Source organism: Macaca mulatta, chromosome 13, assembly GCF_049350105.2.
Source record: "Macaca mulatta isolate MMU2019108-1 chromosome 13, T2T-MMU8v2.0, whole genome shotgun sequence".
NCBI lineage: Eukaryota > Metazoa > Chordata > Mammalia > Primates > Cercopithecidae > Macaca > Macaca mulatta.
In genome coordinates this window covers 63,023,244-63,095,332 of record NC_133418.1, presented here as the reverse complement: position 1 = coordinate 63,095,332, position 72,089 = coordinate 63,023,244, and the positions used below count along the sequence as shown (strand labels likewise).

The 72,089-nt window shown below is 42.2% G+C and overlaps 1 long non-coding RNA gene across 1 annotated transcript; it reads right to left on the bottom strand.

Moving 5' to 3' along the window:
• Positions 1–47,373: 47,373 nt before the first annotated feature.
• LOC114671826 (uncharacterized) lies at positions 47,374–51,511 on the bottom strand. Its single transcript, XR_003721960.2, has 2 exons — positions 50,975–51,511; positions 47,374–50,613 (listed from the first exon to the last, which is right to left on the bottom strand). It is a non-coding gene; the product is annotated as an uncharacterized LOC114671826 (long non-coding RNA).
• Positions 51,512–72,089: the final 20,578 nt, after the last annotated feature.

Below are 72,089 nucleotides of genomic sequence, written 5' to 3'. Positions count from 1 at the left end.
GGTGAAACCCTGTCTCCACTAAAAATAAAAAAATTAGTCAGGCGTGGTGGTGTGTGCTTGTAATCCCAGCTACTTGGGAGACTGAGGCAGGAGAATTGCTGGAACCCAGGAGGCTGAGGTTGCAGTAAGCAGAGATCATGCCACTGCTCTCCAGCCTGGGTGACAGAGGGAGACTCTTCTCAAAATAAATAAATTGATTAATTAATTTAAAAAAGTAAAATAAAAAGTTGGTTCTTTGAGGGGATCAATAAAATTGATAAACCTCTAGTCAAATTCATCAGGGGAGAGACAGGGAGGGAGATGGAGAGTAAGAAAACATATCAGGAAGTAGAGAAGACATCATCACACATTCTGTAGACGTTAAAATGATCATAAGGTAGTATTATAAACAAATTTTTGCCAATCAACTTAAGCTAAAAATAGGAGAGAGCCTTCTCAACCTGATAAAAGTTTATCACAGATGATAAACCTACAGCTAACATCATACTTAATGGTGTGAGAGTGAATGCTTTTCCCCTAAGATGAAGAACAATGCAAGAATGCCCACTCTAACCATTTCTATTGAATATTGTGCTAGAGGTACTACACAGTCTAGTAAGGCAAAAAATTAAAAATTAAGGAGAATCAAGCCAGGCATGGTGGCTCATGCCTGTAATCTCAGCACTTTGGGAGGCCGATTTGGGAGGATTTCTTGAGCCCAGAAGTAGCTGAATACTAGAATAAATGGGTTTAGTAAGTTCACAGGTTATAAGACCAGTAAGCTTTTTTTTTTTTTAGATGGAGTCTCGCTCTGTCACCCAGCTGTAGTGTAGTGGTGCAATCTTGGCTCACTGCAACCTCCGCCTCCTGTGTTCAAGCAATTCTCCTGCTTCAGCCTCCTGAGTAGCTGGGATTACAGGTGTGTGCCACCACACTGGCTAATCCAATAAGCTATTGTATTTCTACATACTAGCAATAAACAGTAAGAAGTTAAAACGGAAAAAATACATACAATAGCATAAAAACATGAACTATTTAGTTACAAATTTAATATATGTTCAAGACTTGTACATTGAAAACTACAATACATTGCTTAGAGAAAGTAAAGTAGACACAAATAGAAAGACATCTCGTATTCTTGGATTGGAAGACTTAATATTAACATGGCAATACTACCCAAAGAAATCTACAGAATCTATGTAATGCCTATTAAATCTCAATGGCTTTTTTTTTTTTTTTTTTTGAGACGGAGTCTCACTCTGTCGCCTAGGCTAGAGTGCAGTGGCGCGATCTCTGCTTACTGCAAGCTCTGTCGCCTCCCGGGTCCACGCCATTCTCCTGCCTCAGTCTCCCGAGAAGCTGGGACTACAGGCGCCCACCACCACGACCGGCTAATTTTTTTGTATTTTCAGTAGAGACGGGGTTTCACTATGTTCGCCAGGGTGGTCTCCATCTCCTGACCTTGTGATACGCCTGCCTCAGCCTCCCAAAGTGCTGGGATTACAGGCGTGAGCCACCACGCCCAGCCCCAATGACCTTTTTTACAAAATAGAAAGCTAATTCTAAAAATCATCTGGAATTGCAAGGGACTCCAAAGAACCAACTCTCGAGTAGCTGGGACTATAGGTGTACACCACCATGCCCAGCTAATTTTTGTATTTTTAGTAGAGACAGGGCTTCACCATATTGGCCAGGCTGGTCTCAAACTCCTGACCTCATGATCTGCCCGCCTTGGCCTCCCAAAGTGCTGGGATTATAGACGTGAGCCCCCGCAGCTGGCCAAACAACTCAATTTTAAAATGGGGCCAGGCATGGTGGCTCACTCCTGTAGTCCTAGCATTTTGGGAGGCTGAGGTGGGTGGAACACTTGAGGCCAGGAGTTTGAGACCAGCCTGGCCAACATGGTGAAACCTCTCTACAAAAAATACAAAAATTAGCTGGGTGTGGTGGCACACACCTGTAATCCCAACTACTTGGGAGGTTGAGGCATGAGAATTGCTTGAATCCAAGAGGCAGAGGTTGCAGTGAGCTGAGATGACATCATTGCACTCCAGCCTGGGCACCACAGTGAGACCCTGTCTCAAAATAAAAAAAAAATAATAAAATAAGATAAAATAAATAAAAATTGGCAAAGTTATTTGATATCTTTTGTGGGTGAAAAAAATGGGCAAAGGATTTGAATAGACATTTTTCCAAAAAAGGTATACAAATGGCCAAGAAGCAATGAAAAGATGTTCAACATTATTAGTAGTTAGGCAAATGCAAACCAAAACCACAACAACAAGGTACCACTTTATGCCAAATAGGATGACCATAATTTAAAACAAAGCAAAATGAAATGAAAATTAGCAAATGTTGGTGAGGATGTGGAAAAGGTGGAACTTTTGTACATTGCTTATATGAAAGTACAAGAAATAAATGGCACAACCAGTTCCTCAAAAAGTTAAAAATAGAATTACCATATGACCTAGCAATTCCACTCCTGGTATATACCCCAAAGAATTGAAAACAGCTGTCCAAACAAAAACTTACAGATGAATATTTATAGCAGCACCATTCACAATAGCCAAAAGGTGGAAACAACCCAAATGTAAAGTATCTAATGCACGGGTAAACAAAATGTGGTGTGTGACACACACACACACACACACACAATGGGATGTTATTCAGCCATAAAAGGAATGAAGTACTAATGTATACTACAACATGGATAAACCTTGAAAACATTATGCTAAGTGAAAGCGACCAGACACAGAAGGCCACATATTATATGATTCCATTTATATAAAATACTCAGGCTGTGTGTGGTGACTCATGCCTGTAATCCCAGCACTGTGGGAGGTCAAGGCAGGAGGATCACTTGAGCCCAGGAGTTCAAGACCAGCCTGGGAAACATGGCAAAACCCTGTCTCTACAAAAAAATAGAAAAGAGTAGCTGTGGTAGCATGTACCTGTAGTCCCAGCTTCTTGGGAGGCTGCGGTGGGAGAATCACCTGAGCCCAGGAAGTCGAGGCTGCAGTGAGCCATGATTGTACCACTGCAGTCCAGCTTGGGTGACAAAGTGAGACCTTGTCTCAATAAATAAATACATAAATAAATAAAAAATAAAAATATCCAGAATAGGCAAATCTACAGCAACAAAAAGCAGATTATTGGTTGCCAGAAGGAGGAGGGAATGGGTATGAGGAGTGACTTTGTTTGGAAGGCAGTTGGTCACAACCCTCAGGCTTTTGATCTGAGGGTCCAGGGTTCATGTCCCTGTTTGGGCGCCACATTGCCATGGACCCTTGTGGACTGAACAAAGGAGGACGAATGCAGGAATAAAGACAAAGACAAAAAGATCTGTCTTAAAAGAAGTGGTCAGGGGGCTCCTTGCTTCTAGTGAACAAGGGCCCTGAGCTTCTATAGCCCTTCGTATTTATTGAGTAAAAGAAATAGGGAGGAGGAGGTGGATGTAGGTCAGCTGCTTGATTTAGTGCAGGCCTGCATGATTACTTTCTTTGAACAGTAGGCTCCAGATGTTCCAGTAGATAACCTCAAGGAACACAGCGCCAGGGAGTGATTGCCCTCAGCATACCTTCTGGCAGCAGGCGCAGGTGTGAGTTTTCCCACATCCTGCATTCATGATAAACAGTATGCTGTTTGATCATATAGCCTGCAGTGCAATGTTGAGTTGGTCACCACCCTCAGGCTTTCAGCTCCCAACATCCAGCAGCTTTGGGGATAATGAAAATGTTCTGTTTGGCAGGAAGTACAGCAAAAATAAATAAATAAATACAAATTAAAAATGAAAAAAATGTTCTGGGACTAGATAGTGATCATGGTTGACAGGGATATACTTAACATAAAATGTGCAAGGCTTGTATACTGAAACCTACAAAATACTGCTGAGAGAAATTAAAGAACTAAACAGAGATTTTCACCATACATATGTATCAAAAGGCTTCATATATTTAAGACATCATTTCTCTTCCAAATGATCTGTATATTCAATGTAAGATTTCTCAGCAGCAGCACAAGTGACATTTTGGGATAGATGGTTCTTTTCTTTGTTGAGAAAGGCTGTCCCGTGCATTGTAGGATGTTGAGCAGCATCTGTGGCCTCTACCCACTAGATGCCAGTAGCAACCCCCAGTTGTGAAAACTAAAAATTTCTCCATATATCGCCTAATATCTCCTTAGGCATAACATTATGCTTAGTTAAAAACTACTGGTTTAGGCAGGGCTGGTGGTGCACACTTGTAATCCCAGTACTTTGGGAAGCTAAGCCAGGTGGATCACTTGAGTTCACGAGTTCAAGACTAGCCTGGTCAACATGGTGAAGCCCTGTCTCTACAATAAATACAAAAATTATACGGGAGTGGTGGCATGTGCTTGTAGTCCCAGCTACTTGGGAGGCTGAGGCAGAAGGATTGCTTGAACCCAGGAGTTTGAGCCTGCAGTGAGCCATGATTGCTCCACCGCACTCCAGCCTGGGCAACAGAGAGAGACAGTATCTAAAAAAAAAAAAAAAAAAAAAAAATTCGGCAAAACTTCAAGAGAAAATAAATAATCCTAGTGACTTTGTATAAGGCAAAAGTTTCTTAAATAAAATGCAAAAAGCAAGAATTATAAAAGAAAAAAGATAAATTGAACTGTAGTAGTTTCCTAGGGCTACTGCAACAAATTATTCTAAAACACAGGGTGTCTTAAAGCAACAGATATGTGCTCTCTCAGAGTTACAGAGGCCAGAAGTCCAAAATCAAGGTATGGGCAAGGCCACATCCCCTTTGAAGGCTCCAGGGGAGAATCTTTCCTTGCTTCTTCCAGCTTCTGGTTGCTCCTGGTGTTCCTTGGCTTGTGACAGCACAATTGCAATCTCTGCCTCTGTCTTCATGTTACAGGCATTAGAACCAGAGTGATTCCATCTTGAATAGGTGAGCCAGGAATCGTCAGGATTGGTTTTGCAAGGTACAGGACACAAAGACCTCACTGATAAAATGGAATGCAGTAAAGAAGCCAGCCAAACCCACCAAAACCAAGATAGCCATGAAAGCGATCTCTGGTCATTTTCACTGCTCATTATATGCTAATTATAATACATTAACGTGCTAAAAGACACTCCCACCAGCACCATGACAGTTTACAACTGCCATGGCAACTTCAGGAAGTTACCCTATATGGTCTAATAAAAGGGAGAAACTCTCAGTCCTGGAAACTCCCCACTCCTTTCCCAGAAAATGCATGAATAATCTACCCCTTGTTTAGCATATAGTCAAGAAATAACTGTAAGTATACTCAGTCAAGCAGCCCATCCTGCTGCTCTGCCTATGGAGTAGGCATTCTTTTGTTCCTTTACTTCTGTAATAAACTTGCTTTCACTTTACTCTGTGGACTTGCCCTGAATTCTTTCTCAGATGAGATCCAAGAACCCTCTCTTGGGGTCTGGATCAGGACCCCTTTCTGGAAACATTCACATGATCCTTTGCCCTGTGTTTCTGTGTGTTCTTTTCTGACTCTCATAGGTGTCACTGAAATGTCAGGGGTTTGGTCTATGTCTCATTTCTTAAAGCACAGATAGCCCATCATTGAGATGAGTTATTGCCAGGGAAGAAGGCTTTTATTTGGGTGCTACAGTTGAGAATAGGGGATCAGTCTCAACTCCATCTCCCAACTGACTAAAATTGGGAGGTTTACAGAGAAGGGTATGGATATAGCTAATTGTGGAAAGGAACTGTTGCTGGGGAGAGGTAAGGAAGCAATCATGATGAATGAGGGGTTTGGTGTCTCACAGTCTGGATGTGGTGATCTGGTGAGTTTCACTCCCTTGCCTGAGGGTCAGTTTCCTGAGAAAGACCTTGTCTCTCTCTCTCTCTCTCTCTCTCTCTCTCTGTTTTAAAGTGAAAGAAAATTTATTAAGAAAGTAAAGGAATAAAAGAATGGCTACTCCATGGGCAGAGCAGCCCCTCTCTTTTTATTTAAATTTTTTGTAGAGACAGAGTCTGGCTATGTTGCCCAGGCTGGTCTTGAACTCCTGGTCTTAAGCAATCCTCCTGCCCTGGCTTCCTAAAGTGCTGGGATTACAGGCATGAGCCACTGTGCCCAGATCAATGATCTCATTTCAATCCTTACCTTAATTATACCTGCAAATGCCCTATTTCCAAATAAGGTCACTTTCTGAGGTTCAGGATGGACATGAACCTTGTGGGGACACTATTCAAATCACTACACAGACTTCATCAAACACTAAAAACTTTTGGCTGGGCATGGTGGTTTAGGCCTGTAATCCCAGCACTTTGGGAGGCTGAGGCAGGAGAATCCCTTGAGGTCAGGAGTTCAACATCAGCCTAGGCAACATAGTGGGACCCTGTCTCTACAAAAAATACAAAAATTGGCCAGGCATGGTGATGCATGCCTGTGGTCCCAGCTACTCAGGAAGCTGAGGTGGGAGGATTGCTTGAGCCTAGGAGGTTGAGGCTGCAGTGAGTCATGATCAAGCCACTGTACTCCAGCCTGGGTGACAGAGTGAGACGCTGTCTCAAAAAAAAAAAAAAAAAAAAGCCAAGTGTGGTGGCTCACACCTCGCAGCATTTTGGGAGGCTGAGGTGCAAGGATTGCTGGAGCCCAGGAGTTTGAGACCAACCTGGGCAAAATAGCAAGACCCCATCTCTAGCACTAAAAAAAAAAAAAAAAAAAAAAAAAAAGCCAGGCATGGTAGCATGTCTGTGGTCTCAGCTGCTTGGGAGGCTGAAATGGGGGGATCACCTGAGCCTGGGAGGTCAAGGCTGCAGTGAACTGGGATCACACCACTACACTCCAGTCTGGGTGACAGAGCAAAACCTTGTCCCCCTACAACCTCCAAAAAGAAGACATTAATATTAATTTAATTAAAAACAGTAATACAGGATAGGGATTTTAGCACTTTGCCTAAAACAGTTCCATTTTTTATCTTTAGTATTGCTTTATGTAGATTTGTGGCTGTTCATTGCGATTAGGTTGTTGGTTATTAATTTTTAGCAGCGTCAGTATGTTTGTCCATGGTGGAAGTATCCTCCTTCCCACATCTAGTTTTCTCCTTCTCTTCTGCTACGAATGTGGAAACTAGATGGTCAAGCTTATTTTATTGTTTAAAATTGTGTAGGGGTGGAAAAATTCCACCTCCACCCTCTTGGGTCCCAGCTGGGCCCAGCAAATATTTTTGTGTTTATTTTATTTTATTTTTGAGACAGGTTCTTGCTCTGTCACTCGGGCTGGAGTGCAGTGGCACGATCACAGCTCACTGCAGTCTCAACCTCCTGAGCTGAAGCGATCCTCTCACCTCAGCCTCCAGAGTAGCTGGCACCACAGGGATATACCACCACACCTAGATAATGTTTTTATTTTTTTGTAGAGACAATGTCTTGTTATGTTGCCCAGGCTGGTCTTGAACTCCTGAGCTCAAGTGATCCTCCTGCCTTACCCTCCCAAAGTGCTGGGATTCCAGGTGTGAGCCATCATGCCTGGCCTGGGCCCAAGAATTAAACTGATACAATGTAGATTAATAGGAGAAAAGCATAACATTGTATAAGTTTTACATGGCATGGGGGCCCTCACAAAGAAATAAAGACCCGAAGAAACAAGTCAGTTACTTATATGCTGAGGTGGACAAAGTGTAGTAAACTATGAAAATGTGATAAGGCAAAGGAGCTTGGGCTAGGGGAGTTAACTGGGTGGAGAAATAGCCAGGAAGATAAGGGTTAGTTTAACAAGTCTTGTTTGTATGGAATTCCTTCAGACTCAACTTTCTCATCCTTGATGATAACGCTGTTGCATCTTTCTAGTATAGGGAGGGTGTCTTTCCCATGGGAATTTTATCTTCTGCTTTTAAGAAAGAGCACAAAGGGCCGGGCGCAGCGGCTCATGCCTGTAATCCCAGCACTTTGGGAGGCCGAGGCGGGTGGATCACGAGGTCAGGAGATGGAGACCATCCTGGCTAACAATGTGAAACCCCGCCTCTACTAAAAATACAAAAAATTAGCCAGGTGTGGTGTCAGGCACCTGTAGTCCCAGCTACTCGGGAGGCTGAGGCAGGAGAATGGCGTGAACCCGGGAGGCGGAGCTTGCAGTGAGCCGAGATAGCACCACTGCACTCCAGCCTGGGCGGCAGAGCCAGACTGCATCTCAAAAAAAAAAAAAAAAGAAAAAAAAAAGAAAAAGCACAAAGGTCAAGGTTATCTTCCTACACCTGTTGTTTTTCTTTTTTGTTTTCAATAAAGAAAACAGTTCTTGGCTCACAGTTCTGCAGGTTTTACAGGAAGCATGGTGCTGACATCTGCTCAGCTTCTGGGGAGGCCTCAGGCAGCTTATAGCCATGATGGAAGGCCAAGGGGAGCAGTGTCATCACATGGCGAAGCAGGAGCGAGAGCCACCTGTTGTTTTTCAGGAGCCTTTAACTTACATAATCAATATTCCTGGACAGCATATCTCAATCCCCTCAACTCCCCAATATGGAATTTCCCTAGAAGTGGTCCCATGGCCCCAGCTACTTGAGAGGCTGAGGTGGGAGAATCACTTAAGCTGGGGAGCTCAAGTGTGCAGTAAGCTGTGATGCCACCACTGCACTCCAGCCTAGGTGACAGAGCAAGACCCTGTCTCAAAAAAAAAAAAAAAAAAAAGTGACATTCCAGTCAAAGCTTTGGTAATATAACTAATGTTTTAAATCGTGTCCTTTTATAAAGAGAATAGATTCTTGTTGAACTTATGCAAATAACCATTTTGCCATGAAAATAAGAATACTCACTGATAGTTTCTAAATTCTGGAGAGATCAAGCAGGGAAAAAAAAATACATGTTTCAGTTCTGCTTACAATATTATATTTTGCCAAATTGCTGCAAGCTATATATAGTTTAAGAGAAATGAAAAAAGATTTCTTAAATCTGGAAAACAAAATGTTAAAATAATCAGCAATGTTTCAGACAAGTAATTTTCTTTAAAAAATCATATTTTATTTATTTATTTATTTATTTATTTATTTATTTATTTTTTGAGACGGAGTCTCACTCTGCCACCCGGGCTGGAGTGCAGTGGCACGATCTCGGTTCACTGCAACCTCCGCCTCCCAGGTTCACACCATTCTCCCACCTCAGCCTTTCGAGTACTGGGACTACAGGTGCCCGCGACTACGCCTGGCTAATTTTTTGTATTTTTAGTAAAGACAGGGTTTCACCATGTTAGCCAGGATGGTCTTGATCTCCTGACCTCGTGATCCGCCCGCCTCAGCCTCCCAAAGTGCTGGGATTACAGGTGTGAGCCACTGCGCCCAGCCTAAAAAATCATATTTTTGGAATCAATTCATTCAATCCCATGTAATTAATTCTTGTTTTGCTTGATCTTGAATGAGTAGTTTTATGAATCCAAGTTTTCCATTAAAATTCTGAAAGTTCTTATCCAGTCCAATGGTATGATCTTAAAATTATCAGAAACCTATATTCCAGTGAACTTATCTGAGTCTTTTCCAGGAATATTTTTGAAGATAAACAGCTTTAGGCTGGGCATGATGGCTTGTGCCTGCAATCCCAGTATTTTGGGAGGTTAAGGTAGGAGAATCACTTGAAGCCAGGAGTTTGAGAATGAGACCCTGTCTTTACAACTGAAAAAAAAAAAAAGACAAGAAAAAAATGAAGATAAATAATTTTGGACTAGTCATTGTAAGTGCTTTCAGGAATAATCAAAGTAAACAATTGCTGTCTGCAAATGACAAAAGACTTAAAGTAGCCATAGTTAAAGATCTGATGAGAGTTTTCTATAATAATATCAACTGGCAGGGAAATTTGCCTATATTCTGTGTCATACAACATTTTAAGATTATAACTAGAATTATGACTGATAGTGTTACATTAGGACATATAATTTTTTAGGAATTTCATACAACTTCTGGAACAATTTTATTATTTATTTATTTATTTTTGAGACGGAATCTCGCTCTGTCCCCCAAGCTGCAGTGCAGTGGCACGATCTTGGTTCACTGCAGCCTCCACCTCCTGGATTCAAGCAATTCTCCTGCCTCAGTCTCCCGAGTAGCTGGGACTACAGGAACATGTCACCACGCCCAGCTAATTTTTGTATTTTTAGTAGAGAAAGGGTTTCTCTATGTTGGCCAGGCTGATCTTGAACTCCTTACCTCAGGTGATCCACCTGCTTCGGCCTCGCAAAGTGCTGGGATTACAGGCGTGAGCCACTGTGCCTGGCTTGGAACACTTATTTTATTTTATTTTATCTTATTTTGAGACAGAGTCTCACTCTTGTCATCTAGGCTGGAGTGCAGTGGCGCGATCTCAGCTCACTGCAACTTCTGCCTCCTGGATTCAAGTGATTCTCCTGCCTCGGTCTTCTGAGTAGCTGGGATTACAGGAGCCCGCCACCATGCCCTGATAATTTTTGTATTTTCAGTAGAAATAGGGTTTCACCATGTTGGACAGGCTGGTCTTGAACTCCTGACCTCAGGTGATCCACTTGCCTCAGCCTCCCAAAGAAAGAAAAGACCTTCGTTATTTTTTTATAAATTTTTATTTTGAGAGAGTCTCGTTCTGTCACCCAGATTGGAGTGCAGCAGCACAAATACAGCTCACTGCAGCCTTAATCTCCTGGGATCAAGTGATCCTCCCACTTCAGCCTCCTCAGTAGCTGGGACCACAGGTACGCAGCATTACTCTGGCTAATTTTTATATTTTTTTGTAGAGACTGGGTCTTGCTATGTGGCCCAGGCTGATCTCAAACTCCTGACTTCCAGGGATTCTCTTGCCCTGGTCTCCCAAAGTGCTGGAATTACAGATACGACCACTGCGACTGGCCAGACCCTCGCTGTTAACAAGGTGATGAAAGTTGAGACAATTAATACAAACTCCCCTGAGAGACATGATGGGACAGAGAGACACTTCGTGTTACGGGCTCCTGGCCAGCTTGCTAGCTGCCAGGTGCAAGCCGAACAATTTGTGTCTCCTGGCTGGCAGAGGCTAGAGAGAATATCCTCACTGGTCACAAAGCCAAGCTCTCAAGGCATAAAACAATTCAAAAGGAGAACCACACAAAAGATACAGACACGGAAAACAAGGACTGTTCCAGGGAGGCTGTGGATCAATAACCTATGGGTAGCCAGAACTAAATTCACAAGAGTCACACTTCAAAGAGCCAATTCTTACAAATGGTTTTCTCCTGCCAATCCAGATTTAGGAAAAGGGATAAGGAAAACTTTTACCTTTTCTCTCAACTGCACACTACAGAGATCTAGGAGCGCTGACTTTGATAAGAATTCCTACCTCTGCCAGCTTTTGTCAGGTCTCTTGGGATCTCATCTGCAGGCTCCGGAGTGAGTAGGGTGGCCCCCAGCATTTGAGGATTACATCCTCATTGTCCGAAAGTGGAGGAGTGGAAAAATTCCACCTCCATCTTCTTAGGGTTCCAGCTGGGTCTAAGAATTAAATGGACATAACATAGATTAACAAAAGAAAAACATAATATTGTACTCTTACATGGCATGGGAACCCTCATAAAGAAATAAAGACCTAAAGAAACAGTTACAGGCCAGGTGTGGTGGCTCACACCTGTAATCCCAGCACTTTAGGAGGCCAAGGCAGGTGGATCACTTGAGCCCAGGAGTTTGAGACCAGCCTGGGCAACGTGCTGAAACCCCTGTCTCTACCAAAAAAAAAAAAAAAAAGCAAAAATTAGCCAGGTGTGGTGGTGCACGCCTGTAGTCCCAGCTACTAGGGAGGCTGAGGTGGAAGGATTGCTTGAACCCAGGAGGTCGAGGCTGCAGTGAGCTGTATTTGTGCCACTGTACTCCAGCCTGGGTAACAGCGTGAGACCCTGTCACAAAAATAAATAAATAAATAAATACATAATAGAAAAAGAAACAGCCAGTTACTTATATACTGAATTCAACAAAGAGTAGTAAACTGTGAAAATGTCATAAGACACTGGGGTTTCAGCTAGGGTAGTTAATTGGGTAGAGAAGTAGTTAGGAAGTTAAGAGTTAGTTTAACAAGTTTGGTTTGTATGGAATTCCTTCAGCCTCAACTTTCTTGTTTTTAATGATGAGGCTGTTGTATCTTTCCAGTATAGAGAGGATGTCTTCCCCACGGGAACTTCATTTTCTGCTTTTAAGATAACAAAGGTCAAGGTGACCTTCTTACACCTGTTAATTTTTAAGTGTCTTTAACTTACATAATCACTATGCCAGAATAGCATGGTTTTTGTTTGTTTGTTTTGAGACAGAGTCTCGCTCTGTTACCCAGGCTGGAGTACAGTGGCACAACCTCGGCTCACTGCAACCTCCACCTCCTGGGTTCAAGCGATTCTCCTGCCTCAGCCTCCCGAGTAGCTGGGATTACAGGCGCCCACCACCACACCCAGCTAATTTTTTGTGTTTATATAGTAGAGACAGGATTTCAATATGTTGGTCAGTCTGGTCTCGAACTCCTGACCTCAGGTGATCCACCCACCTTGGCCTCCCAAAGTGCTGGGATTACTAGTATGCATTACTACACGCGGCCTGAATAGCATGTTTTAACCACTTCAGTTAGAATATATAAAGTGTAACTTAAGATTTGCTTATACACTTTATATATGTCATGGTTCTTGTGACATCTGTATTGGCCTGTGCAAAGGGCATTTTTTTTTTCTTTTGTAAATATAGATAAATTACCTAACTCTCTGTGTGGGAAATAATAGTACCTATTTTAAGGGTTGTTGTAAGGATTAAAAGTGGGAAAGATTAAGTTGAGGTAGATTTAGCATAATTCAGTTATGTATTTTTTCCATTTATTAGTTTTTAAAGTTATAAAAACAAATCAACAAATCAATATACTGTTCTTTATTATCTAATTTACAGTAATGGGATGTCATGAGTAGCCAAATTATAAACTATTTATAGAGCAAGGAATATAGAACAAATAATGATATTCCTTTGGTAAAATGTATCAATATGCAAGTATCAAACTCTGAGGAAATCAGACATAGAACTATTAATTCAATTTAATTTAATTTTATCTTGAGACAAGACCTTGCTCTGTCACCCAGGTTGGAGTGCAGTGGTGCGATCATAGCTCACTGCAGCCTCAATCTCCTGGCCTCCAGTGATCCTCCTGCCTCAGCTTCCCAAGTAGCTGGGACTGCAGGTGAGTGCCACCATGCTCAACTAATTTCTAAATGTTTTTTTGTAGAGACATGCATGATACCACTATGTCGTCCTCAGTTCAAGTGATCCTCCTGCCTTGTCTCCCCAAAGTGCTGGGATTATAGGCATGAGCAACCTCGCCCAGCCAGTTTCATTAGATATCATGAGAAAACTTTTCGTATGGATTTAATGAAAACATATAAGCTGCAAAAATGAAATGATCTGGCAAGTAACATAGAATTGTGTTTTCATTAGTGGGAAATAGACAATATTAAATAAAATGAGATAATAAAGATAAGAATTGACTAATAATGGAATATTCTAAATTTTTATTTTGTTACGTAAACGAAGTATGAATAATTTATCATATAATTTGATACAAATATTTTATAACCACCTTGTTGAAAAACACACACCACATTTGAAAGAAATCATGTAAAAGTTTTATTGGTTTCTTTTAGCTAGTGTGTCATGAAAAGTTTGGTGATCCTAAAAATAGATTTTAATTACATTTAAGATAATCAGCTGGGTGTGGTGGCTCACGCCTGTAATCACAGCACTTTGGGAGACCAAGGTGGGAGGATGGCTTGAGCCCAGAAGTTCGAGATCAGCCTGGACAATTGGTGAAACCCCAACTCCCAACTCTACAAAAAATAGAAAAATTAGCCTGGCTTGGTGGGGCATGCCTGTAGTCTCACCAATAGGGAGGCTAAGGTGGGAGGATTGCTTGAGCTGGGAGGTCAATGCTGCAGTGAGCTTTGATCGTGCCACTCCACTCCAGTCTGGGCGACAGTGAGATCCTGTTTCAAAAATAAATAAGTAGGCCAGGTATGGTGGCTCACACTGGTAATCCCAGCACTTTGGGAGGCCAAGGTGTGTGGATCACCTGAGACCAGGAGTTCCAGAGCAGCCTGGCCAACATGGTGAAACCTCATCTTTAAAAATAAATAAATAAAAGTAAATAAATTAAATTAAATAATCAACTGCTTTCGCCGTTCCAACATATTTCTTTCCTGCTAATGATGTGAGTTTGAGATGAGTATTGAGGATAGCTGAAAATTACTATATATATATATGTAGTTTTGTGGGGTTTGTTTGTTTGTTTGTTTGAGATGGAGTCTTGCTCTGTTGCCAGGCTGGAGTGCAGTGGCACAATCTCAGCTCACCGCAACCTCCGCCTCCCGGGTTCAAGCGATTCTCCTGCCTCAGCCTCCCAAGTAGCTGGGATTCCAGGCACCCACCACTCCCAGCTAATTTTTGTATTTTTAGTAGAGGCAGGATTTCACCATGTTAGCCAGGATGGTCTCGATCTCCTGACCTCATGATCTGCCTGCCTCAGTCTCCCAAAATGCTGGGATTACAGGTGTGAGCCACTGCACCCGGCTGAAAATTACTATATTTATATATGTGAAAAAGCTATTTTTTAAACAGATGCTCTCTTTGCTTTGCTTTCTTAAGATCAAGGCATTTGCTGATAATTCTTAGGGGATGGAAAAAGTTTTATTCCCACCACCCCACTTACCATATATTTTATTCATGAAGACCATAACAACAAGAGCCAAAATACCCCATTCCTAAAGCCAGGTTTCACTCTTAACAGAAGTATGTGAAAGACAGAAAAAGAGTGGTTCCTTTTTGATTGTTGAAGATTTCTCCTTCGTCTGATGCCTTGGTGGGTATTTATCTGATGGTGCCATAAAATAAGATTTCAGGTTAATAATGGGTATGCTTTCCTTTCTGAAAAATTGGGAAAGAGCTATTGTGAATATGGGCGCTTTCCCAAGCAGGTTGATTTTAGGAAAGAGAACACATTGAAGTTGAGGATCAGATTTCCACAAAGCTATCCATAATTGAGCACCTCTTGGAAAGCATTTTGTACTCCCAACAGTATGGGAATCCCCAGTTTGAAGACCACTGGGGTAGACTCAAAAATGGCTAACCATGCCTTAAGAAAATATTGCCATCTAGTGGCAACTACTCCAGACATAGGCACAAAGACCTAAAGGTTCCCTTGACCCTTTGAAGGACACTTCTAGATGATTCAGCCACAAGGAGCAAAATATCTCATATTTATATTGTACGTTTACTTAACATTACTCTTTCTATATATACTGTGTTATCTACTATTCCAAGCAAGTCCTTAAGATGCACATGCTCTTTCCTTCTATAGATAAGGCATTTGAGGAACGGAGAGAGTCATTTATCCAAGATCATATTTTCATTTATTTATTTAAGATCCATTTATCAGGCACTGTTACACGACTGGCATTATTCTAGGCTTGGAGAAGGGGCATGGGTTATGGGTGAACTGAAAGATGACTAAGACACATGTCCTTACGTCATTCGCAATCTAACGGGGACACGAAACTATGAATGGGGAAATCAGGACTTGTATCTAGGACTACTAATGTGTATCAGTGTCCTTCTCACTGTACCATGGCACAGTAAACATAAATGTCAGAAGGGTGTTCGAGTGATCCTGGGAGTCCTTGCAGTCACATGAACCCAGTCACGGAGGAGGGTGGTGTCCAAGCAAAATGACTCACTGAATTAAAATGTCATTTGAACAGAGTGCCTGCCCTTCCCTCCCCTTCTAATCTGTTGTTTGTAATTTGCTGTGGGCTTGGAAACCCAATAAGGAAATTTATTAAAAGAGTATGTAACATGAAAGTAAATGATCTGAATGAAAATCCCAGAAGCTCCCCGAGGAGTGTTGTGTATGAACTTTGGAGCATAAACTTGACTTCTACTTTGACCATTCTTGAGACTTTCTTAAGATGGCCTCTCTGAGCTGAGGCCAGACAGGTGAGTTAGGCAGTGAGCTGTGAGTGGGCCGTGTTACAGTCGAATCGATAATCCTGCTGTAGTGGGCACAACACGTTAGGAAAGACCCACATTCTCAAGACATGCCGGCCTCCCCAGCCTCACCTTCAGGATCTTCCCCAACTCTGTGCACTGCAGAAATTGATGTTCTTTCTGTTTTTTGAACATTCCAAGTTCTTGCCTAACTCAGGCCTTTGTAATATTTCTCCCTCTCCTTCACTGTTCACATGTATCTTTCAGGATTCAGCTTAAATGTCACCTTTTTAGAAAGCCCTTCATCGACTGCTCTACCACATTAATACAGGGTCCTGCACCTTATCTATACGCTCTGCTAATACTTTGTTGTATCCTAAAAATGTCCTACTGATATTTTTCTATGCTAACTGAAACTGAAGCACTCACCACCTTCTAACTAACACTATTTTGTCTACATCTTTATTGGTCTATCTCCCTCCACCATAAAGTAAGCTTTGTGAGGACAGGGGTTGTGTATTTGGCTCATTTCTGTATCCCTACCACCTAGAACAGACTTGGCACATGGTAGGCCCTCAGTAAATATCAGTGAATGAATTGAATGAACACTCTTTTCCTCTTTGTCTCAGTGGCCATTCTCAGTAAATGCAGCCAGACGGCCAGACCGACCTGGTTTTCTTAAATAGATTCTGACAGTTTTACTTGGCAGCTCATGAAGCAGCACTGCTGTGTGCCTTTGTTCCAGGAAATGGACTTCAAGTCACCTTCCCAGGGCCCAGGCTTCTTTGGGACAGGAAATCAGGCATGGATTAGGTACATAAAGTTGGGGCTTCCTAAGTCTACACCGCCATATTGTTGGTTAACTCTGGGTAAGAGGTCACAGTTCTGTCCTGATATCAGGTTAGCTCTCTTCCATTCCTAACTACAACTGCACCTCTGTAAGGAGCCGGCTCTCCGGCCTTTGTACCACAGATCACTGCAGCAGGGTGGCCCTGGGGCGAGTGGAACTTCCCTCATTCATCCTTCCCTGCTTCTGTATAAACAATGCCAAGTTCATCCCCTGCTGGTATTAAGTCAAGAGTGGATGTCTTGTGCATATGTCTCCTGCGAAGGGCTGAAAATGGACTGTTGAGAACCAATTTCCAGTGAGAGCCATGGGACCTAGGAAGAACCAAGGTCCCTGAGCTCAGGGACTTCGGGAGACATCGATGAAGGTCCAGTTCGTATCCAGTAGTACTCTAAACATAGCAATGAATAATCCCTGCCCTCTTAGAGGGAGGGGTGGGGCTGAATACCTCCCTTGCTAAGGAGCTATCAGCCAGCATCCTATCCCTGCCTCCAGAGCAGCCAGTCTTGCTGGGAGTATGGCCTGCAGCCTCCAGTCTCCACTGCCTCACTTTCTGTTCACTTCTTCTAAACTCACTACCTTTCCAAATTCAATGCATACTCTTCTCTTCCTCACCTACTGCAGTCCCCTTTTGAGTTCCTTGGATGGGATAAGTATTTCCCACCCCAGGTCTTTGCACACTTTGGATGGGATAAGTATTTCCCATGTCTTTGCACACACTGTTCTGTCTCTATCTCCATAAAAAGCCACTTCCCCTCAACTAACATTGTTCTACCACCTTGTGGCTTCTGTTTTCACCTGTTAAGCAACCCAACCTGCATTTGCCAATGTAATCAAAGGTGTATCTGTTTCTAAATGTGTGGATGCATGTAGGGAGAACTGATGTTTTGTGAATGTTATCTTATCCAAGAGCATGGGAGACCTTCCCATTTGTTCCAAGTCTTTGTTGTGTTCCTGAGGAACATTTTAAAGTTTTCATCATATAGATCTTGTACAATTCTTGGCAAGTCTACTCCTAGGAATTTTTAAATTTTTATTTTTGAGACAAGGTCTCACTGTGTTGCCCAGGCTGGAGCAGTGGCACGATCGTGGCTCACTGCAGCCTCAACCTCCTGGGCTCAAGCGATCCTTCCACCTCAGCCTCCTGAGTAGCTGGGACTGTAGGGATGCACCACCACGGCCAGCTAATTTTTGTATTTTTTTTTGTAGAGACGGGGTTTCACTGTGTTGCCCACGCTGGTCTTGAACTCTGGACTCAAGCGATTTTCCCACTTCAACCTTGCAAAATGCTGGGATTATAGTCATGAGCCACCATGCCTGGTCTGGGAATTTACGTTTTTTTGTTGCTATTCAAAATAGTGTCTTTTCCCCACTATACCTAATTGATTGCTATTTGCATACCTAAAAGATAATTGGTTTATAGACATTAATTGAATATTTGTTTTGTTTATAGTGCATTTTCTATTTGATTCTGTTGGCTTTTCTGAATATATAGTAATACAATCTATGTAAATAGTGATACTTTATAACTTTTTTCCAGTTTTGATACCATGAGTTCCCTTCTCTTGTCTAATTGCATTGACTAATACATCTAGAAAGATGTTAAATAACATGGTGATAGTGGGCATCCTTGTCTTGTTTCTAAGTTTAGTGAGAATGCTTCCCTTGCTTCCCCCTTAGGCATAAAGCTGAGTTTTTGGTTGTGCATAAATATGTTGAATCTGTACATATCTATCTTCACTGCTGTCATCTTAGTTCAAGACACCATGATCTTTCACCTGGACTAATGTAATAGCTCTCTAATTTTCATTTTCTTTTTTTTTTTGGAGACGGAGTCTAGCTCTGTTGCCCAGGCTGGAGTGTAGTGGCGTGATCTCAGCTCACTGCAACCTCCGCCTCCAGGGTTCAAGCGATTCTCCTGCCTCAGCCTCCTGAGTGGCTGGGATTACAGGTGTACACCACCATGCCCAGCTAATTTTTGTATTTTTAGTAGAGACAGGGTTTCACCATGTTGGCCAGGATGGGCTCAATCTCTTGGCTTCGTGATCCGCCTGCCTCTGCCTCCCGAACTTCTGGGATTACAGGTGTGAGCCACTGTGCCTGGCCTCATTTTCATTCTTGTTCTTTCCAGTTTATTCTCCACATAACAGCTGGAGTGTTTTCTTAAAAATGAAAATCTGATCATGTTGTTTCTCTCTTAAAACTTTTCAGTGGCTTCTCATTTCTTTTTGGAGAAAGTCTAAAATCCTTAATGTGATCCACAGGCCCTGTGTGATTTGACCTCCATGTGCATTTCCAGCTTCATTGTGTACCCTCTCTTTCTTCCTTCCCACAGTCCAGCTCACAAAGGACTTTCAGTTCCTTGAGCATGATAAGTTTCTCCCACCTCCAGATTTGGCACGTGCAAAGGTTCTTTCTCTATCTCTTTGCTTAGCTAACCTCATCCTACTTACCCTTTGCATTTCAACTTCTTACTCACTTCCTCAGGAAAACCTTTCCTAATACCTCAGACAAGGTGTTACATATTCTCATTGCACCTTCTCCTTTTCTTTTATAGTCCTTTTCACCATAGCATGCTTAAATATAACCATTTATACCATTTTTTACAATTGTCTGTCTTTCCTGCTGGATTGTGAATTGTTCTAGTACCTGATACATAGTCAATTCTCAATAACTATTCATTAAATACATAAATTAATATAAAGTATTCATAATATATTGATGACAGAAGAACTGCATTCCTGAGGTGGTGTTTGTTTTATTTATTTAAATGGAGTCTCGCTCTGTGGCCCAGGCTGGAGTGCAGTGGCATGAGTTTGGCTTACTGCAGCCTCCGCCTCCTGGGTTCAAGAGATTCTGTTGCTTTAGCCTCCTGAGTAGCTGGGATTACAGGCACTCGCCACCATGCCCAGCTAATTTTTGAATTTTTATTAGAGATGGGGTTTCTCCATGTTGGCCAGGCTGGTCTTGAACTCCTTACCTTTAGTGATCTACCCACTTTGGCCTCCCAAAGTGCTGGGATTACAGGTGTTAGCCACTGCACCCAGTCACATTCTTGAGTTTTTATATAAAAAATTCTCAAGTTCTGTGACTGCACAATCATGAGTGAGTGGTGTCTTTGCAGGGGAAATATGAAATGATACCAAAGCAAACAGATTAGACAATGGGCACGTATTATTACATCAGATAATAAGGTATTTGACATTACCTACTGAGGTCATGTCAAAAGGACTCTAGAGCTAGCCTGAAGATGTTCCCATTGGCCAAAGATGGAACAATCTGTACAATAACTGCAATAGATAGAGACATATCAAGTGTGTTTATCTCATAATGATATCAAGCAAATAAAAACTCAGAGTTAACCTTCTGGAGGATGGTGGTGAACTAGCTTATTCTTTTGAAAACTTGCAATAAAGAGAAAAAAATCAAGCACTTATTTTGCCTTTCCTACATTAACTTTACCTCTGTGTAACTGAATAGTTAATGAGGGAAATTGACTTTTTAAAGGATGCATTCCAGGTAATAAATGAAGAAAAATGATAGAATTAAATCATCCCAGTTTTGCAACCTAGATTGCATTAACAGATCTAGGCAATGATTATCAGTGATGACGACATCATTATCTGGTACTTTAACTGAATAGAAGTATACAACACAATGTATAAAATGTCTTGTAAGAAGAGAAAAAGTCAAACCTGAATCTGATCAAGACTCTAGGTCTAACTTCCATTTACAGAAAATAAAGGAGACAGAGGAACATGTTGTTTTATACCACAGGGATGCAATGAACAAAGTCTAGACTCTGGGAAATTACAAGACAGAAGACTTGGTTTCTTTTACAAAAAACTGTGAGGAATAAAACGAGATAGAGGAGTTCTTGTCCTTTGTAGGGACATGGATGCAGCTGGAAACCATCATTCTCAGCAAACTATGGCAAGAACAGAAAACCAAATACCACATGTTCTCACTTATAGGTGGGACTTGAACAATGAGATCACTTGGACACAGGAAGGGGAACATCACACACCGGGTCCTATTGTGGGGAGGGGGAGGGGGGAGAGATAGCATTAGGAGATATACCTAATGTAAATGACGAGTTAATGGGTGCAGCACACCAACATGGCACATGTATACATATGTAACAAACCTGCACATTGTACACATGTACCCTAGAACTTAAAGTATATAAAAAAAAAGAGATAGAGAAGAGGATGTAAAGATTTAAAGACTTAAAAAGATGTATCAACCATTTGTGTTGTATGGACCTAGTTTTTTAATTTATACATTTTAAAAATTTGTATTTTTTAGGGATGGGGTCTCTCACTGTCACCCAGACTGTAGTACAGTGGCACTATCATAGCTCAATGTAGCCTCAAACTCCAGGGCTCAAGTGATCCTCTCAACTAGCTGGGACTACACATCTGGGCCACCATTCCCTAATTTTTTTTGTTTGTTTGTTTGTTTTTTAGACGGGATTTCACTACATTCCCCAGTGTGGTCTTGAACTCCTGGGCTCCATTGATCCTTTTGCCTCAGACTCCCCAGCAGCTGGGGAAAATAGAAAAATTCTATTATTTTTCTTCATTTATTACCACTGTGCCCAGCATGTATGGACCTTATTTGGATGCCTGGATTTTTGAAGATACTAAGGAATTATTGGAGTTTTAATTTGTTATTATGGTATTATGCTTAATATTATTTTAAAAGAGCATCCTATCATTTAGAGATACATAGGGAAATATTTACAAATGAAATGATGTGATATCTGGAATTTGGGTCTAGTTAATCCTGGGTGGAGAGTGTGGGTAGGGGAGACAAAGACACCAAGATAGCCTATGGATTGAAAATTGTTAAGACTGCTTGATGAGTTCTTGGGGATTCGCTCTATGAATCTGCTTCTTTTACATAGGTTTAACAAGTCAAAATTTATAAAAATTAATAGATGGTGGCCATGGACGTCAGAATCCACTAAGGACTGTGTAACAACTCACCTGCTGAAAACAAAATTAATAGAAAAGAACAAGACGGCATTGCTGCTGGACTTCAATACATCAGACTCAGAGCTAATGCTGAAATTCCAGGAAGCATTTTTAAAAGCAACACAAATCTGGTGTTGAATGTGTAAATCTTGACGGTTTGGGGCTTGAAGGAGCAGTTGTTCCTCACGGTGGAACACCTCAGCAGTTGTTCCTGAGGTGGACGGTGGGGAGCCACAGGCAGAGCTGACTTTAGAAGCTCGGGGCGGTTTGTCCTGGTTGCATCCAGATGATCCAGACAGCAGGGACAGGATGAAATGACAACAAAGACTTATTCCATTTGAGTATTGTCCTGTACTACTTGGATTTCCAAGAAGAAACTTGGATTCAGGGCAATCCTTTTTGCCCAAGCCTTTTTAATTTTTGGCTCTCGTTCCAGTGCTCTCACGATAATAAGCAGCACAATTCATGAGAGTAAACTGGATTTTTATTGAATGAAAGTAAAGAACACAACTATTCAGTGTAGACCAGAGCTCTCCAATAGAACTTTCTGTGATGATGGAAAAGTTTTATCTGCACTGTAATACGGTAGCTACATATGGCTATGTGTAGGACTTGAAATGTGACTAGTGTGATTAAGAAACTGAACTTTAAATTTTATTTAATTTTAACTATTTTAAGTCAAAGTCTCCTGTGGCTAGTGGCTACTGTACTGGAGAGCACAGCTTGACTGTGTGTAATATATATAGTAATTGCTTCCTTAATACTTTCACTGTTAACTCCACCACAAAGAATGCCTTATTCTTGCTAGCTGAACAGGTCAGTCAACGTTCATTTTAGTAGACATTCTTCTCCTATTTCTAGTCCAATTCCTATATTTAAAAAACTACCCAACCCCCCAAAAACAAAAAAACAAAAAAACTAAAGATTTTAATTTTCCCTTTTCCATAAATCCTCCAGGAGACAAATAGGTATATGCAATAGTGCTGAAATGGACTATTTATTTATTTAACAATTTGCAAATCTGGCAGCCCCCAGAATGAGAAGAGGTTCTGAGCAACTCCTGAAAGGGTCTAATCCACACTTTCCATCTTACATAACGTATTAAATTTAACAAATATTTAACGAGCACCTACCCTCCCAGCCACTGTGTCTATTGACTATAGTGGATGCTATAGTATGCTGCCCAGATACCCTCCTTCAGGAGGAAGACACTCATCCTCCCAGCAGCTGGGTGTATTGACCCTAACACCTCCAACTATGGGGATCATATTTCAACACGAGGTTTGAAGGGGACAAACATCCAAACCATGGCAGGGATATAAAAGCCAGACCCACTTGCTGAAATTTTTGACAACCCTGAAAGGCCATCCCAGGCCCAGAGCTCCCCATGGGATGGCCGAGGACTTTGTTGCAACTGTATTTTCAACTTGTCCCTTTTCCCATCCAAGCCCCTAGAGTTGTTCCCAAATGCAAATCTCCATACACACAGACCTGATTCCAACCCTCAAGGAAATTATACTGTTCTGGCAGGGGTGAAGAAACTGAAATCCAGAGAAGTTTAAGGACTAGCCCAATGTCATGCCACTTATTCGTGGCAGTCAGGACCAGAATCCATTTTCTTGGCATTCGGTGTAGCGCTCTTCCTACTGTACCAAGTGGCCTTATTAATAAAGCACATTGCACCAGGAAATCTCAATCTGCCCTTGGAACCTGTATTAAGGGAATAAGATATCTTTCTGAAATGTTAAGTTGGGCAATAGACAAATTGATTCAACTGGGAGCAGCACTTCTCTCCTCCTCTAAACATAGGATCCTCGTGGAAGTTTCTCTCTTCTCTTCTTATTTTTTTTAAAATAAAAAAATATATCCAAATAGCTTTTTTTTTTCTTTTGAAATAGGGTCTCTGTCACTCAGGCTGGAGTGCAGTGGCACGATCACGGCTCACTGCAGCCACATTCTCTCTCCTAAGCTCAGGAAGATCCTCCCACTTCAGCCACCTGAGTAGCTGGGACTACAGGCATGCACCACTATGCTTGGCTAATTTTTGTAAATTAGCCAAGACAGGGTTTTGCCATGTTGCCCAGGCTGATCTTGAACTCGTGAGCTCAATGTATCTTCCTGCCTCAGCCTCCCAAAGTGGGATTACAGGCGTGAGCCTCTGTAGCCAGCCAACTTTCTTCTTAAATAGCCCAGATCCCTTGACTACAGTGTTGGTTGCGAGGTGTGTGCCAAGCCCAGTAACCTGGCCATTGATGGTCCAGAGATGGGCACATGACCCAAACCAGATCAATCAGTACCTTTCCCAGAGTTATTCTTAAACTAGAGCCACAACTTAAGTAGGCACTGTCATCCTGGTGGGAAGATAGGAGAATGTGAGTTTAGTGGATAAATTGTCATCTTGGGAAGAGGTTGGGTTGAGGGAAAGATACTTCCCTGGAGAGGGAAGTGAAGAGAGAGGGGGATGGGAAGTCCTGATGGCAATGTGTCCCTCTTTCGGGACATCCCCAAGGCCGTGCCTCTCTCGCCCAACCGAAGCACTTGGTTATCTGAGCAAATAAATTTTCTCCTTTTTGCTTAAACCAGTTCAATCTTTCAGTCTGGGTTTCTGTCCTGTTGTCCTACCACCCTAGCAAATTGATTCCAATTTTCCTTTTTGCCTTGTCATCTGTGTTCTGCATACTCCTGTTTATGTAGCTTGTATTGGTTAACATTGAATTTTGTATTCTGCTTTTTCATGTGCACTTACTTCATTCATATTTTCCCACAGGTGACATGATGGCCATAAGTTAGTAATCCTGACAAGTTAATATCCCACAATCTACTTAACCGTTTCCCAACTATAGAGTATTTAGGCTTTTTGCTTTTTTTCCTTATTATACTTAACACTACAATGACCAAATCGGTGTACATAGTTTCATTCTTCTGTTGACTTAATTCTTAAATATCCAAGAGTAGGATTGCTGAGTTCAAGTGTATAAACACTTTCATGGTTTTTGACAGGAAAGTTAATATTTTTATATTTGAACATTTGGAAAAAGTTTGTTTAGATGTCAAGTTTAGAGGAAACCCTCAGTGTTTGTTTGTTTGTTTTAACAGGTCTTCCTCTGTCACCTAGGCTGGAGTGCAGTGATGTGATGATAGCTTACTGTAGCCTTGAACTGCTGGGCTCAAGGGATCCTCCTGGTGCAGCCTCTCAAGTAGCTGGGACCACAGATGTATGCCATCACACCTGGCTAGTTTTTTTTTTTTGTAAGACAGAGTCTTGCCATGTTGGCCAGGTTGGCCTTGAACTCTTGGCCTTAAGTAATCCTCCCACCTCAGTCTCCCAAAGTGCTGGGATTATAGACATGAGCCATCATGCCTGGCCAGAACTCCGTGTTTAAAGTTGAGAGCCTGAGTCATGCCCTTGTGCTCTGCTTTCAGCCCTGGAGTAATTGCTGCTGTTGCTCATCCAGAACATGCATCCAGGTGAGAAGCAGCACCTGAGGGCCATGGTAACTGCTGTGCTAAGTTTTTGCTTTGCTCAGGAGTGGAGATCCAGGGTGTGGTGTAGGCTTTCACAAAGGAAAGGGAGGCAGGGAGGGGGCCAGATGCACCAGAAGGGGGTTTCAAAATACCAAGTTCTCCCTATCCACAGCCAGACTCAGAATCTCATTAAGGTGAGTAACCCTTCTACAAGGGATTCTGGTAACAAGTCTCTAATAACTCTTATTATATCCTCCCATAACACCTTGGATTTTTCCTTCATAGCACTTATTATTGCAAATTATTAATTACGCATTTTTTGTCCCATTTTTTGGTATTTAACTTAAGAATTAATTCTTTTTTTTTTTTTTTTTTTTGAGATGGAGTCTCGCTCTATTGCCCAGGCTGGAGTGCAGTGGCGCAATCTTGGCTCACTGCAGGCTCCGCCTCCCCAGTTCACACCATTCGCCTGCTTCAGCCTCCTGAGTAGCTGGGACTACAGGCGCCCATCATCACGCCCGGCTGATTTTTTTTTGGTATTTTTAGTACAGATGGGGTTTCATCATGTTAGCCAGGATGGTCTCGATCTCCTGACCTCGTGATCTGCCTGCCTTCGCCTCTCAAAGTGCTGGGATTACAGGCATGAGCCACCGCGCCCAGCCAAGAATTAATTCTTAAGAGGGTGTTAATTTAAGGATTATTTTAACAGAAGGCAAAAGCTATCCACATTATAATGTCCGTAAGCTCCCTGAGAGCAGGGATTTGTGTCCTTTTTGTTCACCCCTGCATCCTAAGTACCTAAAAAGGGCTTGACACACAGTAGGCACTGAACAAATATTTGTTGGAATGAAGAAATATGTGAATTAACATAATAAAAGGAATGAGATTAACTATTAGTAGCTGGGACCACAGGCACGCACCACCACGCCTGGCTAGTTTTTATATTTTTAGTAGAGATGGGGTTTTACCATGTTGCCCAGGCTGGTCTCAAACTCCCGAGCTCAAGTGATCTGCCCACCTCAGCCTCTCAAAGTGCTGGGATTACAGGTGTGAGCCACCACGCCTGGCCTTAAAATGCTCCGTAAGGAAGTTTATTTGTGAGCATTTCCCCAATGCTGACATATATTGATGTTAAATCAGCCTTTTGCATATATTATAATAAAAGACTAACATATCCAAATAAAAAGATTAATTAACAGAGACTTTTTCTGACTGTGTAAGTGAGAAATTATTCTGGCATTTAGTCAGCCAGATTAGAAAGAGTTCTAGATTAGGAGTCTAGATTAGCTGAGATACCTGGTTCTTATTCCAGTTCTGCTCTCAAACAACCTGCTAGATCATTAGGAGCCTTCTGAGCCTCTGGGACTTCTTTTTCATTTGAGACAGAGTTTTGCTTTTGTCGCCCAGGCTGGAGTGCAATGGCGCCATCTTGGCTCACTGCAACCTCCACCTCCCAGGTTCAAACAATTCTCCTGCCTCAGCCTCCTGAGTAGACAAGCACTCGCCACCATGCCCGGCTAATGTTTTTGTATTTTTGGTAGAGACGGGGTTTCACCATGTTGGCCAGGCTGGTCTCGAACTCCTGACCTCAGGTGATCCACCTGCCTCGGCCTCTCAAACTATTGGGATTACAGGTGTGAGCCACCGCACCCGGCCAACCTCTGGGACTCCTTATATTGGGCAAGAAGATTGAATTTAAAAGACTACTAATAATTCCTACCAGTGGGATAGCAAATGGTGCTTTTGTGGAAGCACATTTAGTATCTAAGAATGTCATAAGTAGCTGTGAACATGAATAACTGGTTAGTACATTCATTGCTGTGGCTAGTACAGTCTTGAGATCATTACAGGGAAGTGGATGCTAAAATACAAAGTTCACATTTCATGAACTTGAATCATGATTGCTCTTCGACTGAGCAATTCAAAAGGCTCTCTCAGAACAGGTTCAGTAAAACCCACTTATATTTAATGCTGCTGGAGAAGAAAAGTGAAATGTGATTAAAGATACACTGAAATTAACCCAAGGCAGACCCTTTGCTATTTGCAGGTCTATAGTAGGACCATTTTACTTACTAGCTTTGTTCTGTGACCTTATAAGTGTCTCTTGAGCTTCCAGCACTCGATTTTTCCCTCAGACACATTTCCCATGTACTGCTTATCTTGTAAAATTAACTACTGTGTAACAGATGTATGAGCCAAAGCTAATTTTATGAGAAACTTGAGTGAAAGGAAATCAATCTTTCAAGGTCCCTGAAGTCCTGAGATCATAAAGAAAAGGCTAAAGAAGTAGTTTCTGGCTTTTTGCTTTTGATTTCCTTCTTAGTTTTAGTTTTCTTTTTCTGACTCTCTCTCCCCAGAACTTCTATGGCATATATAGATGCTCTTAAACAAAACAATGACAAACACTGGGCTGTTAGAAAGGTCACAGCCCTGGCTGCCAAAAGACACAGCCAGGCTGGCTTGTTAGTGGAAATTTACAAATGATAATGAGCTGCCACTTTTGCTTTAAGAGCTACTCCCACTTGGGGACCTGAAACTGTAGTCTCCAACACAGCAAAAATTGACTAATTATTTGATTTACTGGGAGGAGCCCTATTGATCAAGTTCGTTTACAGTTATTAGTTCATTCCACACACTGTCATAGTTTACTTTTGGCAACCACAGAAACTTAGTACTTACAAGTGGTACAAATTAAATTATTGTCTAGTTACAAAATCATGGGCTATCCCCATTACCGTAAACCCAGTCTTAACTCATGTTCAAGTTTAAAATTCTAAATTGTTTTCAGTTTTCCTCCTGGTTATGAGATTTTGTGTGAGAGTGTGTGTGTGTGTGTGTTATGTAAAACACAAATCTAATGACTGTTTTGAAAAGATCTAGGCAAAGGGTCATGACAACAATTCAGCTATTTAGCACAACTCTTTGTAAACAAATCACCAGAGAAAGGCTTAAAGTGAAGTAATAATTCCGGCTCATTGTCAGTGAATAAACACCAGGCAGCTATAGACATGTTTAATGCATTCCTGCACTCTCTTCAAATACAAATTAATACAAAATAGGATTTTGTGACTTGAGGTAATTGCCCACATGGCTGAGCTGTGTATCTCCAGGAGCTGAATAATTTAAGCGTGGATTTATGTATGGAACATGCAATGCTCTGAATAAATATTTTGAAATGAACATTTATTTCCCAGAAAAGGCAAGGAAAGCGGAGAATAAATGCTGGCAAGGGAGACACCAGACACAAGTGACAACAGTGCAAGGCAAACTGTGCTCTGCTAGAGGTGTAAACAAACTACCGCCTCAGCACCAAGGAGGACAATTTAATCCAGATGAGAGCACAAGCATCCCAGAGAAAGGGAAGTCATGCCTGGGTTGCCCGGGAAGATGAGTATTATTTTGATTAATATAGGAGGAGGGAAGGCATTCCAGTGGGAGGAACGGTGGAGGGAGTGAAATAGAACAAGAAGTATCACCTAGGATAATTCTGGGTGACGGAAGGGTGGATGGAAATGGTGGAGGTGAAATTGTGGGGCTAGGGGCTCATTTTGAAGAGCCTTGAATGTTGACCTAAAAAGCATGAATCTATTAAAGAAAAAAAATTTTTTTGGTGTCATTTTTGTATCTTCATTTTTTAAATTGAAAAAATAAATAAATAAGGCTGGGTGCGGTGTCTCACGCCTGTAATCCCAGCACTTCGGGAGGCCGAGGTGGGCGGATCACTCGAGGCCAGGAGTTCAAGACCAGCCTGAGCACCATAGCAAAACCCCGTCTCTACCAAAAATGCAAAAAAATTAGCCAGACATGGTGGCACACACCTGTAATTCCAGCTACTCAAGAGGCTGAGGCAGGAGATTAACTTGAGCCCGGGAGGCAGAGATTGCAGTGAGACAAGATCCTGCCACTGCATTCCAGCCTGGGCAACAGAGTGAGACTCCATCTCAAAACAATAATAATAATAATAAACATAAACATTTAAATACTATGAAAAGTAGTGAAAAATACTGGGAGAAGTAAAAAGTTACTTTTTTTTCTTTTTCTCTCTTTATTTTTTATTTTTGCCTTACAGATTCCTAGGAATATAAAAAAGTTTTTTATAAGGCCGGGCGCGGTGGCTCAAGCTTGTAATCCCAGCACTTTGGGAGGCTGAGACGGGCAGATCACGAGGTCAGGAGATCGAGACCATCCTGGCTGACACGGTGAAACCCCATCTCTACTAAAAAATACAAAAAACTAGCCGGGCGAGGTGGTGGGCGCCTGTAGTCCCAGCTACTTGGGAGGCTGAGGCAGGAGAATGGCGTGAACCCGGGAGGCGGAGCTTGCAGTGAGCTGAGATTCGGCCACTGCACTCCAGCCTGGGTGGCAGAGCGAGACTCCGTCTAAAAAAAAAAAAAAAAAAAAAAAAAAGTTTTTTATATAATAATTCCAGGCCTCGCGCAGTGGCTCATGCCTATAATCCTAGCACTTTGGGAGGCTGAGATGGGCAGATCGCCTGAGGTCAGGAGTTCAAGACCAGCCTGGTCAACATGAGGAAACTCCACCTCTACTAAAAATACAAAAATTAGCCAGGCATGGTGGCATACACCTATAATCCCAGCTATTTGGGAAGCTGAGGCACAAGAATCGCTTGAGCCTGGGAGGTGGAGGTGACAGTGAGCTGAGATTGCACCACTGCACCCCTGCCCGGGTGACAGAATGAGACTCTGTTTAAAAAAAAAAAAAAAAAAAAAAAAAATATATATATATATATATATATATATATATATATATATATATATATAAAATTCCACAACTCCAGAGATAACCATTGTTAGGGCAAATGAGTATTACTAAAATTTATTTTATTTTATTTTATTTTTTGAGACAAAGCCTGGTTCTGTCATTGAGGCTGGAGTGCAGTGCCACTATACTGGCTCACTGCAACCTCCACCTCCTGGGCTCAAGCCATTCTCCCATCTCATCTTCCCAAGCAGCTGGGCCTACAGGCACACACCACCACACCCAGCTAATTTTTGTATTTTTTTGTAAAGATGGGGTTTCGCCATGATGGCCAGGCTGGTCTCTAACTCCTGGTTTCAAGTGATCTGCCTGCCTCAGCCTCCCAAAGTGCTGAGATTACAGGCGTGAGCCACTGTGCCTAGCCTTAGAATTTTAATAATTATTGCTATATTTCCCTCTAAAAAGTTTGTATCTATTAATACTCTCACCACAAGTGGATGAGGTTGCTTGTTTTCCCACATATTTGCCAACATTGGATATTTTCATTCTTTTAAATCTTTGCTGGCCAGGTGCAGTGGCTCATGCCTGTAATCTCAGCACTTTGGGAGGACGAGGTGGGTGGATCACCTGAGGTCAGGTGTTCAAGACCAGCTTGACCAACATAGTGAAACCCCATCTACACTAAAAATACAAAAATTAGCTGGGCATGGTGGCTCACACCCATAGTCCCAACTACTCAGGAGGCTGAGGCAGGAGAATCGCTCAAATCTGGGAGGTGGAGGTTGCAGTGAGCTGAGACTGCGCCACTGCACTCCAGCCCGGGTGACAGAGCAAGGCTCCATCTCAAAAAAGAAAAAAGAAAATTCTTTGCCAATATCATGGGAGAAAAATAACATTGAGCATCTTTTCATTTTGTGATGACCATTTGATTTCTTTGCCCCTAGTTGGAAATGTTCCCTTTATTATAACTCACCAGTGCATCCCCAGAAGCTAGCACATAGGAAGCTCTCAATAAATGAAGGAATGATCTATTGCTGCGCTTTTGAAGAAAAAAATGGCATGATCACATCTGTGATTTAGACCGCAGTGCTGATGACAGTATAGAGAAAGGGCTGAGAACAGAAAACCACTGAGTTTATGGTTTAATGTTGAAAGAAAAACTTTAGGCAAAGTCTATTTGATAGAGTATAATTGAGCAAAAAATGATTCACAAATTGGGCAGCCCATCCCACGCCCAACTATAACATGTTTAGAGAGACTTCTGGGGTGCCACATGTTCAGATGGGATTTATGCACAGAAAGAGGAAAGTGACACAGAAAACGGAAGTGAGGTACAGAAACAACTGGATTGGTTAGAGCCGGATGCTTGTCTTACTTGAGCACTGTTTGAACAGCTGGCCACCTGTGATTGGCTGAAGTATGGCTTCTGTGATTGGTTGAGACTTGGCTCTTTTTTACAAGTGTAATTTACAGTCTATTTACACATCTAGGTAGGTTAAAGTTCACTGTATGGTGAAACCATTCGGCCAGACTTAACATACTTAAGGAGCTTTAGGCTAAATTTAATCTATCATAGTCAGAAAATCGTTAAATTTTTTCAGGAAAGAAATGGCAAATGCCTTACTTAGGGTAGTACCAATGGGGATAAAAAATGAGAATGGCTGTGGAGCATGACAGGTATGGAATTGAGAAAGCTTAGTGCCCATTTAAGCAGGCAAGAAGATGAAAGTCAAAGACGTGTTAAAGAAGACAGGAGTTTCTAGCATCAAGGAACAAAATTACAAATTTAAAGATCTCAGTAGGCTTTGTTTGAGATTCTAGAATCAGGCAATATTTTATTCCATAAAATATAGTAGGTGTTTGGATTGAAACTGGCCTAATTGTTCCATAAAACTGATGTTTATGATTTATTTTGAATAAACATAGAAATTGACCCTCACAGTCTTAAAACTTGAGAGTTACATTTCTCTTATCTGAGTTCCTTTCTGAGGAAACCAACCATCAGGCCTCCCATATAGTACCAGAGAGCTGAAAGTTACCAGATCATTGCATCTGGACAAAGAGACTCAAGACTTCTTACCCATCATGATTGCTTAACTGACCACCTGCTTCCTGTTGACCAACTTATTTTCCTTACCTCTGCCTAATTCCTGTGATTTGCATATAGTTACATTTCTTCCCTGCTACAGAAACCCCTGATTTTAGTTGGTCAGGGAGATGGATTGAAGACTGATCTCCCATCTACTCAGCTGTAGGACTTGATTTAACATCTTCTTCCCGGACAATACTCAATGCCTGAATGATTGGCTGTCTGCACACCAAGCAGCAGCACCTAGACCAAACCTCTGGCATTTAGGAGCACAATGAGCTGAGCAGAAGAGGTTGGCTTTATAGACAGATAAGGGCTAAAGAAAGCTGAAGAAAGCAGAAGCAAAGAACACAGCATATTAGTCATTTCAAAGCAACTCTTCTTGTAAGGTGGGAACAGGAGGCTAAAACAACAGAAAAACAGCTTATTAATGTCAGATTACATCAGGCTATTTCTTTTGTATACAGATTAAAGCAGAGGGAACTTCATTATCATGTGGATTGAAGATTGAAACTAGCCTGTTCGAGGAAATTGGCTGTTATCTCTTTCTCCTGCCTTCTAGGAAGGTGAGATAAAAACTTAGTGTGGGTTTGATGACTTAGAACTTTAGCATGGGCGACTCCATTTTTTTTAGCCTGGTCTGTTGGGGCTTAGTACAGGAGCTTAGTCCAAAACAACGGCTTCCAACAATTTTTATTTATACTAGCTTGGGTGGCTGAGTGGATTTTTTTTTTTTTTTTTTTTTTTTGAGACGGAGTCTGGCTCTGTTGCCCAGGCTGAAGTACAGTGGCATGATCCCAGCTCACTGCAAGCTCCACCTCCCAAGTTCACGCCATTCTCCTGCCTCAGCCTCCTGAGTAGCTGGGATTACAGGTGCCTGCCACCACACCCAGCTGATTTTTTGTATTTTTAGTAGAGACGGGGTTTCACCGTGTTAGCCAGGATGGTCTCGATCTCCTGACCTTGTGATCCGCCCGCCTCGGCCTCCCAAAGTGCAGAGATTACAGGCGTCAGCCACCGCACTAGGCCGGTTGAGTTGATTTTGATATAGTTAATGGAAATATGGAACCCATAATGAGACCTACTTTCTCCTATCCTCCTACTTGTGACATTGTTCTCATTTCCTCTTGCTTTAATTATGATAGTATCCCATCAGTTTCCCTATTTTGCATCTTTGATGTTTACTTTTCCACTGGAGTCCTCCGCCTAGAAGTGTGTTCAAGTTGCCCCTTTCCTCAACTACATTATTGTTGTAGTCTTTCCTTTATTACCCCCATTGCTTGACTTTTTTTTTTTGAGATGGAGTTTTGCTCTGTCGCCCAGGCTGGAGTGCAGCGGCACCATCTCAGCTCACTACAAGCTCCGCCTCCTGGGTTCACGCCATTCTCCTGCCTCAGCCTCCCAAGTAGCTGGGACTACAGGTGCCTGCCACCACGCCTGGCTAATTTTTTGTATTTTTAGTAGAGACGGGGTTTCACCGTTTTAGCCAGGATGATCTTGATCTCCTGACCTCTTGATCTGCTCGCCTCGGCCTCCCAAAGTGCTGGGATTACAGGCGTGAGCCACTGTGCCCAGCCCCTATCTCACTTTTTTTAAACCACCACTCATCATACATTAATTCATTCACTTATTTACAAATATTTATGGAGAGCTTTCAATGTGCTAGCACTAAATTAAGCTTAGCCTAAAGCTGTCTCTTTACATATTTTATTTATTTTTTGAAACAGGGTCTCACTCTGTCACCCAGGCTGGAGTACAGTAGTGGCAACATGGCTCACTGCAGTTTTGACCTTCTAGGCTCAGGTAATCCTCCCACCTCAGCCTCCCAGGTAACTGGGACCGCAGGTGCATGCCACTGTACCTGGCTCATTTTTTGTAGAGATGGGGTTTTGCCATATTGCCCAGGCTGGTCTCACAGTCCTGGGCTCAAGGGATCCACCCACCTCAACCTCCCAAAATGCTGGGATTATAGGCGTGAGCCACCACACCCAGCCACATTTACATATATTAAAGGTTTCTTTGTACATAGTGAACTGTAATCTAACTGGATGTGTAAACAGAATGTAACTGAAACTGTCTTTGCAAAGATTATCAGTGAGAGAAATCTAACATGGCTGACTTCATCTTGCTACTAGCCTCAGGCTGGCTATCTCTGCTCATTCCTGGACATAGGGCAAGCTAATCGTGGGAATAATTTAGTATATTTATTTACTTATTTATGTTTGAGAAAGGGTCTTACTCTGTTGCTTAGGCTGGAATGTGACTTCCCCAATTGCTTCTAGAAATAACATCACTATTGCGAACCTAAGATTGGTCTTTTGAGATGTATTTCAGACTTTTGCATTCTGGCAATTGACTGGCCTCACCCAGACTTGTGACTCCTGACCCAACCGGTCCTGTGGCCCCCTACCCTGAGGTGGACTCAGCACACAAAGACTCTTTTCCACAACCCTGTGATTGCATTCCTAACCAATCAGCAGCACCCATTCCCTAGTCCTTTGGGCACCAATCTATCCTTGAAAAACCCTAATCTCCAAGTCTTTGTGGAGACCGATTTGAGTAGTAACTCTATCTGTCATGTGGCTGGCCTGGCATTAATTAAACTCTTTCTCTACAGCAATACATGGCCTCAGTGAACTGATTTTGCCTGTGTGATGGGCAGGAAGAATCCATCAAGTGATAACATAACCTACTCTGGTGCCAATCACCAAGTGTTGGCCAATCAAAGGTGGCCAGCTCTTCAAACTGGGTTTAAATAAGGCAAACACCAAGCTGTAACCAATCTGTTTCTGTACTTCATCTGTACCTCACCTTCCTTTTTCTGTCCATAAAACTTCTTTGTCCAAGCAGTAGCACCGAACCCTCTTTGAACCTATTCTGGTTTGGGGGCCTCCCAACTCATGAGTGGTTCTTTGCTCAATTAAATTCTATTAAATTTAAGTGTCAAAGGTTTTTCTTTTAACACTAGTTATGGTTCTAGGGTTTGGGGAGCACCAGCAAATAAAAGAGGCAATAATTTCTGCTTTCTTGGAACTCACAAACTATTCTACTTACTCCTTATTTCCTTTTATTTACTTCCACCATTTTCCTGGAATTTTTATTCTGAAGGTTGATGCTGACTTCAAGATCGTTAAATCCAAGAGTCATTTCTTGGTCTCGTTGACCTTGTTGACATTGTTAATCCACTCTCTTTTCCTTTAACTCTTGTCTCCACCTCTTCTGCTCTTCTTTCTATTCCCTGGATGCTTTATTATGTTTCCTTCTCTGCCTTTCCTTCATTTGTTTCCCCCATCTTCCTACTCATGTTTCAAGGACCAAAGCCATGCTCACAGGGTTAACAAGAATTCTGGACAGAAATATAGTTATTATTAAGCACTAATCAGCCTGCACGTTGACTGACGCCCTTGTAAGTGAAAGTCTCTAGACACTGATGACACTAGATACTGACTGTTTGCATTCCCACTGTTCCTATAGACAGGATTTCTGAAATTAGATAAGATCTCTGATAGAATCATGACTTTTATTTAAGAATTGCTTAAGTAGATCCTGAATTCCAGTAGACCAGCTAATGCCAATCAGCTTAAACACCCCCACCACAAAAAAACCAAATCAGCATTAGAATATCATTTCTTCATCTTTCTCTCCCGTGACTTCCCCTGCACTTGTCAGCCAATCAACAATCTCCACACTTCAGCCCACTCGAAAGCCCTTAATATTCCTAGCCTCAGACTCCTCAGGAAGATGGATTTGAGGTTTTGTCCTGTTTCCTCATTAGGCAGCACTACAAGTAAACACCTGTCTCTGCTGCAACACAGAGTATCGGTGTATTGACTTTCGGTGCACATTGAGCAATGGACCTATGAGGGCTACAGGACTAGCTCTCAGTTAGGACATTTGACTTGCACTGTAGCTACTTGGTTGTGTGTTTTATCTAGTCCATGGTTTCCTGAAGTATTTTCCATTGAACAGAAGTCTTTAGGTTGTTAATAGATGCTATATAACAAACGAGTTTTGTGATCACATAGTTTTGGGAAACTCTGAGCTTCTCTATTGCAGAACTTCTCAGAGTAATAAACATGCTAATGAGAATTATGAATCACCTATAGAAGAAATGATATATGGTACCATGTTCCCCTCAGGTATTTGATCATAGAACTTTATTTTTGAGTTGCATTTTGTAGGACTTCTGTTCTGAAGAACACACTTCAGAAGACACTATACTAGACAATAAGCTCTTTGAGACCCAAGACCTTACCATATCTATTTGTTCATATATTCCCTACAGAACTCCAAAGAATATTTTGGTTCTAGTAGGTATTCAATACACTTCAATAAGCAGAGACTAAGTTGAAGGGATTCCGGGTACGAAAGTGAAAGGGCAGGAAAGCAGGGGTCATATTTAGGAACATTTGATTCAGTGGGGCAATAAATGATGAGGAGAAATCCTATAAACAATTATGTTCCAACAAATTAATTTACTCCTAGAAAGACAAAACCTACCAACAATTAACTCAAGAAGAAATAAACAATTTGAATTTATCTATAACAAGTAAATACATTTGATTAATAATAAAAAAAACCAACTACCAAGAAAATCCTGTGCCCAGATGGCTTCCCCACTGAATTCTAACAAATAAAGGTACAATAGGTACCATCAAGCCTGTGGATGGAGGAATGAGTACTTTACCCATCAGTAATGGACTGCTAAAGGTTAGAAGAGGAGAATGATACAGTCAGGGCAGGCCAAATTCCTCTTTCCAAACAGAGATGCTGCTGACCCACCTGGATCACCGATACTCCTAAACTGGGCTGGGCCAGGTTGGTTCTGGATGTACTGGACACAGGTTCTGTGACTTGCACTGTTTGATCAGACATGGAATTTAAGGATGTGAGGTAGTCTCACAGTTCTGAGCAGGAATGTGCTATCAGAAATAGTCATAAATATCCTAAGTCCCCAAATTGCCAGCAACAGGGCCTTAATACCACCCACCTGTCTAGAAATTAGTCTGAAAGTAGGTTATGCTGGTATAAAGTGGGCAGCTACCTGTTGCTTCAGGAAATTGATGTCACTTTGGCTAAATCAGGCCAAGCTTGCTTTCATAATTTTTAGTAAGGAATCACAGCTTCTCAGAAAAATGTGACCAAAGCTCATCTCAAACTATAGCCATAACCATCACCCAAAATTGTATTAAATATTACAAAATTCCCAAGTGAGTTTTCTCCCTATACCTCTTTTTTTTCTGTTTTGTTTTGTTTTTTGTTTTTTGATTGTTTGTTTGTTTGTTTTTTGAGACAGAGTTTCACTTAGGTTGCCCAGGCTGAAAGTGCAGCGGCATGATCTCAGCTCACTGCAACTTCTGCCTCCTGGGTTCATGCTATTCTCCTGCCTCAGCCTCCTGAGTCGCTGGGACTACAGCTCCTACACACACCACACACAGCTAATTTTTTTGTTTTGTTAGTAGATATGGGGTTTCACTATGTTGGCCAGACTGGTCTCGAACTCCTGACCTTGTGATCCACTCACCTCAGCCTCCCAAAGTGCTAGGATTACAGGCATGAGCCACTGCGCCTGGCCTCCATTTTTAATACTATAGGAATATTGATTAAAATATGAACAGAGATACTTTGTCTCACAAAATATCTTCTGCACATTGTCTGACTTCTATTCAATATATTATCACCGTTTGTATGTCAATTCCTGATCTTCAGTAAAACAGGAATGTGACCTCGGATACTGAGCCGGCTTACTATGAGGCCTTCAATGAATATCAGTATGACTTTTCTTTCACGTTCTTCTCACTTCTGTCTTTCTGTTTGGCAATCTCTGTGGCCAATATAATGTTTCATTTCCCTTACTATAGGAATTCATTCATTTGCCAAATATTTATTGATCATTTTCTTTTTTTTTTTTTTGAGACGGAGTCCTGCTCTGTCACCCAGGCTAGAGTACAGTGGCATGATCTCGGCTCACTGCAACCTCCGTCTCCTGGGTTCAAGCAATTCTTCTGCCTCAGCCTCCTGAGGAGTTGGGATTACAGGCACATACCATCATGCCTAGCCAATTTTTTTGTACTTTTAATAGAGATGGGGTTTCACCATGTTGGTCACCATGCTGGTCTCGAACTCCTGACCTCAGGTAATCTGCCCGCCTTGGCCTCCCAAAGTGCTGGGATTACAGGCATGAGCCACCACGCCCGGCCTATTGATCATTTTCTATGCTCCAAATGCTGACCTAGGCTCTGGGGATTGGGCAGTAAACAAAGTTCTGCCCTCATGGAACCTATGTTCTAGAGAAGGAGACAGATAATGAGCAAATAGATATGTAATAGTGGCTGTAGATGCTTTGTAGAAAAAGAGTCAAGGGCTAGAGAGTGATAGCGCTGCTACTTTAGATAGGGTGGCGAGGCAACCAGGTTTCTCAGAAGCCATCACATTTTATTAAAGACCTGAAAGCAAGAAGAAGCTTTGCAAATATCTAGGGCAGGGGTGTTCTGGACAGAGGGAACCACAAGTACAAAGACTCTGAGATGTGAATGTGCTTCAGGTATGAAAAAAAAGTAAGGAAGCCAGAATGCAGCTCAATATACCAGAGGTGCCTAGTGGGAGATAAGGTTGGAGGAAAGGTGGGTGCTATGATCTGAATATTTGTGTCCCCTACCCCCTAAATTCGTATGTTAAATCCTAACCCCTAAGTTGCTGGTATTAGGAAATGAGGCTTTTGAGGGCTAGAAAGGTATAGTTACTGTTTTTTTTTTTTTTTTTTTTTTTAACAACAGTGATATCATATTGTCAGCTTCTCTCACTTACCTAAATAGCAAATTTTAGGTTTTTTTAAAAAATTAAACTTTTTGGCCGGGCGCGGTGGCTCACGCCTGTAATCCCAGCACTTTGGGAGGCCGAGGCGGGCGGATCACGAGGTCAGGAGATGGAGACCATCCTGGCTAACACGGTGAAACCCCGTCTCTACTAAAAATGCAAAAAATTAGCCGGGCGAGGCGGCGGGCGCCTGTAGTCCCAGCTACTCGGGAGGCTGAGGCAGGAGAATGGCGTGAACCCGGGAGGCGGAGGTTGCAGTGAGCCGAGATCGCGCCATTGCACTCCAGCCTGGGCGACTAAGCGATACTCTGTCTCAAAAAAAAAAAAAAAATTAAACTTTTGCTGGGCTTGGTGGTGCACACCTGTAGTCTCAACCACTTGGGAGCCTGAGGCAGGAGCATCACTTGAGCCCAGGAATTCCAGACTGGCAACATAGTGAGACCTTGTTTCTTTTTTTTTCCTTTTTTCTTTTTCTTTTTTTTTTCTGAGACAGAGTTTCGCTCTTGTTGCCCAGGCTGGAACGCAATGGCGCGATCTCAGCTCACTGCAACCTCCACCTCCAGGGTTCAAGTGATTCTCCAGCCTTGGCCTCTGGAGTAGCTGGGATTACAGGCTCACACCATCATGCCCAACTAATTTTTGTATTTTTAGTAGAGACTGGGTTTTACCAGGTTGGCCAGGCTGGTCTCGAACTCCTGACCTCAGGTGACCCACCTGACTCAGCCTCTCAAAGTGCTGGGATTACAGGCATGAGCCACTGCACCTGGCCATTTTTTGTTTGTTTGTTTTGTTTTGTTTTGATACAGAGTCTCGCTCTGTCACCTAAGCTAGATTGCAATGGCACAATCTCTGCTCACTGCAACCTCCGTCTCCTGGGTTCAAGTGATTCTCCTGCCTCAGCCTCCCGAGTAGCTGGGATAACAGGCACCCGCTACTATGCCCGGCTAATTTTTGTATTTTTAGTAGAGACAGGGTTTCACCATGTTGGCCAGGCTGGTTTTGAACTCCTTACCTCAAATGATCCACCCACCTTGGCCTCCCAAAGTGTTGGGATTACAGGTATGAGCCACTGTGCCCGGCCAAGACCTTATTTAAAATAAATAAACAAACAAACAAACTTTTAATTTTGAGATCATTGTAGATTCATATGTTGTTCTAAAAAATAATTCAGAGATCCTATGTACCTTTTACCTAGTCTCCGCAAGTGTTAATATCTTGCAAAGTTAAACTATAGTATCACAACCAAGATACTGACATTGATATAGAATATTTCCATCACCACAAGGATCCCTCATGTTGCCTTTTTTTAGCCACACCCACTTTTAGTAGGCTTGAGCCCGGGAGGCAGAGGTTGCAGTGAGCCGAGATCACACTGCTGAACTCCAGCCTCGGCGAGAGAGCAAGAACCTGTCTCAAAAAGAGAAAAAAAAGAAAAAAAAGGAGGGGTATTAGGGAGCTTGTTAGCCCCTCTCCCCTGCCACTATGTGAGGACACACAAAGGCACCATTAATGAAAAATGAGCCCTCACCAGATTCCTAATCTGCTGGTGCCTTAATTTTGGACTTCCCAGACTCCAGAACTGTGGACAATGAATATCTGTTGTTTATAAATTACCCAGTCTAAGGTATTTTGTTATAGCAACCCAAATGACTAAGACAATGCATAAAGCTGCTATAAACATTTGTGTACAGGGTTTAGGGTGGATGCTCAGTTTTCATTTCTCTGACATAAATGCCTAGGAGTGCTATTGCTGTGTCCTATGGTAGTTGCATGTTTCATTTTTCAAGAAACTGCCAAAGTGTTTTTCCAAAGTGGCTGTACCATTTTACATTTGCGGCATCATGTATGAGTGATATATTTTCTCTACATCCTTGTCAGCATTGGTATTGTCTTGTCACTATTTTTTAAATTTTAGCCATTCTGTTATGTGTATGTAGTGATATCTCTTTGTAGTTTTTGTTTTCTTTATTCTTTAAGAGATGGAGTTTTGCTCTGTCACCTAGGCTGGAGTACAATGATGTGAGAGTTCTTTATATAGTCAAGACACTAGTACTTTGTTGAATATGTAGTTTGCAAATATTTTTTTCCAGTCTGTAACTTGTCTTTCCATCTTCTCTAAGGAGTTTTTTTGCAGAGCAAAAGCTTTACATTTTAATGAAGTCCCACTTACCAATTTTTCCTTTTATAGGTTGGCTTTAGAAAGCTAGGCTGGGCATGGTGGCTCACGCCTGTAATCCCAGCACTTCAGGAGGTCAAGTCACTCCAGCCTGGGCAACAGAGCAAGATCCTATCTTAAAATGAAGAAAAACAAAAAACAAAAGAATCTTTACCTCACTTTTGATTTTTAAATTTTTATTTATTTATTATTTTTGAGACAGAGTCTCCTCTGTCACCCAGGTTGGAGTGCAGTGACGTGATCTTGGTGCACTGCAGCCTTGACCTCCTGGGCTCAGGCAATCCTCCCACTTCAGCCTCCCCAGTAGCTGGGACTACAGGCACATGACACCATGCCTGGCTAATTTTTGTATTTTTTATAGAGACTGGGTTTCATCATGTTGTCCAGGCTGGTCTTGAACTCCTGGGTCCATGTTATCTACCCTCTGACCTCCCAAAGTGCTGAGATGACATGCACGAGCCACTGTGCCCAGCCCTCACCTTAGATCTTGCACATTTTCTCCTAATAATTTTTCCTAAAAAGTTTTACTGTTTTATGCCTTGCATTTAAGTCCATGGTCCATTTTAATTTTTGTATATTGTGTAAGGTGTGAGACTCAGGTTCATTATTTTGCCTTTGAATGTTCAATTCACTCCAGGACCATTGGTTAAAAATGCTGTCTTTTCTCCATTGAATTGCTTTTGCATATTTGTCAAAATTTAGATGGGTATATTGTGCATGTCTATTTCTGGGTTCTTCTGTTCTATTCTATTCTATTCTATTCTATTCTATTCTATTCTATTCTATTCTATTCTATTCTATTCTATTCTATTCGTCTATATCTCTATCCCTCTGCCAATGCCACATGGTATTGATTGCTGTAGCTATAAAATTAAATCTTGAAATTGGGTAGACTGATTCTTCCCACCTTATTTTTCTTCTCCAGAATAATTTTGGCTATTCTAGGTTCTTTGCATTTCAATCTAAATTTTAAAATAATCTTGTCTATCTACAGAAAATCTTACTAGAATTTTGATAGGATTTACATTAAACTTGTATATCAATTTGGGTGAGAATTGACATCTTTACTAAGCTGAGTCTTCCAACCTAGAAACACAGTACATTTCTCCATTGATTTAGATCTTCTTGATTTCTTTCATCAGCATTTTGAAGTCTTCATCATACAAGTCTTCTATATGTTTTGTAGACTTACACCTAAGTACTTCATTTTTTTGGTGGATAATAATAATTTTTTTTTTTTTTTTTTTTGAGATGGAGTTTCACTTTTGTTGCCCAGGCTGGAGTGCACTGGCACGATCTCGGCTCACTGCAACTTCTGCCTCCCAGGTTCAAGCAATTCTCCTGCCTCAGCCTCCTGAGTAGCTGGGATTACAGGTGCGCACCACCATGCCTGGCTAATTTTTGTATTTTTAGTGGAGACAGTGTTTCACCACGTTGGCCAGGCTGGTCTTGAACCCCTGACCTCAGGTGATCTGCTCACCTAGGTCTCCCAAAGTGTTAGGATTACAGATGTGAGCCACTGTGCTAGGCCATAAATCATTTTTAATTTTAGTGTTCACATGTTTATTGCCAGCATATAGAAATGCAATTGATTTTTGTGTTTATCTTATATTCTATAATCTTGCTGAACATACTTATTACTTCTAGGAGGGTTTTTTTTTTTCTGTAGAGTCCTTGGGATTTTCTATGTAGACAATCATGTCATCTGCAAATAGGAACAGTTTTATTTCATCCCTTCCAATCTGTATGTTTTCTTTCCTTGCTTATTGCATTGGCTAGGACTTCCAGCACTATGTTGAATGAGAGTGATGAGACTGAACAACCTTGCCTTGTTCACGATAGTAGGGGAGAAACATTGTTTTTCACTATGAAGTATAATGTTAGTGGTAGGGATTTTTGTGATTAAGTTGAGGAAGTTCCCCTTTATTTGTAGTTATCTGACAGTTCTTATCATAAATGAATGTTGAATTTTTTCTAATGCACTTTCTACATTGATTGATATGATCATGTAATTTTTCTTCTTTGGGCTGTTTATATGGTGAATTATGTTGATTGATTTTTGAATATTAAACCAGCCTTGCATCCCTGGAATAAACCCCGCTTGAATATTCTATTCCCTTTTTTACTAGAGATCCTGGCTAAGGCAATTAGTAAAGAAAAATAAAAGGTATCCACATTGCAAATGAAGAAATAAAACTATCTCTATTCACAGATGACATGATCTTTTATATAGAAAATCCTAAGGAATACACTAAAAGTCTACTAGAAATAGAAACCCATTTCAGTGAGGTTGCAGAATATGTAATTGATATACAAAAATCAGTTGCAGTTTTGCAATGAACAATCCAAAAATGAAATTAAGAAGACAATTTCATTCACAATAGCATTAAAAAGAATAAAATATTTAGGGATAAATTTAACAAAAGAAGTGCAACTCATATGTTAATCACAGCACTATTCACAATAGCAAAGACATGGAATCAACCTAGGTGCCCATCAATGGTGGATTGAAGAAAGAAAATGTGGTACATATACACATGCAATACTATGCAGCCATAAAAAAGAATGAAATAATGTCCTTTGCAGCAACATAGAGGCAGCTGGAGGTCATTATCTTAAGCGAATTAACACAGAAACAGAAAACCAAATACCATATGTTCTCACTTTTAAGAGTTTGGCTCCCAGGTGGGCACAGTAGCTCAGGCCTGTAATCCCAGCACTTTGGGAGGCTGAGGTGGGCAGATCACTTGAGGCCAGGAGTTCAAGACCAGCCTACCCAACATCTCTACTAAAAATATAAAAATTAGCCAGGCGTGGTGGCAGGTGCCTGTAATCCCAGCTACTCGGGAGGCTGAGGCAGGAGAATCACTTGAACCCGGGAAGTGGAGGTGCAGTAAGCTGAGATCACACCATTGCACTCCAGCCTGGGCAACAAGAGTGAAACTCCATCTCAAAAAAAAAAAAAAAAATGAATTTAGCTCCCACTTTTTCATCCCTTGCACCCACCCTCCTCCCTGCTAGTAGTTCCTGGTACTTATTGTTCTCATCAATAGTCACCCATAGCATGGGTACCCATCTACATAAAGATAGGAACAGTAAGCACTGCAGACTACTAGAAAGGGGAAGAAGAGAGGGGTCAAGGGTTGAAAAACTACCTACTGGGTACTATGCTCACTATCTGGGTGATGGGATCAGTTGTACCCCAAACTTCAGCATCACGTAATATACTAATGTAACAAACCTGCACAGGAACATCCTGAACCTAAAATAAAGGTTGAAGTTAAAAAAAAAAAGTATAAAACCTATGCTCTGAAAACTACAAAACATCGTTGAACAGAATTAATGGAGATCTACAGAAATGAAAAAAAAAATTCCATGTTCTTGGATTACAAGATTTAACATTGTTAAGAAGGCAACACTCTTGAAACTGATCTAGAGATCTAATGCAATTCCTACCAGAATCCCCACTGACTTCTTCCTAGAAATTGACAAATTTATTCCAAAATTCATATGGATTGCAAGGGACCCAGAATATTCGAATTAATCCTGAAAAAGGAGAATAAAACTTGAAACTCACAATTCATGATTTCAAATTTACTACAAATCAGTAGTAATCAAAACAGTGTGGTACTGGCATGAGGACAGACATATAGATGAATGGGACTGGAATTAACAGTCCAGAAATAAACGCTTACATCTGTAGTCAACTCTGTCGCCCAGGCTAGAGTGTAGTGGCTCAATCTCTGCTCACTGCAACCTCTGCCTCCTGGGTTCGTGCTTTCTCCTGCCTCAGCCTCCCGAGTAGCTGGGATTACAGGTGCCCACCACCATGCCCTGCTAATTTCTGTATTTTTAGTAGAGACGGGTTTTGTCATGTTGGCTAGGCTGGTCTTGAACTCCTGACCTCAGGTGATCTGCTCTCCTCGGCTTCCTAAAGTGCTGGGGTTACAGATGTGAGCCATCGTGCCTGGTCAATATTCAGTTGATTTTGACAGGGTACCAAGACCATTCAGTGGGAAGGTATATTCTTTTCAACAAATAGTGCTGGGATGACTGGATAACTACAGGCAAAACAATTAAGTTGAACTCATCTCACACCATATACAAAAATTAACTCAAAAAGGATGAAAAGCCTAAAGGTAAGAGCTAAAATTATAAAATTCTTCAAAGAAAACAAGAAAACATAGGGATCTTTATGATCTTGGATTTGGCAAAGGGTTCTTAGATATGAGAACAAAAATATGAACAACAAAAGAAAAAATAGACAAATTGGACTTCAAAATAAAAACTTTTTTTTTTTTTTTTTTTTCTTTGAGACCGGGTCTCACTCTGTTGCCCAGGCTGGAGTACAGTGGTGTGATCTGGGTTCACTACAGCCTCCGCCTCCAGGGCTCAAGTGATGCTCCACCTCAGCCTTCCGAGTAGCTGGGACTACAGGCCCGCACCACTGCACCTGGCTAATTTTTCTATTTTTTTTGTAGAGATGGGGTTTTACCATGTTGCCTAGGCTGGTCTCAAACTCCTGGGCTTAAGCAATCCTCCCACCCTGGCCTCTCAAAGTGCTGGGATTACAGGCATGAGCCACCATGCCTAGCCAAAATAAAAAACTTTTGTGCTTTAAAGGACAGCACATGGATCTTATTGAAACATTCTTTTTTAGCTGGTTTCTTTGATAATGCTCCAGCAAGGAGGGTGGAGGTGTGGGGCTGGTCAGCACGTTACTGCTGGCTGGGGGTAGAAGTCCAGTTGGGTGCTGTACTCTTCGGGCCTACTTGGCCTCTGTTGGAGGTGCTCTTCATTACTTCTGGGTGGAGATGGGCGTTCCAGGTCTTCACTAAGCCTCCACCAATGTCTCCGTGACAGGGAGGGCCTCAGTCTGCTCCTGAGGTGGACCTCTCTGACATCACAGAGGTAGGGTGTGTCGCCTCCACCTCAAGACTTTCTGAGTGGTTGTCAAAGTCCTGCCTCTTCACTAGGCTTCCTCTGGCACCACACTGGTGGTGGCAGGGTGGTGGTGGGTGGCACGGGACACCTCATTATAGTCTGGCAAAGGTGGAAATCTAAGTTTCCCACTTGGCTTCCACTCAGGTGATGGGTTGCGGCCACGTTTTTTTTCTGCCATGTTTGGCACAAGTGTAGAAGTTATTGTCTAAAGGTTTTCTGTCTTACTAGGCTTCTCTTTTTCAGGTCCTTTGGCTAAGGAGAGCAGGCTTCTGTGGGAGCTGCCAGCTTCTTCAGCTCTAAGTGCAGTATAGATGAGATAGAAAGACGATCTAGAAGATGCACTGCTGTTCCTTAGGCCCTGAGTTTCCTAGCCAGTCTGCCTTCTCTCCACCTGTTAGAATCTTCATGTTTGTTTTCAAGTCGTAGACTCTTTTTTATTTATATTTATTTAAAAATTGAGACAGGGTCTCATGATATTGTCCAGGCTGGTCTCAAACTCCTGAGCTCAAGTTATCTTCCCCGCCTCAGCTTCCCAAAGTGCTGGGATTACAGTCATGAACCATGGCTCCCAGCCCAAGTCACAGACCCTTAAAACCTGAAAAGATCTTGGAGATGATGGATTTAATCATCTGCTTTTAGAGTAGGAGAAAATGAACCCAAAGTTACAAAATAGTTGCAATGTTGGGAGATTCCAGTGTTCAAGCTCTTTTCCCTACATCATGTTGCCTCAGTCAGATGGTTTTGTTTCATTTTATTACATGTGAACTCAAATTAATTGAGACTTTCCTCCAGATGCTCAAATTTAGGAAAAAAATTAGTATTAAATTTTGTCCAGTAAGCAATTAATCTTCATTTGTAAATTAAACTTAGGAATCATTTTTCAATTGCATAAGTTTGAATCAAAAACTTTTTAAATAAAAAGTTATTGAACATCTACTTTATACAAAACAGAGGGCCAGTAGACTTTGTAAAATGGGCCAGGTTACCGACCCACAGGTAATGTTCCATCTTAGAAATCTGTGACATGCAAACATGTCTCAGCTGTTTTTATTTAAAGACTAATTATTAACTTGATGTTGTTCTGTTGTGAAACTTGGCTGTTTCTACATGGTGTTTTGTTTCTTCAATTTTCTACTAGAGTACTTGTCTTGTTTTAAATCTTTCATTGATGTATGACTCCACTGATACAACTGCCAATGGAAGGTATTCATTTTACTTATTTAAATAGTTGGGACACAACTGAGTTATCCAAGAAGATTTCCTAAATTGCTTCATAAACATATTCAAAGGACTTATTTTTTTTCCTTCCCAAGTATTAGGCAGACACCAAATATAAAGCTATATTGCTTAGTGTGTCAAAACTCCATTCTGTAATTAGTAACTTGTTTTCCCACTTGCAAGTTAGAAAGGTCTTTTAAAAGGCACAAATTCTAACAGCTCTAGGTAGCATTTATTTTTGTCAAAATGACATTAAAACACCTTTTTCTTTTGACAAAAGACCATATTTGCCCATTGTACAACAATCTGAAAATATTGACAAGCAAAAATGTTCTGAAAACATTTATAATTTCACCATTGGAGACTTAATAACTTGATGTATAGCTTTCCAGACCTTTTTCTAGGACATATGAAACTTATTATATATGTAGATGAGTGTTTTAGTTAAAAAGACCCTCACTTTGCGCACTTTAACAGTATTTAGCACAGGCTCTGGGGCTCTTAGGCTTTTTGGGAAAAAGGAAGCATTATTAAACATAAAATTACTTTTTGGGTTTGTGTTATTGTTTTTTAATAATGTTAACATTTTAGATCTATGTAGGAGTAAGCTTTTAGACTATATTCATTTTATACTATTCTACTTTGGGAGTAACAGGCTTTCAACCACAGGAAACAGTTCTGACAACTAGTTGAGGATAAGAATGAAAGCAGGTGGTAGAGTGAGACTGGTTTCTAAAGTAGTCATTGCTTAGGATTATTTCTTTGCTATTTACCATGTATAAGCACTAATATTTTATTCTATTAGCTATGATCAAGAAGTTAAGTGCTTCTTAAGCCCTCCAAGGATTTTCTTTTTTAAAAAATAGTATTTATTTACCTGATTATAAAAAAATGCTAATCATAGAGAATGTGAAAAAATGTTGAAGTGAAAAGAAAATTTAAGTGGCCCATAATCCTACTATTGAGCAATAACCACAATTAACATTTTGATGTAGTTGTTTATAGTCTCTTATCAATGCTATATATGTTACTATTGTTGATTTAGATTAAGTTTTCCAGTTTCGTCATTATATATGCCACTGCAGTGAATATCTTTTATATATACATATTGGTTGAAATTTTTTGAGACTGAGTCTCTTGCCCAGACTCTGTTGCCCAGGCTGGAGTGCAGTGGTGTGATCTTGGCTCACTGCAACCTCCGCCTCCCGGGTCCAAGTGTTTCTCCTTTCTCAGTCTCCCAAGTAGCTGGGACTACAGGTGCCTGCCACCACACGAGCTAATTTTTGTATTTTTAGTGGAGAGGGGGTTTTGCCATGCTGGCCAGGCTGGTCTTGAACTCCTGACCTCAAGTGATTTGCCTGCCTTGGCCTCCCAAAATGCTGGGATTACAGATGTGAGACACCATGCCTGGCCTTGGTTAAATTTTTTACATTTTAAGTTTTTTCTTATTTTTGAGATGAGGTCTCACTCTATCACCCAGGCTGGAGTGCAGTGGTGCAATCTCCACTTACTACAACCTCAGCCTCCCAGGTTCAAGTGATCCTCCCACCTCAGCCTCCCAAGTAGCTTGAACCATAGGCACACGCTACCAAATCTGGCTAATTTTTTGTGTTTTTGGTAGAGACGGGGTTTTGCCATGTTGCCCAGGCTGGTCTCAAACTCCTGGGTTCAGGTCATCCCCCTGCCTCAGCCTCCCAAAGTGCTGGAAGACCAATCGTAGAGAATGATTACAGGCATGAACCACTGTGCCTGGCCAAGAAAATATTTTCTAGGAAAACACAAGGTTGTGCAGAATTCCTAAAGTGAAATCCAATCAGTCACATCCTATTTTGAGGACTGTGGAGTTTATTATTATAAGAGGGGCTGTTAAATTGACCGACAGAAACATACGTGTATTGGGCCGGGGTGGCAACTAGCATCAGTTTAACCATTCTATGAAAGCCAGTTTACCACTTGTGAGAAAAACTGAGTTATGCTGTATCCTGTTTCTACATATGTGTGGACAATCATGATTGTTCAGAATACCAATTTTATGAATTTTTGATTCACAAAATTTCATTAAAGCCTTAAATTCAAGATGTTTCTGAAACTGGTAAAACTTCAAAGTGGAACATTATAAAATGAAACAGTCGTCAGTATACTGTCTTTAAACAGTCAAACACAGCCTTGGTATAATTGAAAATACAAACTTCTAAGTTCTGCTGCACAGCTTGTAATCACCATCCTTAGTACCATACATAGTATATTATACAATCCTTAGTACCATACATAGTATATTATACATATGAAAGGTGACTTTTGTGCATACCCAATAGCAAAAGTGTCTGATCCGTTCAGTGCCCTGCACTTTGAAGATGTTTTTGTTAGATAGGTGTGGTATCACATACTTCCAATGTTGTTTCCAATTCTGTGTATGCTTGGTTGATTTCCAAGACAGACTTTCATGACCCTAACCCATGGTAGCTTCCTGCTTGATATTTATATACATCTGTACTGAAGTTTGGAAAGGTCACTTGAATGAACAACGCTTGACAGTTGTGTTATAAATAAAGGCATATCTTCATACATAAACTTTCTTTTTGAGACAGTCTTACTCTCTTGCACAGGATGGACTGCAGTGGTACAATCTCAGCTCACTGCAACCTCTGCCTCCCGGGTTCAAGCAATTCTTGTGCCTCAGCCTCCCGAGTAACTGGGATTACAGGCATGTGCCACTATGACCAGCTAATTTTTGTATTTTTTGTAGAAATGGGGTTTCACCATGTTGGCCAGGCTGGTCTTGAACTCCTAGCCTCAGGTGATCCACTTGCCTCAGCTTCCCAAAGTGGTGGGATTACAGGCGTGAGCCACTGCACCCAGCCTTTAAAAATACTTTCATGTATGAAATCATAATGTGGTTTATTTGACGAGTTTTATAACATCACTCATTCTGCATGATTGAAAAAAACCAACTTAACTGGGTTATAAGTAACATTAAATGTACCCATTTTAACTGTACAGTTTGACACACTTAGATAAATGTACACACCTGCATTCTGTATGCTTTGGGGGAGACAGGTGACCTGAGTTCAATCCTAAACTGATAATTTACTAATCATGTGACCTTGGGCAAATTACCTTAACTTCTGAAAGCCCAGGTAAAAATCCCACTTGATAATAAAATCGAGTCCAGGATAATAAAATAAAAATCAAGTGGGAGTACTTTTCACTCTGTAACCAACTACTGCTGAATTATTCTTGCCCCTTTTTTTTGAAGAGTCTCACCCTGTCACCCAGGCTGGAGTGCAGTGTTGTGATCTCTCCTGGGCTCAAGCGATCCTCCCGTCTCAGCCTCCGAAGTAGCTGGGATTACAGGCGTGCACCACCACGCCCAGCTTGAGATAGCTTCTGTAATTATTCTAGCACAATGCTAAGCACTTGCAGCAGGTGAGTCGTTTGTTTCCTTTAAACTCCCTAGAAGAAAAGTGAATGCAAGTCTCTTCAGTTTTGGAGAACACAGGCAAACAACTGTATGTGCTAAATCACCTGACTTCATTTTGATCACAAGGGCTTCCACCAGCCAATGAATACTTGCTATGAATGCTACCCGATGTTGGGCCTAAGGAAAATCAGACAGTGGTTTCATGTCATTTTTTTTTTTTTTAATCACGTCTGATATATTTCATTGGAGCTTCCCCCCCCCCAATACCCAGAGATATCCAAAGAGAACTCTGAAAACACCAATACCCCAATTTCCTGCTTTGTGCCTGCATTTCTCTAAATATTTCCATCTGAACTTGGTTTGCGAGTATGAGGTTAGATGTACTGTAATTACCAGGAATCCTGAGGACTGTAATTAAAAGGCAGTTTGAAATGACTGACACTTTGATGATGATTCTAGCCATTTCTATTTTCTGACAACGAATCTTCCTCAAAAAATTTTAGTGCCCCGTCATGCTCTTGCTCCCCAATTTTTCTTCGGTTAGGCACTCAGTAATTCAGCAGCATTCTTTTCTTTCCACAATTCATCTCCCTACTCCCCTTCTCATCACTTGGGTCCGGCCGGTGAGCCAGGAGGAAGAAACCCAAAGGGATTTTCAGCGTCTGCACCCCACAACAGGTCTCACCGCAAAGACTACAGGGGAGAAGGTGACTCAACCCCCATCCCTGGACGGGGCCCTTATGGGAAAGAACCCCGTGTTTACTTCGGGCCATTCTATGCGGCATCCACGAGGTCTGTGGGCCAGCGGCAGGGCGTGCCCCTCTCCCCCAAAAAAGAGGAGAGGCAGGAGGAAGAGGAAGTGGCCGCACAGGCGGAGGCCTTGTGAAGCCTCAGTACCGGGCTTGGTCAGGTCCTACGGGGCGTGGCCTCAGAAACGAAAGTGAAGGGCGGGGCTGAGGCGCAGGAACCAGGAGGGGCCTCATGGGGGGAGGAGACTCATGGGGGCGGGGTCCAAGGGAGGCAGGGCGGGGCGGGGCGGGGCCGCGGCCAGAGAAACACCTCCTGGTTTCCCTTGAGAGCGTCACCTGCCTGTAAGCCCCCCGCGCTTCCCTTCCTCTCCCACAGCCTACATGACCAGTGTGGGTCGCCAGCCTGAGCGAGGGTGCTCAGAATGGTTTCTGCTTTCATTTTCACTTTCCACTGCCGCTGCCGACTTGGAGGGGAGAAAGGGGCAGGGCAGACCCTTGTGTCGCCCCTCCGCCCTCAGGCTGGCTCCCACGCGGGGGCACAGGCAGGGGGTCTGCGCTGTGTGGGCAGGGCGTCTTCAGGGCTACCCCTCAGCAGTGCCACCCTAACCTCACGGAGATTCCCACCCCTGAGGCAGTCCAGAATAAAGTGCACACTGGCTGGGGTCATGATAAATAATAGACGTATTCCCAGGCCTCAGCTATCTAAAAATATTCTTCCAGCTTAACGGGTTAGTTGCCCCCCTACCTGATTTTTTGTTTTGTTTTGTTTTGTTTTTTGTATTTTGTTTTTTGCTTTAAGTGGAAAACTGGACCCTGAGAAATACGTACGGCCAGGCTAGCTTGTGAGCAGCAGGACATGACACACCCTGGGAAGCGAAGACAAGGTTCTCCCTCCTTCCCAATTGCTCATATGTGACATGGGTCCTCTCTCAGCAGCTCCCTGCACATGATTTTTTCAGAGAGACTATTCCATTTCTCTAGTTTTGTGATACTCTCTTAACTGAATTCCTTTACTTTAGCTTAAGTCTTGATTGTGTCACCTACCCCAATGTAAAGTCTAAAGGACCAAAGGAGACTAAGCCTTTAGAGGAAAGAAAGAAAACTATGTAGTTGATTTTTATGTATTCAGTTTAACCAGCCAACTTCTGTGCTACACGGTGGGAAAACAAAGACATATGACACAGAAAAGTAACTATACTCCAGCATTATACATTTAATAACAAAAACATATGGTAGACACAAAGGTAGCATAGGTGAGGGAGTGACTAATTTCATGAGATGTGGGGAATGGGAGCCTAAGAAAAAATTTTGGCCGGGCGCAGTGGCTAGCGCCTGTAATCCCAGTACTTTGGGAGGCCGAGGTGGGCAGATCACTTGAGGTCAAGAGTTCGAGATCAGGCTGGTCAACATAGTGAAACCCCGTTGGTGGGGCGTGCCTGTAGTCCCAGCTACTGGGGAGGCTAAGGCAGGAGAATTGCTTGAACCCGGGAGGCGGAGGTTGCAGTGAGTCGAGATCGAGCCATTGCACTCCAGCCTGGGCGAAGAAGCTAGACTCTGTCTCAAAGAAACAAACAAAAAGTTTCAACCCGGAGTGAGGCCCATCTGAGGGGGTATTTGAAGCACCAACAGGAATATAATAAAAGAAAGCCCCTGGCCGGGCGCAGTGGCTCACACCTGTAATTCCAGTACTTCGGGAGGCCAAGGCAGGTGGATCGCGAGGTCAAGAGATGAAGATCAGCCTGGCCAACATGGTGAAACCCCATCTCTACTAAAAATACAAAAATTAGCCAGGCGTGGTGGCGGGTGCCTATAGTCCCAGCCACTCAGGAGGCTGAGGCAGGAGAATGGCGTAAACCCGGGAGGCAGAGCTTGCAGTGAGCCGAGATCGCGCCACTGCACTCCAGCCTGGGCGACAGAGCGAGACTTTGTCTCAAAAAAAAAAAAAAAAAAAAAAAAAAAAAAAAAAAAAAGAAGTAGAACTACTAAGTGACTACAGAATGCTGATTGACAACACAGAAAAGAAACATAAGGAGGTGCAGAATTCCCTTTGTTTTTCTGTCTTTCTCTGTGTTTCTTTCTCATCTTTCTTCTTTTTCTCCCTTTCTTTCTCTTTCCACAGGTCCCGTTCTATCACCCAGGTTGGAGTGTAGTGGCACTATCATTTAGTTCCCTGCAGCCTTAAACTCCAGGGCTCAAGCAATCTTCCTGCCTCAGCCTCCCTAGGAGCTGGGTGTCCAGGCGTGGGCCACCACGTCTGGCTAATTTAAAATTTTTTTCTCGCTGGGCGCGGTGGCTCACGCCTGTAATCCCAGTACTTTGGGAGGCCGAGGCGGGCGGATCACGAGGTCAGGAGATGGAGACCATCCTCGCTAACGTGGTGAAACGCCATCTCTACTAAAAATACGAAAAAATTAGCGGGGCGTGGTGGCGGGCGCCTGTAGTCCCAGCTACTCAGGAGGCTGAGGCAGGAGAATGGCGTGAACCCGGGAGGCGGAGCTTGCAGTGAGCCGAGATCGCGCCACTGCACTCCAGCCTGGGCGACAAGAGCCAGACTCCGTCTCAAAAGCAAACAAAAAAATAAAAATAAAAATAAATAAAAATTAGGCCGGGCACAGTGGCTCACGCCTGTAATCCCAGCACTTTGGGAGGCTGAGGCGGGCGGGTCACGAAGTCAGGAGATCATGACTATCCTGGCTAACACGGTGAAACCCCGTCTCTACTAAAAATACAAAAAATTAGCTGGGCATGGTGGCACACGCCTGTAATCCCAGCTACTGGGGAGGCTGAGGCAAGGTAATCGTTTGAACCCGGAGTCATAAACTATGACTATAAAAAGTCATAGTTTACATCTAGCCTCATTCCCCTCTCAAATAATATACCTGAATGTGAGCCAGGGACTTAGTGAAGTCATAAGATTTGTAGCTTTAGATTTATAAAAGTGGGGAATATACCGTACGTATGGCTTTGTGATCTGCTTTTATTATTTATTTTTTGAGATAGGGTCTTGCTCTGTCAGACAGGGTTCAAACGCCTCCCGGGTTCAAACGATTACCTTGGTAATCAAAATCGTTTGAAATCGTTTGCGGTGAGCCGAGATTGCGCCACTGCACTCCAGCCTGGGAGACAGAGCGAGACTCCCTCTCAGAATAAAAAACAAAAATTTCTAGAGAGGGGTCTGGATATGTTACCCAAGCTAGTTTCCAACTCCCGGGCTCAAGCGATCCTCCTGCTTCCCAAAGTGCTGGGATTACAGGCATGAGCTGCTGTGCCTGGCCATTACCTTAATTTTAAATTGGCAGCAAAGAGATTAGTTGAAAAATGGGGTGAAGAGGTAGAGAATTCCTTTTACTCAAATCATAAACATTACAGAAAAAAAAAAAAAAAAAAAGCCAGTCCTTTGTAATTCCCACTCCAGGAAAGACCAATGTTGTCATATTGGCATATATTCTTCCAGGTTATGTATTCATAACTAACATTGTTTTCTATAGTAATGGAATCTCTCTGCATATACTGGAGGTGGTAGAGGAAAGTGGTGGAGTGTTCTGACTCTAGCAATCTGGTGTCATCTGAGCTGGAATGCAGGGTCCACCACTTCCTAGTTCCATCACCTTGGGAGGTTATCTTCACCTCGGTTTCCCCCTCTGCAAAATGGCACCATATCTGTACCAATTGCCAATTGAGATTTTAAATGGCTGAGAGTACTTTTTGTGCATGGGAAGGAACTCATAAAGCTGCTTGCATCTCAGTTGATATTTAATTTATTACGGAAGTAAATGTTAAGCCTAACTGTTATTAAACGTTTAACCACATTTCTGAAATTTACGTGTAAATCTATCAATTTATTTATTTATTTTTTTGAGACTGAGTTTTGCTGTTTTGTCCAGGCTCGAGTGAAGTGGTGTAATCTCAGCTCATTGCAACCTCCGCTCCCGGGGTTCAAGTGATTCTCCTGCCTCAGCCTCTCCAGTAGCTGGGATTACAGGCACCCGCCACCACACCTAATTTTAGAGACAGGGATTTGCCATGTTGGCCAGCCTGGTCTCGAACTCCTGACTTCAGGTGATCCACCCGCCTTGGCTCCCAAAGTGCTAGGATTACAGGCGTGAGCCAGGGCGCCTGGCCTATCAATTCATTTTAAAACAAAACACTTTCACTTGTGCTTTGATTAATGTTCAGTGAGCTTATTAATTTAACATATTAAATTTCCCATTTAAACACTATTTATAAAGATAATAGAATTTTCTTAAGCATTGTAAAGTTATAAAAGCATACAGATTTAACAAATCAAATTCTCTTACATATTAAAACAGTTTATAAACTTCATTTATTAAATTCCCTTAAATATGTCAAATCTACACATTGCTGTAACTGATGGTCCCAGGTGCTTCATGCCTGTACCAAAGCAGATTAATACTGTACTCTGTAAATCACCTTGCCCCATTCTCAGCCCAGTCCTGAGCACTTATAGACTGAGTATTCCTGTAGGACTCCTCCTGAGCACTGAAAGGGCATTGGTTAGGAGCATAATAAATAATATTTAAAGAGATGATGAACAGCCTGAATAGAATTCCTCACACAGGGCAGAGAAGGCCATTCCAGGCAGTGAAAATCATACAACCCGAGTTACTGAATTGCTTTGGGAAAAGTCATAGTTTACATCTAGCCTCATTCCCCTCTCAAATCATATACCTGAATGTGAGCCAGGGACTTAGTGAAGTCAAAAGATCTGTAGCTTTAGATTTATAAAAGTGGGGAATATACCGTACGTATGGCTTTGTGATCTGCTTTTATTATTTATTTTTTGAGATAGGGTCTTGCTCTGTCATCCAGGCTGGAGTGCAGTGGCATGATCTCAGATCACTGCAACCTCCTCCTCCTGGGTTAAAACAATTCTCCTGCCTCAGCCTCCTAGTAGCTGAGACTATAGGCGTGTGCCACCACACCTGGCTAATTTTATGTATTTTTGGTAGAGATGGGTTTCACCATGTTGGCCAGGCTGGTCTCGAACTCCTGACCTCAAGTGATCTGCCCACCTCAGCCTCCCGAAGTGTTAGGATTACAGGTGTGAGCCACATCATGCCCGACCTGTAATCTGTTTTTATTTTTATACATTTTAAAACAAGTAAGCACCTTTTTACGTCAATAGACTTCTATATTGTTGTTAATGGCTGAATACTTTATATGAATCTACAATTTTTTTTCCTTTTTAAGGAACATTTAATAATGTTTTTCCAGGATAAATCCCCAGAAGTGGAATCACTGGGTCAACAGATAAATACATTTTTAGAGCTTAGGTTCATATTACAAATTACTCTCCAGAAAGATTGCTCCTTTTTTTTTTTTTTTTTTTTTTGGAGATGGAGTTTCACTTTTGTTGCCCAGCCTGGAGTGCAATGGCATGATTTTGGCTCACTGCAACCTTTGCCTCCTGGGTTCAAGCAATTCTCCTGTCTCAGCCTCCCTAGTAGTTGGGATTACAGGCGCTTGCCACCACGCCTGGCTAATTTTTATATTTTTAGTAGAGACAGGTTTCACCATGTTGGGCAGGCTGGTCTTGAACTCCTGACCTCAGGTGATCCACCCACCTCAGTCTCCCAAAGTACTGAGATTACGGGTGTGAGACACCACACGCCTGGCCAGATTGCTCCAATTTATACTGCCAGCAACAGAGTGTGAGAAAGCACTATTTGTGCTATTTAAACATGGTTCCCTTGTTCACAGTTTAAGGCCTTTGGCTGTAGATTTTAAATACTGTATTTATTTTTCTGATTACAGTAATAACACATGGATTATACAAATTCAAATATTAACAAATATGTGGCTAGGCGTGGTGGCTCACACCTGTAATCCTAGCACTTTGGGAAGCCGAGGCAGGAGAATCGCTTGAGCCTAGGAGTTTGGGAACAGCCTGAGACATACAGCGAGATTCCAGTCTCTGCAAAAAATAAAAAATAGCTGGGCATGGTGGTGTGAGCCTGTAGTCCCAGCCACTTGGGAGGCGGAGGTGGGAGGATTGCTTGAGCCTGGTAGGTCAAGGCTATAGTAAGCTGTGATTGTCCCACGGCACTCTAGCCCAGGTAGCAGAGTAAGACACTGTCTCAAAAAATATATAAATAGAGAAAAATAAAAATTATTCTACAAAACCATATGCTAATACTTCTTAACTTTTTTTTTCAATTAAACATACATCTTGGACATCTTTTTATGTCAGTATAATTAGATCTATCTCATTTTTTTTCTCCTTCCTTCCTCCCTACTATCTTTCTACTGAGTCAGCAGTATGCTAGAACCTTCTTGTACAGGCTTGAGAGAGCCAAATATGCACATCTCTTTAAAACTTCAAGTAACATCACCTTACCTTGGTAGCTCAAAATGGACCATGGCACCAGGCATGATGGCTCATGCCTGTAATCTCAACACTTTGGGAGGCTGAAGTAGGAGGATCACTTGAAACAGTCTGGGCATAGTGAGACATGGTCTCTTAAGTAAATAAATAGGGCCGTGGTGAGAGAACATGTACCCTGAAAATTGTCAAACACTATAAATCAAAGTTTTGTTTTTGGACAACTTACCGGCGCTCCCACTGGCTAATTATTATTTATTTATTTTTGAGACGGAGTTTCACTCTTGTCACCGAGGCTGGTGGGCAGTGGCACGATCTCGGCTCACTGCAACCTACACCTCCCAGGCTTCAGCGATTTTCCTATCTCAGGTTCCAGAGTAGCTGGGTTTACAGGCGCCCACCACCACACCCAGCTAATTTTTTGTATTTTTAGTAGACACGTGGTTTCATCATGTTGGGCAGGCTGGTCTCGAACTCCTGACCTCAGTGATCCACCCGCCTCGGCCTCCCAAAGTGCAGGGATTACAGGTGTGAGCCACCATGCCCAACTGGCTAATTGTTAATATTAATACTATTCTGTTGAATGGGAGTACCATAATTTATTTATCCAGCCCCCATATTGGAAAATTGAATTGTCTCTAATTTTTTTTAATTATAATTTTTTTTTTTTTTTTTTAAACAGAGTCTCACTCTATTGCCTAGGCTGGAGTATAGTGGCACAATCTCAGCTCACTGCAACTTCCACCTCCTGGTTCAAGAGAGTCTCCTGCCTCAGCCTCTCAAGTAGCTGGGATTACAGGCATGTGCGACCACATCTAGCTAATTTTTTTGTTTTTAGTAGGACAGCGTTTCACCATGCTTGCCAGGCTGTTCTTGAACTCCTGACCTCCAGTGATCCACCCGTCTCAGCCTCCCAAAGTGCTGGGATTACAGGTGTGAGCCACTGCACCTGGCCTAAAATTACAAAGAGTACTTCAATGAACATCTTTGTGCATATATTTTTTTTATACTTCTGTGGATGTGAGTGTTTTCATAGAAGTAGAATTACTAGGTCAAAGGGAAAGAGTATTTTTAAACATAGCAGATACTAAAAAGCCTTCTAATAAAGTTTTACCATTGTATATTTCTGCCTAGAGTGTATGAATACATATTTCCCCTGTGAGTTTGTAATTAAGTTAAACTCAATTGGAAACATATGTCAAATTCCATTTCTTTCAAGGAATGGTAGGACTTTCAGCAAATGAGTATCATCTATTTACTATCCTTTGATCACACATTCAAGACCAATCATTATGAATGTTAAAAGAAAACTGCACAACAGACCCATAGGGAAAATGAATGTCTTGACTTGCAGCTTGTCAGAGACAGATGTTTTCATAACTGAGTTCATTTCAGTCTCCAAAGTAAATAGGTTTTTTTTCTAGTAAATAAGCAACCAATAAATATTTAATTAATAAATGAAAGTTTAATGCTTTGAGGAACAACCTTGTATGGAACTCCTTCACGACACTGTGCAATATTTTCTCAGAATGGATTCCCACAGATGATATTACTGTGTCTAAAAGTACAAAACATTTTGGGCTCTTAATACAGATCGCGAAATTTCCTTCCAAAAAGTTATACCATTTATACTTTCCTTGAGATTTGTCTGCCTGCACTATCTTTTAAAAGCAAATTAATTTGATAGTTGAAATGTCATCTCTATTTTACTTGCAGGTATTATTTACTAATGAGGTTGGACATTTTTGGTGCCTTTATTGCCAATTTGTTTTTTATCTATTTGTTCTTAGCTCAGTCGTATAGTTGTGTAACACGATTTTTCTTATTGACTGTTAACTATGTACACATTAAGAATATTACCTTTTTGATATATTTGTGACTGATATGGTTTCCTAAGTTGTTGTGGTCATTGTTCTCTTTTCCTGCTGCTTTCTGGCACATTACTATGCATTTTTCAGTAGGTGCATTTGTTTTCTTGGTTGTCTTTTAGGCGATACTATAGCTAACTTCAGTTTTCTTGGTCCCTATTTCTCCTCTCCCGGCCCACTTAGAGCTGCTGATAAAACTTTATTTACTTACAAAAAAATCAGGCAGTTGGCCCATAGGTCATGGTTTGTTGATTCGATTTTTCAGAATATTACATTAATATACCATTAATCTTGGCTGGGCTCAGTGGCTCATGCCTGTAATCTCAGCACTTTGGGAGGCTAAGATGGGAGGATCACTTGAGCCTAGGCGTTCAAGACCAGCCTGGGCAACATGACAAAACCACATCTGTACAAAAAGTACAATTAGCTGGGTGTGGTGGTGTGCGCCTGTAGACCAGCTACTCAGGAGGCTGAGGTGAGAGGATTGCCTGAGCCCAGGAGGCGGAGGCTGCAGTGAGCTGAGATTGTGCCACTGCACCCCAGCCTAGGTGACAGAATTTGACCCTGTCTCCAAAATAAATAAATAAATAAATAAATAAATAAAAATCACTTATCTTGATTACTAAAATTTTGGGTGTCTCCTTAATTTTTATGCTTTTCTTACCTCACTCTAGTCCTGTTCCTGCCTGAGGCCCCAGAATGCTTTATACCCAAGTCCATGCAAGTTATGAGGCTTTTGCTATGTTCAGTTAGGTGGGGCATCCTGAAAAAAAAGTTTATCAAAGCATTTCCAGCTTCAACTAAGGCACAGAATTATGTGAATTTGCTAGTTGCTTAATATTTTTCTGCTCTCCTGAGATGGTTTGTCTGAGGACAAGCCTGGGGCACAAAGTGAGATGCTGTCTCTATAAAAAATTAGCTGGGTGTGGTGGTGCACACCTGTAGTCTTAGCTAGCTGGTAGGCTGAAGCCAGAGGATTGCTTAAGCCAAGGAGTTGGAAGCTGGGAGCTATGATTGCACTGTGGCACTCCAGCCTGGGTGACAGGCTATAAATAAATAAATGGCGATAGTTTGTAATAAAGTTCATAATTGAAATGATAAAAATCATATTTAATAGTTTTTTGGCATAATGTATATTAAAATGTGAAACATGATAAACATAGGTTATATACATTTTATTTCATTTCTTTTTTTTTTTTTTAAGAGGGAGTCTTGCTCTGTTGCCCAGGCTGGAGTACAGTGGCATGATCTTGGCTCACTGCAACCTCCGCCTCCCGGGTTCAAGCGATTCTCCCTGTTTCACCCTCTTGAGTAGTTGGGACTGCAGGTGCCCACCACTATGCCAATTTTTGTATTTTTAGTAGAGACAGGGTTTCTCCATGTTGAGGCTGTTCTCGAACTCCTGACCTCAGGTGATCCACCTGCCTCAGTCTCCCGAAGTGCTGGGATTAAAGGCATGAGCCAATGCACCCAGCCAGTTTTATTTCTTATTACTTTTGGGGTGCAGTATTAATAATCATGATCATGTTCTTCAAAATAATAAGCAGAGCTGGGCATGGTGTCATGCCTGTCATCCCAGCTACTTGGGAGGCTGAGGGAGTAGGATTGCTTGAGGCCAGGGGTTCAAGAGCAGCCTAGCCAACATAGTGAAACCCTGTTGCTACAAAAAAAAAAAAAAAAAAAAAAAAGCACTGCTTTGTATTTCTACAGATAATTTACACTTACCAGATATGTCAGCAGCAATTCTTTGGAAAGGAAATAAAACCAGGGGATTCTAGTAAATTCTCACTGGATACTGTTTAAATATGTTGGCCTAAATTACCACTTATATTTAAGAGATGATTTGCCCTGATTAATATGCAAAAGAACAGTTGTCCTTCAGTCAAAATGCAGATTTGAACTGCTTTATGGTAAAACACTGTGTTAGTTTCCTATTGCTGCTAGAACAAATTACCAGAAACTTAGTGACTTAAACACAACACAGGCGTATCATCTTACAGTTCTGGAGTCAGAAACCCAAAGTGGTCTTGCTAGGCTGAGATCAGGATGTCAGTAGCGGCCTGCATACCTTTCAGGAGACTCTGGGGGTGAATCCGTTTCCTTGCATTTCCCAGGTTCCAGAGGCTGCCTCCATTCCTTGGCTCAGGGTCTCTTCCTCTGGCATTCCTCTCCACCCTGACCCCTGCTTTTGTTGTCATATCTCCCTGGACTCTGACTCTCCTGCCTCCCTCTTTCACTTATAAAAATGCTTGTTATTACATTGGGCCCACCTGGAAGATCCAGGGTCATTTCCCCGTCTCAAGATCCTTAACTTAATCCCATCTGCAAACTCACTTTTGCCATATAACGTGACATATTCACAGATTTCAGGAATTAGAACATGAACATTTTCAGTCATTATTCTGTCTGTTGTGGATACTATTTCTGAAATTCCTAATAATGAAACCAAAGTTGGTATTATATCTCTGCAAAGGGATGGAGAAAGCATTTTTATTTCACTGTACTTTAGACCTTGGCCAAAAGCTAACAGCATTTGAAGACAAACTCTTTAGCTACTTGTTTTCTTAGAATTTGGGAAGTTTTGAAATCTAAAGGGTTCTGAATACCTTCTAAGATTTCACCCTATATAATACATAATCTCATCTATCTATGCTATGCTAGATCCCAATTAACTTTAACCAGCATCACACCAGGTTCAAGAGGCTGAAGAAGAGACCCAGCGCCAGCAAACAAGACATAGGGTTTTATTTGGAAGAACTTACATACAGGGACAGTCAAGCGGTGGCTGGCTGGACAGAAGAACTGCAACCACTTGCAAAAGGCATGCAGTGTATGTAGCACCCTCACTCAGCACCCTCCCGCCAGCAACCTCCACGTGCCAAACCTCATTTCTTTCTTTCCTTTTTTTTTTTTTTTTTTTTTGAGACAGAGTCTCCCTCTGTTGCCCAGGTTGGAATGCAGTGGCACGATCTCGGCTCACTGCAACCTCTGCTTCCTGGGTTCAAGCAATTCTCCTGCCTCAGCCTCCCAAGTAGCTGGGATAACAAGCACCTGCCACCACACCTGGCTAATTTTTGTAGTTTTAGTAGAGATGGGGTTTCACCATATTGGTTAGGCTGGTCTTGAACTTTTGACCTCAAGCGATCTACCCTCCTCGGCCTCCCAAAGTGCCAGGATTATAGGTGTGAGCCATTGCACCCAGCCGGCAACTCTCATTTCTTAAGTTATTGCCGCTGCCAGGTGCATCTGCCATTCAGGGTATGCTTAAGTTAAATTATTGCTGTCAGGTGCATCTGCCAGAAGGGTCATTCTCAGGGTATGCGCAAGTTAAGTTATTACTGTCAGGTGCATCTGCCCTACAATCCAGAACGTGGCAACACTGCTAAAGCCTTGGATGTGCCTGCACACACACATGAGCTGTCCTGAGTGGCCAAAACAGCTGACAAAAAGGTATTGAGATCCTGTGTTTCACTCGTAGGAAAACCTTAGACCACACAGTGATTCCACCTCTTCACATGTAGTTCTAATAGTTTCACGCTTGACATACAGTTCTAATAAGCTTGGTTATCAGATTTTCAATCCTTGGCTGACTTGAAGTAGAAAATCAGGAAGCCAAGAAGGGAAGCTCTAGGCAGATAAATTGACAGACCTAAAAAGACTTGAGGAAACATCTTCTAGTCAATAATGTGCCTTATTTATATGATATAGTCAAGTGCAATAAACATATGCTAAATCTGTGCATTTAAGTCAAAAAAAGAAGGTGGGAAAGAAGAGGTACTTTAAGTAAAATCTACAATTCTCAAACCTTTGACCAACCACTACCTCTCTGGGCTTTTACTTATTCATATAAAAAAAGAAACATTTAGATAATTTAATGTTTAGGCTCCTGTTTACTGTAGAATTCTATGATTTTAGGTGACAACAAATAGCTTGCCAGCAAGCAGTCAATCAGGAGTATTGTGATATGGACTTTTTTTTTTTTGAGACAGGGTCTCATTCTGTTGCCCAGGCTGGAGTGCACTGGTGCGATCACGGCTCACTGCAGCCTCGACCTCCTGGGCTCAGGTGACGATCCTCCCATCTCAGCTTCCTGGGTAGATGGGACTGCAGGTCCAATTTTTAACATGGCTGGCTAATTTTAAAAATTTTTTGTAGAGACAGGATCTTGCCATGTTGCCCAGGCTGGTCTTGAACTCCTGCGCTCAAGTGATCCTCCCGCCTGGTTCTCCCACAATGTTGGGATTATAGGCATGAGCCACTGAGCCTGGCCTTTGTACTATTTCTTGAAAATTATATTTGCTACTACCACAACTACTACTCCAGTGCTTTACCAGCACTTAAATACCTCCGATGTCTGGGACAATTAGGAGTGAGGCAGACAGGGTAAGCACTTCAATCGTGTCAGAGGCATCGTTTTTCATAATCAGAACAATAACGAATATTTATGATGATTTAATCTAAACAGCAATTAATAAACAGCTCTTGTGTGCCAGGCACTGCATCAGGTACTAAGTCTTCATGAGAAATAAATTTATTTTTATATGTTTCAGGAGACAGGTGGAAAGCAATTTGGCAGTAACCATATTAAAACTTTTAAAATATGTAAATATTTTGATCCAGAATTCTCCCTCCCAGAAGTTGTCCAAGTTTTTGCTGGACACGTGCAAGTGCCCAAAGATATCTTTCAAAGATGCTTACTTCTGCGTTGTTTGTAACAGTGAAACACTGGAAATGACCGAAACATCCAACAATAGAATGAGACCTATATACCCTAACATGAAAAGATGCCCAACATATACTGCTACATGACTGAAGAAAGTTGTAAGACTGTATTTCTTATTTTGTTGATATATATAGATATGAGTATTTGTATACAATATCTGGAGGCATATACAACAATTTTTTTCTTTTTTCTTTTTTTTTTCTTTTCTTTTGTTTGAGACAGGTTTGTTGCCTGGGCTGGAGTGCAGTGGTGCAATCTCAGCTCACTGCAACCTCTGCCTCCTGGGCTCAAGCGATCCTCCCACGTCAGTCTCCCAAGTAGCTGGGATTACAGGTGCATGCCTGGCTAATTTTTGCATTTTTAGTAGAGATGGGGTTTTACCATATTGCCCAGGCTGGCCTCAAACTCCTGGACTCAAACGATCCCTCCGCCTCAGCCTCTTACGGTACTGGGATGACAGGTGTGAGCCACCCCAGTGGCCAACAAACTATTAACAAGGGGCAGGATTATGGAGACTTTTCTATTTTTTTAATGTTCATTTAAAAGTAATAAACACATTACACAAGAAAAATAATGAAGGTAATAACAAAAAGAATAACACAAAATGAAAGGCAAGAAATTAAATAATACATTTTACAAATATTTTCATGGGGAAGTATTGAAAATTTATTGAAAACAACATGTTTTCCAAGAATTTAGAATGGATAAGTTGTTCCACCTGCAGTTTTCTGATTGGGTAGCTGGATGCTGCGATCTTTCACTCAGTTATCCCCTCTTCCTTCTGGTTGATTTCCAGCTTTCAATAAAGCTTTTCACCTGACACAGGATAATAGTGACTGCATGTGTGCTGGTTTGTTTACTGTGAGTCTCTCAGAGGAAATCATGTGCATCTGTCTGTTTACTTTTCCGTGGAACCTAGAAGGTCACCTCTAAAAATAATCTTGCTCAGGGTTAGAGCTTCTGTGACACAGAGGTACATACCTCACATGCTCTCCACAGTTAGTGCCCTAAGTCAGGCATATCCAGTTCCCAAATGACTCAGATCAGAGAAGGAGGGGAAGGCAGCTGCCAGCTTAGATGTCCAGCAACTGATTTCATTTAAGAACAGATACAGAGGAAGCCCTTTACAAAATGGGACACACTCATGGTTGCCTTTCTAGATCAGTGATGTTGAACTTTTAAATATGTTTATTGGCTTTTTGTATTTCTTTTGTGAATTTCCAAAGGAAATATTAAGAGAATTTCTGAACCAGAGCCCATGCTATGGCTATTTGACTTTGCAGTAGACACATCTGGGTGCCTATTCACTACCTCCTTTGGCCCTGAAGCTCTTGTTGAAATAGGTGGGCCTGAGGAACTGTGTTTGTGCCTGAGGAACACTCTCCATTTGCCCCTGATGTCTGCCTCACTCTTCCCAGATTGAACCTTTTATTATCCCATGCTGGGCTGGGACCTCATTATGGAAGGCCTTGAAAGCCAGCGTGCGGAGGTTGAAGAAGGGAATAGGATGATGAGAGTTCTGCTGTAAGAGATTAACCCAGCATCAGTGTAAGAGACTTGACAGGGAAAAGTGGGTAGGGAAAGAGATCAGTTAGAAGTCTTTTATTGGCTGGGTGCAATGGTTCACACCTGTAATCCCAGCACTTTGGGAGGCCAAGGCAGGCGGATCACCTGAGGTCAGGAGTTCAAGACTAGCCTGGCCAACATGGCAAAACCCTGTCTCTATTAAAAATACAAAAATTAGCCGGGTAAGGTGGCAGGCATCTATAATCCCAGCTACTCGGGAGGCTGAGGCAGGAGAATCACTTGAACCCAGGAGGCAAAGTTTGCAGTGAGCCAAGATCATGCCATTGCACTCCAGCCTGGGCTACAGAGCAAGACTCTGTCTCAAAACAAACAAACAAAAAAGAAGTCTTTTGTCAGCTGCTCTGCCTATGGAGTAGCCATTCTTTTATTCCTTTACTTTCCTAATAAACTTGCCTTCACTAAAAAAAAAAAAAAAAAAAAAAAACAAGGCCGTTGTCCAAGTCAGAAATAATGAAAGCCTGAACTAAAGCCATGAGCAGGAGAGAAGTGAATAGAAAGAGAGAAATTGAAGAAGCAAATCTATGAAATTGTATAGCTGATTGGGTCCAGGATGCAAAGGAGTTCCATAGGTCTCAGAAGATTCCTCGATGTGTGCTAGGAAACTGTGTGCTGCTGTGGAGGAGGTGTCCCACACTGGGTGCTACCTCGTCCTCTTATGCCTCTTCGGGGATCTCACGCCAACAACTGTTTTGTCATCTATCTTCAATTATTTACTGCCATTGATTCCTTCCCATTAAGCCTATTTAAGAATCTCCACATTTTAGAAATAAAATAAACCAAACCAAACCATACCAAAACAAACTTTCTCTCTTTAGAGGAAGAATAGACTATTAATGTCCTTATCGTAGAAGTAGGGAGTCAAGAGACACTATCCATGATAAATAGAATGAAAAAGCCGTCCTAAGAAGGTTGCAAAGAGGGCCAGTGGAGAGATTGAGAACAGTGTTGCAACCACTTTGGAGGAGAGGGGAACGAAAGGAGTGTAAGTGAACTAAATTCTCATCCAGCATATCAGGAAGTTAATAGAGAATGTCTAAGGCTGATAAATCAAGAAATAGTTAGGCCGGGGTAAATTAGTGATCTGGAGGTTACTACAACACAGAAGCAGTTCAAAGTGCTTGCCTCTTCAGGGTGGCTCAGGACTGTTGCTTTTTTGAACCATTTGCACGTATTTCTTTGATGAAATTTTTAAAGCATTTTTTCCCTGTTTTTTAACATGCCAAAAAGAGCCTTTATTACTTTGATAGTAACCTCTTATGCTTTCTTGCCAGATGCTTTTGTAGGAGGTGCCCCCTGGGCCGGCACTTTTTGACCCTTCTGAGCTTTCGGAAGAGGTGCTGCCTTTTGGCCTGTGGCTTTCTGGGCAGGAATCTTCTGGGCTGGAGCCTTCTTGCCTGTAGTGATCATCTTTTTTGCTGGAACTTCAGCAGCAGATGCTTTTCTGGTAGAAGCTTTCAGGAGAGCTGCCTTTCGAAGCTTCCTAAACTCATTTCCTTTCTTTTCTTTACTTTTCTTTTTCTTTCCTTTATTTTTGAGACAGAGTCTCGCTCTTGTTGCCCAGGCTGGAGTGCAGTGGCACAATCTCGGCTCACTGCAACCTCTGCCTCCTGGGTTCAAGCAATTCTCCTGCCTTAGCCTCCCAAGTAGCTGGGATTACAGGCACGCGCCACCACGCCCAGCAAATTTTTGTATTTTTAGTAGAGACAGGGTTTCACCATGTTGGCCAGGCTGGTCTCAAACTACTGACATCAAGTGATCCACCCACCTTGGCCTCCCAAAGTGCTGGGTTTACAGGTGTGAGCCAACACGCTTGGTCCTGGATTTGGGTTTCTTCCTCTTCTGAGTCTTGTCTTTTCCAGGTGTAAACTGGAGACCGTTATTCCTTCCTCTCAGAGTCATTGTGAAGGTTAAATGAAGTTCTTGGCAAAGGAAGGGCACACAGGCGCTTGTAGCTACTTGTGTGTTCTCTTCCCCCACTCACAGCAAGTGAGAACCTGAGTGGTTTGAAGGGAATAAGGATGAATTCAGAGGTGGGTCATGCAGGAGGCGAGACCAGTGGGGAGCTGTGAATTGGGCCTGATGTGGGAGCTGGAGGTGCAGGTTTGTGAGTTGTCAGTTTAGGGGCCCTGAGCTGAGGCCTTGGAGTAAATGAGATTGCCCAAGTGAGACTGTGGCTTGGAGAAGGCTCAGGCCTAGGGAGCAGTAAAAAGATCGGCCTTCGAAAAGGCAGGAGGAGGAAGGGTCTGTAGGGTAGCAGAGGCAGCCAGGATGAGGAGGGGGAGAAATAACAGCTCACACACTGCCAAGAGGTGGAGGAGAAAGTACCCGTGGGTTTGGACTGAATGAGGTCATTGATGTCCTTGGAAAGAGGGTGTTGGTGATAGTTTGGTGTGTTTAATCATTTGTTCTAGGTCACAGAAAACAGAGGGGGCCGTACAGGACTGAGAGTTCCAGAGCAAAAGCCATCTGAACCGATAAGCAGGGAAGAAAGAGCTAAAGAGAGCAGCAGCACAAATGCCCTGTAAAATAACCACAGGGCTCACAGGGGCACCCCGGTACCCACACACCAGGCCCTCCCCAGTCCCTCCCCACCCCCACTGACTCCTGATCCCTCCCGAGGATACCAAGGAATAACCCAGCCCGGGTGGCAGGAGGATGCTGGGGAGGGATCTACAAAAGCATATACAGAAGAGTTTGGGGTTTTTGTCTGATAATAACTACCTTTCATTATTTTCTGTGTCAGGCATTGTGCTAATGCCTTATACTCATTACCTCATGCACTCCTCACAACTTCCTTTAAAATATTATCGTCTGTTTACTAATGAGAAACCCAAGGCTCAGAGAAGTTAATTAGCCTGTTGGAAGTCAAATAACTGGTACGTGATGAGCTGAGATGAACCTGGGATCTCTGACTCCCGAGCCCCTGCTCTTAACTACTTTGCTGGGGAGGTCGTTGGGGAATGGGTGGAGGAAAGGCTTCAGGAACTTTAGTCTGGGAGTCCAGGGAGAGGCATGGGAAGGCCTCTGGGAAGTTGAGGACCCTATTTGTTTACATAACTCACTTCCGACTCTGCAGGACCAAGGCTGGAACCATCTAGCATGGCACAGTCCCAAAGCACTTTTTGTGCTGATGGAATGTTCCCTGTGCTATCTGACATGGTGCCACTAGCCACTGGGGCCACTGAGAACTTGAAATGTGTCTGCTGTGACCAACGAATGGAAGTTTTAATTGTGTGCCTCCTAGCACTTTGGGAGGGATTTGTGCATTTTAATTAGTTTAAATTTAAATTTGAAAACTGAGGCCGGGCGCGGTGGCTCAAGCCTGTAATCCCAGCACTTTGGGAGGCCAAGGCGGGTGGATCACGAGGTCATAAGATCGAGACTATCCTGGCTAACATGGTGAAACCCTGTCTCTACTAAAAATACAAAAAACTAGCCGGGCATGGTGGCGGGCACCTGTAGTCCCAGCTACTTGGGAGGCTGAGGCGGGAGAATGGTGTGAACCTGGGAGGCGGAGCTTGCAGTGAGCCAAGATCACGCCACTGCACTCCAGCCTGGGAGACACAGCGAGACTCCGTCTCAAAAAAAAAAAAAAAATTTGAAAACTGATACTGGATTCAGTTATTGGAAAAATTTAAGTATATTTTGAACAACTTGCTGTATAAAACAAATTTTTCAGTTTTCAATTTTATGAAGTCTAGATACAGATAAAGTATTTCTCTTCTTTTCTTTTTTTTTCTTTTTTTTTTTTTTGAGACAGTCTTGCTCTGTCACCCAGGCTGGAGTGCAATGGCATGACCTCGGCTCACTGCAACCTCTGCCTCCTGGGTTCAAGCGATTCTCCTGCCTTAGCCTCTCAAGTAGCTGGGATTACAGGCGCCCGCCCCCATGCCTGGCTAATTTTTGTATTTTTAGTAGAGGTGGGGTTTCACCCTGTTGGCCAGGCTGGTCTCGAACTCCTGACCTCAAGTGATCCACCCACCTCAGCCTTCCAAAGTGCTGAGATTACAGTCGTGAGCCGCTGCACCTGGCCGGATCAAGTATTTCTGATGAGAATTTAGCATCTAAATTGAGATTTGCCATAAGTGTAAGATAATTAGTGTTCAAAGACTTATATTAAAAAAGAACATCAAATAGCTCACTAATAATTTTTAATTGACCACCTGTTGAAATATTTTTGATATGCTGCATTAAGTAAACATGTTATTAAAATTAGCTTTACTTGTTTTTAGAAAAAAATGTTTAAATATGGCTATCAGAAACATTTTAATGCAATACATGGTTCGCATTATATTCTTTTGGATGTTCTTGACCTAGAGGCCGAGTCCTGGTACTAACAGAAGTTCCACTTAGTGGTGGGGTTGGAGAGGCCTTTCCCACCTTTTACTACTCTGTTTTGTTTTTGTTTTTGTTTTTTTTTTGAGACAGAGTCTAGCTCTGTCCCCCAGGCTGGAGTAAAGTGGTGTAATCTTGGCTGACTGCAACCTCCACCTCCAGAGCTCAAGCAGTCCTCTCACCTCAGCCTCCCCAGTAGCTGGGACCGCAGGCGTGACCCACCATGCCTGGCCAATTTTTGTAGTTTTTGTAGAGATGGAGTTTCACCATGTTTCTCAGGCTAGTCTTGAACTCCTGGCCTGAAGTGATCCTCCCACCTTGGCCTCCCAAAGTGCTGGGATTACAGGCATGAACCACCTTGACTGGCCTCAGAGATTAATTTTAAAAGAGAGCAGAGGTCATGTGGATGCTTCACATAAAGAAGTGACTACTGACATTGGATTCCAGGCCTCTGGGAGGGAAGGATTTGGCCTTCCAGGAGTGTCTATTGAGAGCTATCTATTGGTAGGTACCCCTGATATCCTTACTTCTTAGATTTCTAGGATTGTCCCAATGTATATGTTCTGACCATGTAAGTACTCATACTTGTCCAATCTTGAATCCCAGTTTAAGCTTCCAAAATATGCGTATGTAGGGAATGATCAGTTCTGCTTCTGTATTATGCTGCCCTCCTTATTCCTTAAAATGGTCCTTCAACCCTCAGCCAAGGTTGTAGGACACCTGCAGCTGCAAACCTGTCCTGCTCATGCCACAAGACAGAGATGTCATCGCTGGGTGAGAAACTAAAACACTGAAGATGGCACTTTCCAAAGTTTCTGCTCTCCGAAGTCCCCATTATAAGGTCATGTGCTAAAATACCTTATGTAGTAGCCTTGATTCTAGAGAAATTAGCCTCAGTCTCTTTATATGTAAATTGGGAGAAATTACAGAGAGAGAAGAGACTCATATTGTTGCTTGGAGGACTAAATGAATTCATATATGTAAAGTGCTTAGCCCATTATTTAGAACATAATAAACCATCAACTCACTCTATATTAACTATTAATATAAAATAGGTATAGGAGACTTCTAAATGTGTGTCGGAACTTATTTGGTCACACGTGATAGACAGCTGATTCTAATTAGGATGTTTATTGGAAACATACCAGACTATCTTACCCAATATTAGAAAAGGTTAGAACAATCAAACCCAGGAGAGCTGGGTACAGCTGGACCTTAGAGCTCCAACACTACAGGCACTTTTTTTTTTTTTTTTTTTTTTTTGAGACAGAGTTTTGTTCTTGTTGCCCAGGCTGGAGTGCAATGGTGCCATCTCAGCTCACTGCAACCTCCGCCTCCCAGGTTCAAGTGATTCTCCTGCCTCAGCCTCCCAAGTAGCTGGGATTACAGGTGCCTGCCACCATGCCCGACTAATTTTGTATTTTCAGTAGAGACAGGATTTCTCCATGTTGGTCAGGCTGGTCTCGAACTCCCTACCTCAGGTGATCCGCCCGCCTTGGCCTCCCAAAGTACCGGGATTACAGGCGTGAACCACTGCACCTGGCCACTATAGGCACTTTCTATCTCCTCTCTGTGCATCTGTGTCTGTTGGTTTCTTTCTCATTCACTGCAGATGGGATTCCTCATGTGGCCAGAAATCAACCACTCCCAAGGCTATCTCTTGCAACTTCCTGTACTAGAGAGATGTTCTTCTCGACTATAGTTTAAAAAATAACAAAAGCCAGGGAAAGGACTATGAGTGGCCTAGCTTGGGCATTCATCCTTATACAAGTACTACTTTGACCATGGGAACCAGGACATATAAAAGCATGATTGCTCCTGTTGGAATCCCGTGGTTGGGGTTGGGGATTTGGATAACAAGTTCCCAAATATAAGGGAGGGTGCTGAGTGGGCGCTTGCCACA